General features: G+C 40.9%; 4 protein-coding genes and 1 long non-coding RNA gene across 6 annotated transcripts; 4 read left to right on the top strand and 1 right to left on the bottom strand.

Moving 5' to 3' along the window:
- The first annotated feature begins 15,642 nt into the window (after positions 1–15,642).
- LOC146620941 (immediate early response gene 5-like protein) lies at positions 15,643–16,718 on the top strand. The gene has a single exon (XM_085367992.1). The coding sequence runs from the start codon at positions 15,771–15,773 to the stop codon at positions 16,647–16,649; it is 879 nt and encodes a 292-aa protein (XP_085224118.1). The 5' UTR covers positions 15,643–15,770; the 3' UTR covers positions 16,650–16,718.
- An 827-nt stretch (positions 16,719–17,545) lies between these two features.
- Positions 17,546–24,466, top strand: LOC146620942 (carnitine O-acetyltransferase-like). Its single transcript, XM_085367144.1, has 14 exons — positions 17,546–17,685; positions 18,821–19,090; positions 19,275–19,393; positions 20,042–20,095; positions 20,240–20,405; positions 20,531–20,705; positions 20,816–20,994; positions 21,092–21,192; positions 21,280–21,399; positions 21,505–21,627; positions 21,723–21,858; positions 21,943–22,005; positions 22,088–22,225; positions 22,339–24,466. Exons 1-14 carry the CDS (start codon positions 17,659–17,661, stop codon positions 22,552–22,554), a joined length of 1,887 nt encoding a protein of 628 aa, XP_085223270.1. The 5' UTR covers positions 17,546–17,658; the 3' UTR covers positions 22,555–24,466.
- Positions 22,887–34,304, bottom strand: adamts13 (ADAM metallopeptidase with thrombospondin type 1 motif, 13). 2 transcript variants are annotated; one of them, XM_085367143.1, is made up of 29 exons: positions 34,126–34,304; positions 33,775–33,835; positions 33,522–33,655; positions 33,149–33,232; positions 32,788–32,912; positions 32,546–32,692; positions 31,902–32,036; positions 31,540–31,690; positions 31,348–31,452; positions 31,123–31,274; positions 30,970–31,033; positions 30,513–30,639; positions 30,275–30,423; positions 30,069–30,189; positions 29,778–29,858; positions 29,520–29,701; positions 29,279–29,435; positions 28,427–28,556; positions 28,170–28,349; positions 27,884–28,082; positions 27,702–27,804; positions 27,495–27,624; positions 27,220–27,396; positions 26,928–27,132; positions 26,442–26,742; positions 26,212–26,355; positions 25,943–26,122; positions 23,910–24,085; positions 22,887–23,805 (listed from the first exon to the last, which is right to left on the bottom strand). In XM_085367143.1, the coding sequence occupies exons 1-29, from the start codon at positions 34,201–34,203 to the stop codon at positions 23,650–23,652; spliced, it is 4,134 nt and encodes a 1,377-aa protein (XP_085223269.1). In that variant the 5' UTR covers positions 34,204–34,304; the 3' UTR covers positions 22,887–23,649. The 2 variants fall into 2 exon arrangements, with proteins under 2 accessions (XP_085223269.1, XP_085223268.1); XM_085367142.1 differs by having other exon boundaries at positions 26,442–26,760.
- Positions 34,305–41,241: 6,937 nt separating this feature from the next.
- Positions 41,242–43,162, top strand: LOC146620944 (uncharacterized). The gene is made up of 3 exons (XR_014906643.1): positions 41,242–41,350; positions 41,956–42,076; positions 43,106–43,162. It is a non-coding gene; the product is annotated as an uncharacterized LOC146620944 (long non-coding RNA).
- Positions 43,163–43,169: 7 nt separating this feature from the next.
- LOC146620945 (neuronal calcium sensor 1) lies at positions 43,170–60,652 on the top strand. Its single transcript, XM_085367993.1, has 7 exons — positions 43,170–43,248; positions 49,458–49,482; positions 55,873–56,011; positions 57,797–57,875; positions 58,061–58,149; positions 58,238–58,315; positions 60,554–60,652. Exons 1-7 carry the CDS (start codon positions 43,185–43,187, stop codon positions 60,650–60,652), a joined length of 573 nt encoding a protein of 190 aa, XP_085224119.1. The 5' UTR covers positions 43,170–43,184.
- The last annotated feature ends 296 nt before the right edge of the window (positions 60,653–60,948 follow it).

A 60,948-nucleotide genomic window follows, 5' to 3' on the forward strand; every position in this document is an offset into this window, starting at 1 on the left:
CCAAAGCCACTCCTTGGATGTCTTGGCTGTGTCCTCAGGGTCATTGTCCTGCTGGTAGATGAAGCTTCTTCCCAGTCCGAGGTCCGGAGCGCTCTGATGTCCCTGTACATTGCTGCGTTCATCCCTCAACCCTGACTTGACTCCCAGTTCCTAAAGCATAGCATGATGCTACCACCACCATTTCTGTAGGGATGGCATTGGCCAGGAGATGTGTGGTGCCTGGTGAACTCCAATCAAACACCTGACAATTTATCATTTAAAACAGGAAACAGCTCAATTTTAAGTTTCATGGCAAAGGCAGTAAATACTTGTGTACATGTTATATTTCTGTTTTTCACTTTTAATAAATTTGCAAGAATATCAAGCAATTTCTTTTCACTTTCCTGATTATAGCGTATTGTTTTTGGTAGAATCTTGAAGTGAAAAATTAAATGAATCCATATAACCCTAACATCAGAAGGGCCCGTCAACAAAATGTTTGAGTGAGGTTTACTACTTCATTCAGGAACATACTGAATATTATTTAAGATTTATCACTTAAAGTGTGCACTATAATAATGCATTATTAGTTATTTTTTTAAGTATTAACTGGAAACACACAAAAATGCTTGTCTAATTGAAAGCTGGAAGTAATGCTTACAGCACTTTTTAAACTTTGGTTTTCCTTACTTTTAAAGGTTTGTTTATGTTTACTGTATTCATGTCAACTCAGCTCTGTGAGCTTTCCAAGCGGTAATTCGTAGTGTGTCTGTGTTACCTGACACTGTATAGCCAGTGTTTCTAGTACTTTGTCAACATTAAGGGGAAATCTGGAATAAAAATATCAGATTGTTAATGTTACATGTCCAAACAAAAAAAATCAATGTTCAAAGTATCTGTGTAACCGGTGTGATTCTGCGTTGTGTCTGATAAAAAAGGTAAAAGAAAGAAAGACCTCCAAGTAAATAATTTGCCCACTCCAGCTCCTCTCCCACAGGGGAATTGTAGGAAAAGGGCTGGCATTTATTTTTACATTAAACATAAAATATGCATTTACACGTAACATATTTGACATAAGATAAAACAAAAACAACAACATGAAATCCGACATCCATCCATCCATCCATCCATCCATCCATCCATTTGCTACCGCTTATCCTTTTCAGGGTCGCGGGGGGCGCTGGAGCCTATCCCAGCTGTCATAGGGCGAGAGGCGGGGTACACCCTGGACAGGTCGCCAGTCTGTCCCAGGGCCAACACACAGGGACAAACAACCATTCACACTCACATTCATTCGCACATTCACACCTAGTGACAATTTGGATTATCCAATTAACCTATCCCCACAAGCTGCATGTCTTTGGACGGTGGGAGGAAGCCGGAGTACCCGGAGAGAACCCACGCAAACACGGGGAGAACATGAACATGAAATCCGACATACCTGATAAAAAAGGTAAAAGAAAGAAAGACCTCCAAGTAAATAATTTGCCCACTCCAGCTCCTAGACCAAATACAAACAGTGGGGAAGAGGGTTAGCTCAACCCACCACAGCTCCCAAGCTAGCAAGGAGTATATATTCATGCTAGCATTTATGGCGCCTAAAACACATTTATGATACACACATACTACACACTTATAACATCTTACAAAAACAGGCTTAATAATGACAATAACTGAACTAACATCGCAATCATAAACATCAGGGTGGCTAAATATGAATTATGTGTGTTTCAGGGTGTTGGAAAGAAATGACACCCACCTCTCCCACAGGGGAATTGTAGGAAAAGGGGAGAGGCAAAAGGGGTACACTGTATTTATAGTATTGCACCAAAGAAGAAGAAGAAAAGAATGAGGAGGGGCTCTAACTGATAATGAACACAACTACAGGCTTGGAGGTCCTAAAAGTCAGGTATAAAAGGAGCAGTTTGGGAACACATTTTGTGTAATTATAACAATGTGATTTATGACTCTGTTACATCTGCACGGATTTTACATATTTATTCAATAACTTTAGGCTGCTAAAGCATCAGTGTAATTTAAATCCCAATTACGAATTATTTTGTAAAAACAAGATGAACTCATATCTATCTTTTGGTCTCAGTGGTAGTCAAACTGTAGCTGTATGAAGTAACAACTGCTGATAAATAAAAGAGACTCACAATTTCACTAGAAATTGTTTGAAAATGTCCAGGAATATTTACTTTGATTAAAAATTTCCAAACATAAATGTGTGCCTTCTCTTTCACACTTTTGAATGAAATTCGGTAGCTCAGTTTTCAACTATTTATCCTACTGCATAGCAATGACATTTTATCAACTATGGGATCTGATTTATAAATTATGTAGTTATATTCTGCAGTTAGTTCCAATATCACTATGCCTATATTGTACATATAACATATAACGTATACATATAAAAATGTTGGACAAAGACACAGAAGACAGACGTTTTACAGTTTTGCCTTTGGACCCTGCCACAATGGATTTTAATTCAGACAATTAAATGTGATTGAAGTGCAGCGTTTCAGCTTTAATTCAAAGGGTTTTACAAAAACTCAGCATTAACTGCTTAGCAATTATGCCTATTTTTAAAAACAGTCCCTTATTTAAGGCTCAAAGGTAATTGCAAAAACAAACAGAAGTTTAAATATAAGCACTGAGTGTTCTTGACTTGGTTAACTGATGAAAAGTTGTCTTTCTAAAGTGTGGACATAAGTCTGTCATCATGCACTTTCAATGTCTTCTGTGGTCTTTCCGGACTTTTGGTGTTGCTGAGCTTTCCAGTGCATTCCTTCTTTTTTAAGAATGTACTAGATTGGTTATTTGAACACTTCTTAAGTTTTACCTACACTGCAAAGCTATGAAATACAAACTCTGAATTATCTTCAAATATTATATTTGCTTTATTTGTCATGAAATAACAAGGGACCATGAAACTGTCAGTCAATTATCCAGTTTCTTTTCAGCCTCTCAGACTGAGGGATTGTCTACACTGATAGCTGCAATTTCTAATCAGTTTATGCCAAATTTTTGTTTAACCCCTTAAATTAATGGAAAGTCTGTACTTTAGTCACATATTGATTGTTTGATTTAAATTCCAATGTGGGGAAACCTCATGGAGCTAACTGTATATTGTAAATTTGGTAAATTGACCCATTTATTTCTTTTCTGCATCTAAGTGCTTTCTGTCTTGCATTCACACTCCAATGCACACATCGGAAGCATCTTGGAGTTCTGCATCCTGCCCAAGGATACTTTGGCATGCTGACTGGACCAGCCAAGAATCAAACCACCAGCCTTCTTATGACTAGATGACCTGCTCTACCTCCTGAGCCACAGTCACCATATATTCCCTAAAGCTATACTTTATTATACTTTGTGGCTGCCTGATTATGGCAAATATAACAATAATAATTATTATGGTCAGAACTGAAAGAACAATAATTGAACACAATTGCTCAGTGAACTTTTATCAGTGGCATTCCTTGAATTTAATTCAAGAAATTTCTCTACTTGCAGTAATTCAACTTAACAGAATAAATAACAAAGATATGTGAACTGGGTACATTTGGGTTACTATGCTGTGCTATAGTAGCTTGAGCTAATACAATTCTTTAAAAGCCAACTTAGTGTGACTAGATACACCGTGGATTTAGAGTGGCTTTGCTCTCAGTAAATTATGAATGTACAGTCTGACACTAACGGTTATATTATTAGGATTGCCTCTAACAGCAGATCTAGTGTGAATGAACTCTCATGTGTCTAAAAGCTCTTTGTGGAGAAATTATCTGACATCTGTGCCCCACATCTGTTTGTATGTACACATAGACACAGATGGCTTACATCAACACCTGGATGTGACTTTGATTTCCTGCCAAATAGGTGGATCGGGATGACAGTCACTATTATGGGTATCATGCTCTGTTAATACTGTAAAGTGCAAATTGGCACGTGTGCAGGCTCAGGAATGTAGTTTAACAGAAGAGTATTATGTTGTATTTTACAATACCGAGTTTGATTCACGTGTCTTTTTTCATAAACAATTATCCCCATTTTGCACATAGAAATATTATTAATGGTTATACATGTTACGTTTGCCACCTCTCTGCATGGATTTGGGGTTACAAAAAATTGTTTATAACACTGGTGACAGTGTCAAAGTATAAAGAGTCCCTAACCCCAGATTTCTGTTCCACTTTAAAGAAAATAAATAAAAATGAAATGGCAGTACCTTACATAAATTATTATATATTTGGTTTCATATTAGCCACTGATTTGGTAATGATCAGACACTTTATGTGTATTTGTATTCTACTTCATTTGTATTTTAATCATGTTGCATTGCTTCTTCTTTTTTAAACCGTTTTATGGTCTTTGCAAGCGGAAGCAAGAAAGCCCATGACATGAGCTTTTTGGGTCTTTAACTCTCCTGTTATATCCTCCTGAGAACCGAGGAAAAAGTATGTGGCAGCAGCGTAAGGTTTTCACAAGTTTTATTGTAAACACAAGAATAAACAATGGTGAGACGGGAGTATGTGGTGAACCATGCCTTCTGTCTGGGTTCATACCTGGAAGCAGGCATCTGGCAGTGGTCAGCATTGTGATGCTGCCAATCCAAGGGATGGCTAATGGTTGAAGAAGGCCAGAGGGTCGTTGATCCAATTAATGATGGCGGATCGGGCAGACTGGAAACATAGTGTCTATTGGGAGTGCTGGAAACCAGGTCTGGTTCATCCAGAAGAGCCTGGTGAATTGTCTCCTTGATTCCCCGGGTGAGGGAGCCCAGTCTACATGGTGATGGGAGGATGTTCTCAGGTTCTGACTGGTCAGTGTTGGAAGAGAATTGGAAGAGAATCTGGTTGTTGTTGGAAGAGAATCAGTGGATTTTATATTTCTGGAACCTGGATGATAAGAAATGAAGAAATTGAAGCGGCCAGAAAACAAAGACCAATGAGCCTGGTGAGCATTGAGCCTCTTGGTGGCTTTAGGGTAAGTTGTGGTTGGTCCAAATAATAAACGGTTATTCGGTTCCTCCTAGCCAACGTGACAATTCCTCTAAGGCTAACTTGACAGTGAGTAACTCATAATCCCGCACATCATAATTTTGTTCTGGGGATGTTAGTCAGTGAGAGAAAAAAGCACAAGGCTGCAGCTTACCTTGAGGTCCAGACTGCTGAGCGAGCACAGCCCCAGGAACTGAATCACAGACATCCACTTTCACAATAAACTGCTTCACAATATCTGGGTGGACAAGGACGGGTACAGAAGAGCTGAAGAGTTGTTTCGGTTTGACAAAGCTGCCTCAGCTTCTTTCTTTTTTTTTTATAACTTTTTATTTGTCAGTTTACAGTATGAGAATACAAAACTTACGGTCAGCATAGGAGACATACACAATTCCAGTAATAGCATCTTCTTACATCATGGTAATATTCAATTATTCAGTACAAAGGGAGTACACAACCCATTTTTCCCAGAGCTTCTTGAATTTCTCAAGCTCGAGTCTAAGGGCAAAGGTAAGTCTTTCCATTCCAAAAATTTCTTCCACTATCCCACGCCATTGGGCCCTAGTTGGAGGGTCTGCCTTTTGCCATCTTCGGGTTATGGCCTTCCTGCAGCCAGCCAAAAGTATTTTCAATAAATAATTATCTTTATGTGGGAGTGCCGTAGGCAATTTGCCAAGATACAACGTATCAAATGAATAGACTATTTTAATCCCAATTATTTTGTATATCTCAAGGGCCACCTCCCCCCAATATGGCTGGATCCTTGGGCAGGCCCAGAAGACATGAAAATGGTTTGCCATGGGGGTTCCACAACCTCTCCAACATAGGCCCTGGCTCTGTGAGCCTGTTTGCCGAGCTGTGAGTTTAGGAGTGATAAAGAATCTCACTACATTCTTCCAACCAAACTCTCTTAAGGACCTTGAATTTGCAGTGGTAGCCTGAGAGTCACATATTCCCCACCAGCTGTCCTCTGAAATTAGTGAGCCTGATTCCCTCTCCCATTTCTGCTTAATGTACAACGTAGAGTGATTTTTAGAGGCTTGTATACTACCGTATATTTTTGAGACCATCTTTTTAGAGTCCTTTCTCTTGTATGCCTCTTGGAAGATATGAATTAGGTCGTATTCGTTTTCATCTCTGATTAGTAACGTCTTGTTGTAATAGTCTCTAACCTGCAAGTATCTAAAGAAGTCATGCTTTGCCAGTCCATATGTATCTGAGATGGTTTCATAGCTTTGGAATCCCCCATTTGTTGCTAGTGAACAAAAAGAAGTAATTCCTCTCTGAGACCACTGTTTAAAGGTCCCATCCAGCCTGGCAGGCACAAACTCCGGGTCATAAGCTATCCAATTCAAGGTCCTAGCCTGTTTTTCTATTTGTAGTTTCCCCACTACCCTGAACCATAGTTTCAGGGTGAACCGGGTCAAATGGTTCAAATCTTTGTAAAATTTTTCAGCTTGGTTCTTATTTCCTAAAAGTGACTGTAGTGGGAAGTCTAATTGTGTAATTTCCATATTTTTCCATTTAGCTTCAAAGTTTGGGGAGCACCAGTTTACCAGGGGCTTCAGTTGTGCGGCGTAGTAGTAATCTTGTAAGCACGGCAAAGCTCTCCCTCCCTTCTCTTTTTTTAGTTGCAGCGTTTTGTACTGGACCCTCGGTCGTCTGCCGTTCCAGATGAACCGTGAGATCCATCTGTCCCACTCGTCAAATTGTTTTTGGGGTATCTCCAGGGGTAGTGACTGGAAGAGATAGAGGATTCGAGGCAGAACGTTCATTTTAATTATTTCTATTCTATTACTCATATCCAATGGGAGGAGAGAGACCACCGAGTTAGGTCAGATTTGATCTCTTTGTTGAGGGGGCAATAATTAATTTCATAGAGTCTAGACATGTCTTTCATTAGGTTTACTCCCAAGTATTTTATTGTGGGAGAGTCCCATTTGAAGTTAAATTTCTTTACAGTTTCCGGTCGAGGTGTATAATTGAACGTAAGGGATTGAGTTTTTTGAATATTTAGTTTATAGCCAGAGTAGTGATTGTAGGCTTTTAGTAAGGTCATCAATTGGAACAAACTAGATTCAGGATTTGTAATAAAAAGAACATCATCCGCGAACATACAAGTCTTGTGTTCTTCACCCCTGATCATTATTCCTTGTATTTCAGAGTTTTCTCTAATAGCCTGAGCCAAAGGCTCAATGTACAAGGCAAACAGGGACGGGCTCAAGGGACAGCCCTGGCATGTCCCTCGCTTCAAAGCAATATTTTGAGACAGGTGCCCATTAATCCTGATCCTGGCTGTTGGGGAGTGATACAGTGCTTCGATACATTAAATGAAGCCATCTTTGAATCCGAATCTTGCTAGTACCCTAAATAGATATTCCCAACCCGCCGAGTCGAATGCCTTTTCGGCGTCTAGGCTGACCAACATTGCACTAATATTTCCTGATGTTATATGATCCATCACTTGTAGCGTTCTCCTCAGGTTGTCCTGGGTCTGTCTATTTGAGACAAAGCCTGTCTGATCTAAGTCTATCAGCTCCGGGATAATTGATTCCAGTCTCTTAGCTAATATTGAAGCAAATAATTTATAGTCCACGTTAAGGATAGAGATTGGCATGTACGAGCTGCATTCTTTTTTATCTTTGCCGTCTTTTGGGATAATTGAGATAACTGCTTCTCTCCAAGATTGTGGGGCTACTCCTGTTCTTAGTGTATGATTAAAGCAATTAAGCAGCACTGGTGTTAGTTGTGTCCTAAATGCTTTATACCATTCGGACGGATAACCGTCTGTGCCCGGTGCCTTATTCGCCTTCAGCCTGGAAATGGCTTTATGCAGCTCTTCAGCAGTTATCTCAGCCATGAGTTTTTTATCCTGCAATTCTCCTATAGATGGTAGGTCTAATGAGTTTAGAAAGGCTTCCATCATTGTATTCTCTACTAGGGGAGGTTGGGTATATAGGTCTTTGTAATACTGTTCAAATGCCCGTTGAATGTCCTCCTGTTTACTGCAAATAATTTGTGACTCAGGGTTCCTGATTTTATGAATTCTATTCTTTTCCTGTTGTTTTCGCAGCCTCCACGACAGAAGTTTCAGCGCCCTAGGTCCCGTCTCATAATACTTTTGTTTTGTAAATTTGAGCTTTTTTTCAATTTCCTCGTCGTAAATGCTGTTTAAATCTTGTTTAATTTTGTTCATCCTCACCAATATCTGGGGGTCTTTTTGGGCAATATGTCTAGACTCTAACGATTTCAACTCCCCCTGTAGCTTCTCAAGTCTTTTCTGCTTTTCTTTTTTCCTGTGTGCTGTGAGGGCAATAATCTTACCTCTAATGACAACTTTTGCTGCGTCCCATAGAGTATTTGGAGATACCTCGCCATTGTCATTATTTAGTAGATAAGTTTCAAATTCCTGCTGGATTTGTGTTTGTGCTGATTTCTCATTCAGAATACTGGTATTGAGTCTCCAAAGTGTATTTGTCCGCTGTTTAGCGCGGCGCAGGGTTAGATACACACCTGAATGAACAGATAAATCTCTGACCCCAATTTTACATTCCTCGACCTTATGCCAGTCTGATTTGTACATAAAAAAATAGTCAATACGAGTATATACTGAATGGCACACAGAGTAACAGGTAAACTGTTTATCCCCTGGATGAGAGGCTCTCCACACATCAATCAGACCCAATTCTGTAAGCATGTGTTGGACCATGATAGCATTTGAATTTTTCTTTTGCCGGTGGTTGGATGAGTCTAGTTTTGGCTGGAGTTGAACATTAAGGTCTCCACCAAAAATCAAAACTCCCCGTGTTTCCAAGACCGCTAAATCAAGTAGCTTCTTATAGAAGGAGTTGGTGCTTCCTGGCGGGGCATATACATTAAATAATGTTACTTCCTCCTCTTCTAATTTACCCTTTACCAAAACGAACCTCCCGTCTTTGTCCTTTATCTCTGAATACAATTCAAAATTAACAGCATTGGGGATCAATATGGCTACTCCTCTTTTGCGGCCTGATTTATGAGACAAGTAGTAGGTATGCTGGAATCCAAGTTTTTTCAATTTTTCATGTTCTAAAGAAGATAAATGTGTCTCCTGCCAAAAAATTACATGCAGCTTCTCACGTTTCATTTTGGCTATTATTTTGCCCCTTTTAATCGGATTATGTAGCCCATTTACGTTCAACGTGATTATTTTACTTTCCGGGTGATGCATACGACTTTTTCAGGCTGTGGTCCCTTGTGCAACATCACCCATGCCGACCAGAACATAAACAAGAACAACAAACAAGTAATCCCAAAAAACAAAATCAAAGACTTCCAAGTCCGAAGTTCAGGTGGAGCCTCGAGTTGAGAGGAAATCCTCGGTCCAGACGAGGGCCTCCCTCCAGTGTCAGGGAAAATACCCAGCACCAGTATCATTGTTTTATTACGTCCGAATTGCCCAACCGGTACAAAGTTCCTTCTTTAACAAGCTTAGGGAGTAACTACAAAAAAAGACTCTTCACAGGATATGCGGAGAGCAGAGCTACAGATGTGATTTGAACATCCAAAAGCCTGAATATATTCGACCCAGATAATAATAAAAGTAAAATAATCACTGTAGTTAGGGTCATATATGGGATACGAGATGAACTGGTAGAAACTCTTAGATATAGAGTTCAGCTTAAACTGTCATGTGCAGAAGAGATTTTGAGTTATTGGTAGATTTGCTGAGGAGTAATATTTCAACCTCCTCTCTGCATGAGAGCAGGATACCTCACTGCAAAGCTCCAGAGGGGATGTGGAGACCCTCTTGTTTTCACTTGCAGGAGTCGGATGTTCCCGGAGGGGCCCGGTGGAAGCTCCGTAGTTTCTCTCTTATCCTCCGCCGATCCACCGCCTTTCTGCTGCGATCTGCGCCGGCCCTCTCCCACGTTGCTGGTCTCTGCTGTTTCGGCGCCGTGGGGCCTGGTTCCTTGATTTCATCCAGGCAGAATCCTCTCTTCTTCAGGTCTTCGGCTGCCTCTGTCGCGTTCTCGTAGAGTTTGGTGCCGCTATCGAAAAACACCCTCAGCTTCGCTGGATCTGGCATTTGGAAGCAGAGTCCCTTGGCTTCGAGCACTCTCAGGATCCCCACGTACGCCTTTCTTTTCCTAAGGATGTCTGGGGGGTAATCTTGATCAAAGTAAAGCCTTTTCCTGTCATAGCGGACATCCTTCTTTCTCCACGCTGAATGCAGTACCATCTCTTTTATTCTGTACTCCAGAAAGCACAGCACCAGTGATCTAGGCGGAGCGCCTTCTTGGGGCTTTGGGGCGAGCGCCCGGTGGCAGCGCTGGATTCCGAGGTTTGTTTCCGCAACCGGCGGGCCGATTTGAGCCCTTATCAGCTTCGTTACAAACTCTATCAGATCCGGGCCCTCTGATCCCTCCGGTACCCCATGTATGCGGAGATTATTCCGGCGTGAGCGTGCTTCTAGTTCGGTCAGCTTTGCTCTCAGGGTCTCCTGGCTCTCCATCATGAGTGCGAGTGCCTCCTTAACCTCCGTGTCCCATTCTTCAATCTCGGCTATCCTCTGTTCTGCCTCCTCTACCCTTGCCGTGGTAGCCGCTAGCTCCTTTGTAGTTTCTTGAAGTTTCTTGTTAATTTCTCCTTTAAACTCATTCAGTTCCTTTTTCATATCATCGTGGAAAGAAAGTCGAAACTCACTCATTTCACTTTTAAGGTCCGATCTCAGAGCCCGGATCTCATCGTAGATAGCTAGCATGGAGGGACTAGCTTCGCCATTATTCACCTCTCCGCTGCGAGTTTCCTCGGCTAACTCTCCCTTTTCCCGTCCCGAGCTTGGTTTGCCTTTAGGCTTTTTTTGTTTATCCCCATCCATGTCAAGTTTAGGTACTGTTCTTTGTGTCTGAATAATCTTCCAAGGGGATTATTTCCACCCGGCGGGGAGCCGAAACTTTCAGGCAGCCATTTGCTACCGCGCCAAAACCGGAAGTCCGCTGCCTCGGCTTCTGGGGACCAAGATGAGTAAGAGCTGTGGCTACCAGACTGTAGTTCCTGATAAAATGGCGGTAGAAGTCAGCAAATCCAAGAAAACGCTGAAGATGGTTTAGAGATGTGGGAGTGGGACTTTTTTTTCCCGCCCGCACCTTCAGGGGTCTGTCCTCCTGCCAAAATATAACCCGGAAAAGAGATCAAGGAAGAGTGAAACTCACATTTCTCTGCCACGACGTACAGGCAGTTCTCCAGGAGACGTTGTAGGATACTATGAACATGGATCTGATATTCCTCAAGGGACATGGAAGAAATAAAAAACATCATTTAAATATACAAAGACAAAAATGTTCAAAAAAATACCTCAACACATCATTTACAAATGCATCGCCAAGTACTCAAAATATCCCAATGGCATATTAAATGCAGTCTTTCATGTATCCTCTTCCCTCATATGAACGAGGTGATAAGTGTTTCAGAGGTCTAGTTTGGCGAAAATAGTGGCCCTGTGGATGCGTTCAAAAGCGGAGTTGATGAGTGGTAATGGACACTTGTTTTTAACTGTAATGTTGTTTAATCCCCTATAATAAATGCAGGCGTCTTACTTTTCTTGGCAATGAAGAAGAAGTCAGCACCTACTGGGGAGGAGGAAGGATGGATGATGCCGGCAGCCAATGACGCACAAATATATTTTTCCATTGCCTCGCTGAGACAGGTTGTTGAGGCAGCTAGAGGGTAACAGAGCCCCGGGGAGAAGGTCAGTGGCACAATCGTAGGGCCTGAGAGAGGGAAGCGACAAGGCTTTGTCTTTATTAAAAACTTCTTGGAGGTTGTGGTACTCTTTAGGGTTGGAGGACAGATATGGGGGGTGGAAGATTGGTGAGGGAGGTTTGTGTGAACCGGAAGGTAGTAGCGATTTTAGGCAGTTGGCAAGACAGAAAAGCTTGCGATCTTATCACCAGACCAGTCTATATGGGGCTTGTGTTTCTTTAGCCATGGATAACCAAGGATCAGAGGGGTCTCTGGGGAATCAAAAATGTAGAATGAGAGAGTCTTCAAATGATTACCGGATTAGATTGAGTGGACTGGTTCTGTCTCATGAGTGATCAGAGCAAAAACTTGTTTATTGAGAGCAGTGGCAGGAATGGGAGGTTGCAGTGGAATGAATGGGACAGCTAGTTGTTTGGCTACTTCTATGTGCATTAAGTTTACTTGGCACTGAAATCTATAAGACTGTGAAGGGAATGAGTGACCTGATTAAAACAAAGCAAGACTGGTAGTGTTAGATGGGGCTTAGACTTGAAGGAGCCACCCATCCATATCACTGAAATTACTTGCAGGTGGGATCTAGTATCACAACAGAATGGCAAAAAAAAGCTCAAGTGGCAGAGATGTGGCAGGAGGAAAAAATGGAGCAGACCCTTTGGAAGCGGAAGCAAAAGTAACGTATTACACATTACTTTAAAAAAAATTTAATTAAAGTAGTTAGACTGCTCGTTACAAGACTTTCTCATTACTCCGTGAAAGGTCACATAAATGTCTCATAATGACATAGTCAGTTTACAGCTTAAACCCGAGGCTCCAGTCCCACACACCAACACAAACCCCTACCCTAACGAGGACAGACATAACATCTTTCTTTTAGGCTTATGTTTCATCAAAAAGGTAACAACAGAAAGAAAAGGTAAAAAACAGCCCAAAGAGAGTGGTCCTATTTTAGAAACATGAACTGATAAAAACAGAGACTTCAAGCTGGACTGCTCATCACTGCTTTTGTTACCTGTTGAAGATCAGGCTCTGGCTGCTGGGCTGGGGTCAGCATGCACTCAGCATTAATATCAATCTGGCTTCTTGGCTGTCTTTGTGTTTGCATGCTGTCTGTGCAGATGCATGCAAAGAGCCGAAGTTTTGTAAGCAATATAATGTGATTGTTTATGTCCTTAATGCAGTTTCCACTTTATCATCATGGTTTCATCCTTTTGAGCAAAAAAACATAAAATTAATGTCCATAGCTCCACTGATCACAACCTGTATTGCTGTACCACTCCCCCATGGCCCTCCTCCTGCACAGAAACTGAAACCAAATCAAAAAAATGATTTGTTTCTTTCTTTTCTTTCTTTCTGCCATGTGCACAGATAAGTGAAGAAACTTGTAACACAAGTAACAACATATTTATATAATTCTTGAATTTGGTTACATTACGTTCTTCATACTGTTACATAGAATATAGTCATGTTCCCATACCCAACCTTTTCATCATCATCAAGTAACATAGAATATAAAACATAGATCCTAGACTGTTAAGGTGCCTTGGTTTAATCAGAGCACAGATAATAGGTTTATTATATTAATGTGAAATAAGAATAATCCAGTAAACTACAGCTTATGGGCAGCATATTCTAGTGTATTGAAAGACAGAGTAAAAGTGGCTTTAGGGAAAACTGGGAGATCGGATATCTGTAACTGTAACTGTGAGTCTCTAACAAAGAAAGTACTTTAAAAAAAATCACCGAGCACATTTGTAATTAATATACCAACACAAAAAGCAGCCAAACTAAATGTGCAGAGGGGCTTTATTTGTTACAATCACAGGAAAAATGAGACAAGTAAACTCAATACAGTAACATAGCTAAATGGCAATATGAGTGAAATGCTAGTGGGGAAAATGTCAGAATAAAATAAATAAATAAATAGATAAGCTGTAGAGGTGATTTTTATAGAGCATAAATAGAGAGAAACCATACTCTACACCGATTTTCAACTTTAATTCAAAGGATTTAACAAACATTTTACATTAACTGTTTAAGAATTACAACCATCTAACCTCATCGAGAATAGTCTTGAGAAGGTAAGTGTTTCATTCTCAGTGTCTACAATCAAGGCAGACCTTCGTGAATACGAATACAAAGGATTTACAAGAAGATGCAAACCACTGGTTACACTCAAGAACAAGAGGGGCAGACTTTACCAGAAGACATTTAAAAAAAACTTGCACAGTTCTGGAAAAAATAAGTTATTTTAAAAATGACCCAAGATTAACTTGTGCCAGAATGATGGGGAAAGAAAAATATGGAAGTGGAAAGGTTAGGAAAAGCATTATTATGCCATGGACATGGCTGCCAATTGCACCGAGTAACTAGTGTTTATTGATTGAAGTAGACTGCTTATAAAAGTAGTATTATGAAGTGTACTGAAGTACTCTGAAGGGTACAGGGCTATACTTACTGCTGGGTACAACTAAATGCTTAAAAGCCAAAGGAAACTGCAAAAGAGTTTCTCAAGACAAAAAAATGGGATATACTTCACTGAGCAAGTCAGTCACTTGATCCGGAGCATGCTTTTCAGTTGTTAAATATAAAACTGAAGTCAAAAAGAACCACAAACAAGTAGCAACTGATGGCAGCTTCAGTAAAGACCTGGCAGAACATCTCAAAGGAGGAAACACAGCATTTTGGGTGTATCCATGAGTTCTAGGATTCGGGCAGTCATTGATTGCAAATGATTTTCATCCAAGTATTAAAACAAATCTTGGTTTGTCGATTTACTTGTGCACATCTAAAAATGGGGGACTAAATATATGTATATATGAAAATGGTTTTAATTCCTTAACAGTTAATGTAATACTTTTGTTAAACGTCTGGAATCAAAGCTGAAAATCTGCATCTTGATTGTTTAATTTAAAATTCATCATGGTGGTGTACAGAGGTAAAATTAAAAAAAAAAATAGCATCTTTATCCAACAATCTTTGGACCTAACTTTGGATTACTATAGTATAATGTAGAATAACGTGGCATAGTACCATGTTTTATAGTGTCATATCATATTATATTGCAATATACCATATAATATAGTGATATTGTTCTCTCCCAAACTTCTTTAGTTCACCTTATTATTTGCTTAAAATGTATTTATTTAGTTGATTTTGGGGAATTAGGGCTTTTTTTTAAAATTAAGTTCTCATAACTGTTTAAAAGACAATTAAATAAATAATAGAATCAGTTTTTTATCTTTTAGATTCAATCATTATAATCTCGGCTTTGATCCTGTTAAGTGTAATTGTGATTTTTGCCATCAAGCAGCCATAAAATGTAGTATAGTATAGTCTTGTACTGTGGTAGCACATTGTAATATAAAATGTAACAATATAGTAGAGAAAGAATCCTCAGTATATAAAATGATAAAGTAATAAACTGTTTTGGAAAATAATAAGATACATGATTGGAACAGTCAAGAAACTGACTAAAGTAGATAATGTTGATATTATAAAATGCAACTTAACCCTGTTTTAATGTTCATCCTCTCTACTTATATTCTACATCCACATCATCTAATATTTTTCTTATTTGTTATTACATGTTAGCACATGTTATATTTATAAATTACATCCCATTACACTATTTCACTCTATTGTACTACCCCGCTACATTCGCATCTGCTTGTTCTTCCACCTTCCATTGCTTTCTGTTTTAGTGCGGACTCCAAAGTCTCCTATTTGTCTGCACTGAGATTTAAAAAGATCATATTTAGTGAAATACAGCTTGCCTGCTCCTACGTGCATTTTGAATGAGGCTAGTAGTGATATTTGCGTATAACAGAAGCACCTCCTCCCTCCCATTGGACAATGTGTACGTGAGGGCGTGGCAAGGAAAGATGAGAGTTGCAAATCCATGCCCTTACTGGGAAGACATGGAGCGCTATGGACACAGTCTACACGAATCTGATAGGAATCTCAACTAAAGGCATCACTATTTCTCCAGTTTGGAAACAAACGATTTGAGAGACCGAGAGCAAAGAAAGGGTGGCCCGACTGAGGATGGAGTGTGCATTTGAAGCACAGAATCTGATCTCCATTTCTTTGAGGAAAATCCAAAGCTCCAGGACGCAGAGAGGAGGCATCAAGCTCCACAAGAACTTACTGGTAACGTACGTACTGAGAAACGCCAGGCAGTTCTACATGAGCAAAAACTTGTCGCAGATGCAGAGGACGAATCCGTACGAGGATGTAACCGTAGTCCGAGAAAGGCAAGAATACCTCGAATGGACGGGGAGCTTCACGGAGTTGGCTGATGACTTCTACTGCAACTTTACTGGGGTTGAGTCGGACACTTGGCACTGCGGAGCGCACCAGCCCAACGGTCAGCCTGCAGAGGTGGCGCACCAAGGCGCATCTGCCTGCGCAATGGATTCACCGAGTGACTCTGACCTCATGGTTTCGGACGCCTGTTGGAGCTGTGCGGACAAATCCTCCTGGGAGTTATCTATCCCGAACACGCAAGCCAACCAAAAGACTGTCCTGGACTTGGACACCCATGTGGTGACTACTGTCACGAACGGATACTTCCACACAGACTGTTGCGCGCAGCCCAAACAGCCGCAGGGCGCGCAGTGCTACACAAAAAAGCGAAAGATTGACATAAGTTATCATATCGTTGATCCAGAGTTTTATTTGCCAGACTTTGCGCCAGTGCCGTGTAAAAGAATGAGGAGTGATGATGATTCACATTCAGACTCTGACCAGTTGGACAGCACAAACATCTCCAACCTGATCTCGGTGCTGGGCTCAGGTGGGCTATCTGAGTTTGTGAGTTGGCAGCAAACGGACCTTGAGCAAATATTCGCCACTCAAACAATTTGTTTAAAACACACGCTGTTAACAGGCAGCGGCTGGACCAGAGCAATCGAAGCATTTTGATATGTATGACTATGTGTTTTTAATTTCTTTGTATCGTTTTATTTTGCTGCTTTTAAATAAATCATGACACGACTGCAGTTCTCTCTTGGACTTTTTATACAAAAACAGTGCTGAAATTATACAGAATGGTCATATGCATTTCCATTACTTTTTGCACATTGACATTTCCTGTGCTAGTGCGAATAATTTCTACACAGCATGACTAAACTGTAACCTTTATTTAAATATTATTTTGTGGTGGTGATTTTTTGTTAAATTATTTTTTTTCTGCGGGAAAACCGGAGTCACTGGTTTGTATTTCCTGGAGAAATAAGTGAATGCTGTTTTCTCCTTGGAAAGATGTTGGACGACTACCACCATGTGGCCAGAGAAGATCTGTGCAGCTTTGTGCAACAGTTCAACGAGAATTCTTATTCTTATTCTTATTATGTAAATATATATTTATATCAGGGCCTGCTTTGATTAATCAATAAAACAAACAGTCTAAAAACACAAATGCATTGACTTCAAATTACTTGGAAAGAGGGCGCAGCGGTCAACTTAGAAATACAGACAGATTTTGTGTTTTTGTTCTTCTTCTTATTATTATTATTACAGTTATTATTAGTAGTAGTAGTAAATGTGCCATCATTTCACTGAACTTGGAGGTTTTAATATGCAATTTCTGAACACAATAACCAGAAGTAGTAAAAGACAAATGCTTATTAGCAGCTCTTGTGGAACATTTGAATCCATTTTTCCTAAAATGAATAAAACAATGAGCTGAGGAAGCTTTCATGCGGGTAGAGGTTTAGTGTAATTATTTGTTTTGAAACAGCAGTCTCACGTGTGCCAAACTCCACCTAGAAAAACACTTTTCAAGGAGAGAGAGCGCTTGTTTTGTTTGCTGTATCCGACGGGGGGCGGACAGCTGAGCGCAAAGTGCTTGTCCTTGAGACATGACTGCCCGAGGGTTTCCCCATCTATATTCCCGGGACAGTCCAAGTTTTTAGCGCGTCCGTCTGACAAGATGCTGGGTGTTTTTGTCAGAGCCGCGGTGAGTCCTCCTTTTTCCCCCTTTGCGTGTGTTTTAAGTGCGTGTTAAAAAAAGCGCAGTAACGTTACGTTTGATTTTGCGACATCAGGTCAAGTGAGTGAGTGAAGAGGGAGGGGCGCTGTGCAGAATAGCAACAATGTGGCAACAGTAGGTTAAAATGTAACTTACGTTCACCCAACGTGTGCATTTAAATTGTGCGTTAAGGAATATAACGGAGTATTTTTCTTTTTTTCGGGGAGGGGGTTAGCTAACATTTTGCATAGCGTTAGCTTAGCGTAGCATAGAGTAACTTAGCGTTAGCTTAGTTCGTGACATGGGAAACAGCAATGTGACTCGGAGTCATCCCCCAGTATTATCCACATTCTTGCATCTTTTCTGTCGTGGCGTGCAATAAATACACAAAATATTTAGCAATAACTTTATGTTGATATCGCTAACCGGAAGTTAATTGTTGTGTTCCAGCTTGACATAAATATCCCTACATTTTTTCTAACCGTTACGTATTTAATTCAACCTTATTTGGAGTAATATTAAATCAAATGGGATATCATATGAATGTATCTTCTTATTTTTTGTCAATAAATCGTATAACGACTTTATATTGATGTGTTTTTGTTGTAGCTCCCATCCGAAGGTTCAACTGTGTCAACCTATTTATAAGCTGGCAGAGACTAACACCAGTTAGTCCGAATAGTATAGCTGCTTCTGTCGGTTGTTTTGGTGTCCGTTTTCATGCACCAAATCATCATCTCACTGTAAAGCACGAGCCTGTCTAAGTTATTTACCGTTGTTCGCAACGCCCGAAGCTAGTTCTTGCTTAAACCAGTTTGCAGCGACTCATTAATGTCTGCAGTCTTAGATTGCATGCACTAAACAACATGTTGACACTTGAGGTTAAAGAGATTCAATTAATCTGCAGGGTTAACGAGCCCCAGTGAGATTGTCAATAAGATTACATTTCAGTATTCACACTCATGTATGAATGTACTGGGCTATTTATATATTTAACTGTCTGTTGGGCTTCAAATAGCAATGACACCTTCAACTTTCTAAATCCATTTGTAATACTCCAATTTAATGTGTAATAGCAGAAAAAACAGAAGAGTTTTTAACTTAACAAGATATTATCTTATAGATGCGGCCAGGTATGGTGAAGCCATGTCACCTAGTCAGACCCGTAACGCAGATCCTTGCAAGGCCCCTGACACACCAAGAGGGTCTGCCTAAGCTACCTGTGCCACCCTTGAATCAAACGTGTGAGCGCTACCTCGCAGCTTTGGAACCCCTCATCAGTGATGAAGAGATGGATCACACCAGGAAGGTGGTACAGGAGTTCCTTAAGGGTGGTGTAGGAGAAAGGCTTCAAAAGGGACTGGAAAGGCGGGCACGCAAGACGGACAACTGGGTAGATAAATGGATTTATTTAACTTTATGTGTCACCGTAGACATGATGAGTGTAAAAGCAGTCTTTTGACAGAAGAATCTGTCTTTTGTAATTACATACACTAAATACATGTTTAATTTGGCTGTTTAAGAAATTAAAGTAATTCTTTTTTCGCCCTGGTCTGACTACAGCTGTGTTTGTGTAGTTAACAGAATGGTGGATGCAGTCGGCCTACCTGGATTGCCGTATGCCGGTGGCAGTTTACACCAGCCCTGGAGTAGTCCTGCCCCAGATGCACTTTCATGATCGTCAAGGTCAAATGAGGTGAGAAACCAGCATGCCCTTACAGTATCCAAACTGCTTATCTTAATAATCACAGGCCCACAAACACTAAAAAAAACCCCAGCACTTGTAATGCGTGCAGTAAATTTTCGGGGCTCCAGCAGTACCAGTTATAAAGTTTAATTGTCTGAATATAAGTGCAGCCATTAAGCTGTTTTAAAAAGTGATTTACTTTGTGTTGAAGTTACAGTACAAGCTCATTTTAAGCTGACCTTTGCACAGTCTTCCCTCCACATGCTGGCTATTTAAAGCCCCAGGGCTTCTCATACCATTGCTCAGCTGTTTTTGAATGCTGTGACCCATGGGATATGCAGTGAACATAGGGGCACCATGGAGATGTAATGCAAAAATAACAATGAAGATGATAAGAATATATGTGCCAAACATATGAGACTGTGGTAAACAAGCCAGTGCTTGTTTTTGTTTTGTTTTTACTTTTAGCTTCTAAAAATTTAACTGCGTTCCTCTCCATTCCTCTCCATAGTTCATGACTGATTTTGTTCCATCTGTGAACACTATATATGAGCGCTAGCTTTTGGAGCATTGATGCAAAACAAAGCATACACTGACCATTATGTGTAGTAATCTATAATCTGACTTGTTTTTTTTTTTTTTGTTTTTTTTTTGCAGGTTTGCTGCCAAATTAATTGCAGGAGTTTTGGACTTTAAAAAAATGATTGACACGTGAGTTTGTCTGAAATCAATACAAACATTGTACTGCTGTAGCAATAAGCTCATTATCACCATGGCCTGCAGCTGTTTTTTATTTGGTTTTTTTTGGGGTTTTTTCAAAACTGCAAATGAATAATATTAGTTACTGTGTTGTAGTCAGACTCTGCCTGTAGAGTATTTGAGTGGGAAGCCTCTTTGTATGGACCAGTATTACCAGATCCTGTCTTCTTGTCGTATTCCTGGACCAAAGAGAGATATCGTTGTAAATCACGCCAGTGGAAAAACACCTCCGACTCACATCACTGTGGTCCACAACTTTCAGGTACTCTAGATGGCACTGCTGTTCTTTCTTCAATTATAAAGATCCTGATTTTTTTTTATAGTCATTATGAAGAAAAGGAGTAATAAACTAAATCTGTTACTGAATCAACCCGGCTTCTCTTCTAGTTTTTTGTCCTAGATGTGTACAACAGTGATGGCACTCCACTAACAGTGGATCAGATGTATATGCAGCTGGAGAAGATCTGGAACTCCTCTTTGCAGACTAACAAAGAACCGATTGGCATCCTCACATCACAGCACCGCAACACTTGGGGAAAAGCCTATAATAACCTGATTAAGGGTGAGGACAAGCCACAGTATCAGCCAGATGTATTCTATAGATAGAAAGCATTTTTTGTTAGAATCTTGTGATTCACAAGTTCCATTTCCCCCTTTTTTTTTCCTTCTCAGATAGGACGAATAAAGACTCAGTTCGTGCCATCCAGAAAAGTATTTTTACAGTTTGTTTGGATGCTCCAATGCTGCGGGTGTCTGATGACTTGTATCTGAGCCGCGTAGCTGCCCAGATTCTGCATGGAGGAGGTGCTCGTTGGAACAGTGGCAACCGCTGGTTTGATAAGACGCTACAGGTCAGTTTAAAAGAGCGCAATGACTCACAGATCCAAAGTAATAAACAGGATTCTGGCAATGGTTGAGAATTTGAATGTACCTGCAAATCGTCCTCAGTTCATTGTTGGTGAAGACGGTGCATGTGGACTGGTGTATGAACATGCACCTGCTGAGGGTCCACCCATTGTGTTTCTCATCGATTACGTTGTTAAATACATGTAAGTTTATTTCAGATTTTAGACTAGTGTTTCTTCGTGTTTATGATGAGCTCACACTGACTCGGCGGGTCACGTTTTTCTCAACAGGCAGAGGACTCAATTCCGTCGCGCTCCCATGATTCCCCTGCCCATGCCCCAGAAGCTGCGTTTTAACATTACACCTGAGGTCAAGAGAGATATTGAGAAGGCCAAACAAAATATGAACATGTATGTCATGCTGTGCAGTCAGAATGTAGTTTTCTTGTTGCTGTTGTCATTTGGGCTTTGATGTCAGACATTTTCTTTGACTCCCTCTTTTCTCATTTTTGTCAGAATGGTACACGACTTGGATGTGAAAGTGCTTGTGTTTTCTCACTTTGGAAAAAATGTGCCAAAGAAGCATAAGCTCAGTCCAGATGCCTTTGTGCAAATGGCTCTTCAGCTGGCGTACTTCAGGTGAGAAGTCCGCTCTCTTGAAAGGGGGGGAAAGGTCCCGTGGGATGCAGACACTGAGTGCACCGCATGATATACTTTTTTTGTTTTCAATCCAGGATCTATAATATTTGCTGCTCTACCTATGAGAGTGCTTCCTTAAGAATGTTCAAATATGGGCGAACAGATGCAATCCGGTCAACTACTGCAGACTCACTTGAATTTGTCCAGGCAATGCAAGACCCAGCTAAACAGGTACTAGTAAAAATGATGGGCTCTCACAAGCGATGTAACATTTTAAATGTGATCGTAAAAACTGAGCAGTAAATGTTCAAACAGAGCGCAGAGAAGCTGGCACTGCTGCAGAAGGCCATTCAGACGCATAAAGAAAACACGTACAACGTGAGTGCTGAAATCCCCAAAACAACCACTTTTTAACTACTTGATAAATATCACTTTAACATGCTCACCATTGCTTTTTCAGGCAATTCATGGGCAGGCCATTGACAGACACCTCCTTGGGCTCAAGAGGCAGAGCATAGAAGACCTGACCTCTATACCTGAGATATTTATGGACACCTCTTATGCTGTGGCTAATCATTTTAATCTCTCCACCAGCCAGGTATATTTGCATCTAAGAAAAGCCCCAGTGTGTTACTGCTGAGCAAAGGATAATGTGTTGTAATATTTGTTTACTTGCATGTTTGCCCTCATCCCTCCCGTCTCGATGTCCAGGTTGGCTCCAAGACAGACTGTGTGATGTGCTTTGGTCCAATGGTGCCAGATGGCTATGGAGTGTGTTACAATCCCATGGATGAGCACATCAACATCGCCATCACAGCCTTTAACAGCTGCGAGGAGACAAATGCTGCCAACTTTGCCCAGGCTGTAGAGGAAGCACTGTTGGACATGAGAGCTCTCTTGGAAGACACAGCTACAGCCAAGCAGTGATTCCACACAGGAACCTGGCACGGTGTTTTTGTGCCCCCGCCGGGCTGTGGCTGTAGCTGAACCTGGAACAATGCCACACTGACACAGACCTGCAATGGACTGAGTGTGTTGGAGCTATGGGGAAACCAGTTTTTAAAGGAATTATGGGAAATTTACCGTGTGACTATCAGTATTGAGATAGAGCTATATATAGGTGTGCGTGTGAACTTTAGATGAGCATTATTTACTAACTGTAATAGTATAAGTACGCCCTCCATTTTTATACTTCAGCAGTTCTGTGTGCTATCTTCCAAATGACTTTGTCCTTGCTTAAGTTAAAGATTTTGAGTGCTTTGGTTTGTTTATTGTTTATTTAAGGTCAAAATAATTGCATATAGTTATAACAGTTAATGAAAAAGGATCTTTCAGTAAGATCCTTTTTCATTTCACTTTCACTTGAAGATATAATATGCAGTTATGAACCACAAGAACTGTATGGTGGTAAGTAAATCTGCAGGGAAACAGCCTTCTTGTAATTTCTTATTTTTCCTTTTTCAGGGGTGTTGCCTTTGTACAAAGGGTGTGTAGTCTCTGACCAACAACTGAGAGTGTGAGTGCAGGACTCTGTAAAAATACAGAACGAGGGGCATTACTGTCACTGTCTGTCTTCTCCGCTGTCCGTGTCATGAAAAGTCGCAGAGGTCCTTCTGTTCGGGGGGTCTGAGCGGAGCCAGAGGCAATAGCAGCCATCATGGAGCATGCGCTTCAGGTGTATTCCCACAAAACCCAGCAATGCAGCACCTCCCTTCACAGTTGTGATTTAGAATGAAAAGTGCTGCGAAACAATCACGTTATCACAAATAACATTTCATTTCACAGCTATTTGAGTCACAGCTTCGTTCTTGTTAACACCGCTCCTTTTCATCTTTCACCTTTTTCAGCTCGCGTGAGCACCGCTCCTCCCTTTCGCTTTGTGGAGCCAGAGAGGAGGGGCCAAATATAAATGTTGTGTTCAGTTTATAGAAATCACATAACTGATGACTGCTGCATATTATACCTTTAACTCTTTCTTCTCAACAGAGCACAAGTGAACATTGTCAAAAACAGTATCTGGTATCAAAGGCGCACAAATGAATATCGAGCTCTGAAGCTTCCTTCAGAATGCAGGTAGTCTCCGTGAAATTCAACCTCAGCCATATTTCCCGACGTATGCCACTGAAACAGCTGGTTACCTTTAAACACGTTGGTCTTTAAGACATCCATGTCCCGGATCTGAATAACACAACAAGCATATTGCAGTAGTTATACTCGTGCGCTTTTTGTCCTTGTAAGATACAGCATATTGAACCAACACATGTTAGAGAGCTTGTTCGCACCATAATGTATGTAGACTGGGAGTTTGTGGTGTTGAATACTAATCCTATGTGTAGTGCTTGGATTCTGATCTTCACTGAGGGAGGGGCGTTGATGAGCACTCGACAGGTGTGGTTAGTGCTGGACGTTATTGGATTCTCAAACACACCGCTGGGGGAGAACAGCTGAATGTCACAATCTGAGGGGCAAATATGGATCGTTGGTTAACAAGTTATCATCACTATAGTCTGTGTGCAGTTTAGTGCAATTGCAATAAAATTTACAGTTGTCTACAAGGAATATTATAGCTGTGAATTGATTGTTCATAGCTAGAATATCACGTCCTTCCCACCTGCATGGTGGATGGAAAGGATATGAACAAAACAGCCCATATAGCTGGAAATCTTAAAACAGTCTCACTCTATCCGAGGCAAAAGCGTAAAAAACTTACAGTATTCTCATCTGACGTTATGTATTGCAGGGCTTTTGTTTATGATTGCGTTAGACTGTGGAAGTATTCTCACTGCGTCATACAGTACTGTGCAAAAGTCTTGAGCCAAACCTTGATATTTTGTTAGGAAAAATGGGGAAATAGGTGTCAAAATTTACTGAAGATGTGCAAACATGCACGCGTGTAATATATACACTATATAAGGTATAAAACAGTGCTTGTACATTTCTAATTAGGTTTGGTATTATTACCTTTATTCTTCCACACAGCCTAAACCCTCTTAGGCAAGCTTTCTTTTAATTTAAAGTAGTCTTCAGGAATAGTTCTTCAGGCTTCTTGAAGGAAATTCAAAGCTTTTCTTTGGAAGTTTTGATCTGTTGTCTGCCAAAATAATTCCACACTGCTTCAATAATGTTGAGGTCCCAGCTCTGGGGAGGTGAATCCACGATTCACTGTTGCACCTCTCAGCTGACCTCTGACATGCTGACAATAAGTTGAACTAAATAGTTCTGGTTTAGATTCAGACCTGCTGCCACTGATCATCAGTCCATTTCTTGTTTAAGCTGGCATAGCTCAAAATTGTCTCCATCTTTCCCTTTCTTAAGAATGGCTTCTTGAAAGCCACTCTTCCACTGAGAGCATTTCTAATGAGGCTTCAGTGAACAGTAGATTCCACTTTCCTCCAGTTTATCCTCATGATGACTTTTGAAAATTACACATACATCCAACTCTTTGGAAGGAAAATAAGAGTGCCAACCTCAATCAGCTCACTCTCTGGGCAGTATTTTCTTTTAAGGAAATAGTAAATGAATTTTGTATGTATTAATTAGTTTTCTTTATTCTTTTTAAACATACTGCACTACAAATGTATTCAAGTAAAATCAAGTGCAAAGTGGCTTTTGTTATTTAAGAGTAGGTAATGGATAATAGGTATTGATTTGTTAATGACTGGACAGTTTGACCTCATTTGACCTTGAAGAAGAGGTCAGCGGTCCAAAGTAACATGATATTTAAAATTCCCACATATCTTTCCCTATTTACCCGTATGTTGTCAATGTAAACAAAGGCAGTTTTAAATCATTTTGACCTTCAAATCAATCTATCAAGCTTTAAGGAGAGGTCAGAGGTCAAATGTGACATATTTTAAATCTTAGTATGGTAGTTTCTATATGTCGACAATGCACACCACCAAAGACTCATACTTTCTAACTTGTATGGCTTTTGTCAATTTTCAATAAAATTATTAACTTTAACTTCAGTTGATGATCTTGGTGGATGTAACGTAAATTCTAATGGATTGCTAACATGACCCCGCTGTGCCCCCCTGTAGAAAGAGAGTGACACACATGCAAACGCTACCGAACAACAACCTTCTTTGCACAAGTAGTGAGGGGTGGCTTAAGACTTGTGTACAGGCTTGCAAATCTCTGTTAATTCAGTTTAAGTGAATAAGTTTCAATTCACTTGTTGCTGCATCCATTCAAATAACAAATGAAGGATGCTCTTTCATTAATCATAATCCTATCTTTCATGATATTTGACAATCCTTCTGCAAAAAAATTCCTTCTGCAAAAAATTCCTAGTTCTGTTCAAGCACCGTCTTACCTTGATGGTGGCTCCTCTTCTTATTTTTCTGTGAACTGTACGTAAACACAACCCCGCTCCCTGGCGTGAGCAGATTTTGACGCACCAGCAGGACATTTGTTCTGGTGGTCAGTTCAGTACCTCCCACATGCGCGCACTTCCTCATAAATGCCAGTCGGTCGAAAAATGCCACGTACTCCTCTGTAAAAACGCACGCAGAGTTGCATTTATTTTGCTGCTGCAGCCTTCGCACAGAAAGTAGCAGTATTAGTGTTATTAATAGAACCAACTTTTTCTGCAGTCCAGGGAGCTGGACACCACTTTAATGTGAATGACCTCATCCAAGGGTCGGCCTATGGATACCACACAGCGATCTGTCACATCAGTTAAATCCACTGTGCCTGATTCCTCCAGCAGTAGCTGTCCACATGCACCTAGACAGGAGCAGATGTTATAATATTAATAATAATGCTTTTCCTTCGGTTCTTCATGAGCTCTTAAAGTATTTATGTCTACTGACTTGATTTATGGGTTGGAGTGAGTGTTGTGGCAGCCACTGGGATGGTGAAGGCCTCTGTTGGACTAGGAGAAAGTTGGCATATGCTTGGCTGTGATATGTTTTTAGGGCTTAGAGTGGAATGCAGAGGAGTGGGTTTATCTGATGTGGATGGCACATCTCTGCAGCTGCCCGTGTAGCAGCCCTGGATGGTGATTGGCTTGGGCATGTGCATGCAAATCAGGGGGCTGAGGGGCTCTGGCTTAGAGGGGCCCATGCAGGACACAGCTCTGGATTGGATACCGTAGCCACAGGATACTGAACACTTGAGAGAAACACAACACTTATGACAAGGAAATTTCACAATGTTAGCAATATCATGCTTAATGAGACATCAGTGTCCACTGCTTCGGTATTCAGCGAAGGAGTGGACGGGAGAAAAAAAACAGGTTCAAAAGAGATTATTTCATCCCATTTCTATCTAATAGCCATCCCCATCTTGTGACGTACCTGGCTCCACGGCTTCACCTCCCACCTAAAGGTGCAGACTTGCACCAAGCAGGGCACTGTGATGGCTGGTTTGACAGCTGCATGGCAGTTTTCCTCTGCCACCATGCTCTCCTTGCCGTGGATAAACTGGACACAAGACACAACCCTCTGAGCTACACCTAGGTCACAGGAGACTGAGCAGGGTAACGTCCTGAATACCTTCCACCTGGCCAAGTGACAGTGGTGGGGAGTTCATTATTTTTTTTGCTGTTGCAGAAATTGATTTCAGGTTTGCATTTTGTGTGATCTTCACCTTGCTGGGCAGCTGTGAGTGTTACATGATACCACTGCTGTGGGCTTGGGAAAGTTACTGCACTCCGAATCTTCCACAACCACCTCCTCCCCTTCTGCTTCCCGAGCACAGTACAGCACCCTGTTTGCTACCCCTCCTCCACACGTAACACTGCAGACTCCTTGCTTAGAGCGCCACCTGGTTGTTACAAGAAAAATATCCTGTAATTTTAAAACATTTATTTCAAATCTGCATCCTACTTTCTACACATCTCTATGGTTACTACAGTGTCTCACATAGGAGGGCAGGGTAAAGTGCTGCATATCTCAGACTTGGGATGAGGTTTAGTAGAGGCATCACAGTGGAAGTCAGGCACTCCCAGTGTGGTTTGATGGTCCACACAAGAAAACCACACCTGCAGAGTTCCTACAGCACATAATCAGTGGGCTTTGAGTTACTACATCTGAGTAGACAGCACTGTTTCTGACTAAGGGAGGACTTACCATTGCCGCAGGTCTTTGAACACGGGCTAATAACAGGGCTCCACACATACACACGAGGCTGACTAGAGCGTGGTAACAAATCAGACTTTAGACTGGGTTGTTCCTGGTCAAGAAAGACAACAATTGTAGAGATGTTTCACATTCTTAAAGAACACTGGAGTTCAAGTTATCGTTGATTTTACCTCTCGGTCTGATTCCCACCCAATGGGACACACGTCTACCACACAGGGCACAGAATCGGGGGGTTTAATCTGCTTTGAACAAAAACTTTGATCGACTTCAACATCCACGCCACCTTCAGGTCGGATGCACGATACAATCTGTTTTGCTTCTCCTGGCCCGCAGATTGCTGAACAATCCCCTGGCTCTGATGCGTGCCATCTATAAACGCACAGACCGAAGATTTACAATGTTAACTGTTCACACTCTGTGAATCTAATAATCAGCATTACATTGCAGATGTCATACCTGGCAGGACAGTGCTGCAGGTTACATTTTTCAATAGCGTGCGGAGCTGTATCAGGTGGACATTTGGAATCTGGAACCTTCACCACATCAGATCCATGTTTCTGAACACACCTTACAGGACGCACTCTTTCTCCCCCACCACAAGAGGCGCTACAAGGCCCAAACGTCCCTGCAGTCCATCTGTAAAATAGTACATTTTACATGTGCTAGTTTGTGCTGAGCACTGTATGTCAAAAGAAGCTGAGTATGAACCCAACCTGGGGGGACAGGGTGCAAGATTACAGGTTGTGTAGAGCAGTGTGGTTGGACGGGGTGTTGAACAGTCATGTTCCTCCAAAGGTTTGCTGGTCTCTTCATCTGCACAAATATAAACATGCCTCCGAACACCTGTTGAGGGGTGAAAGGTGGAAGATGCAAATGTTTACAAGACCTTGGATTTAACAGTTGTAGCCTCCTATAGTCTACATCAGGTATCAAACATAAGGGTGTAAATTATGGACTTCTAACTGTATTTTCATGAATTTTACAACTTTTCCTACTTATAAAGACCTCCCCCACAGCCTTCATGCTACACCAAAGTAGTGAAATAGCAGATAAACAATTAAATGACAGAAAAATTCACAGTAAAATAAACAAGTAGGACATTATCTGTAAATTAACAAGACAGTCTGGGCCTGTATTCTTTAATTTACTACAGCATAATCTCTTTATCATGTAGAAGAATTGGGATGTGCTGTTAACATTGCACCAGAGACTGGTACACTTTTTGTCACTCTTTAGCAACAAAATATGAACTTTAGTCAAGTAAAGATTGCTATGATAGTGTTAGCTTCCTTTTTATTTATGTTGCCAACTAAATGATTTTCATTCAACTTAGTTCCACTTCATTGTTTTCCCCAATAATCTAAGCTCTCAGTAGGCAGCGCACACCAGAGTTTGACAGCCACTGCTAAACACTATTATACAAATGCTTTCAATATGGCATTTTACTTGCAAAAGACATCTGTTTCCCAAACAAAAAAGCAAACACTACACGGTCTCTCAAGGTCTCAAATGATCCCCGTCATCAACAGTATTTTTTTTGTCACTTTCTTCGTTAAGTTACTTACCTGATCCACAAGATACAGAGCAGGGTGTTGGGAAAACAGACCATTTGCCTTTGGGTAACACATCCATTTGGCTGCTGTTTCTGGTAGGCACATAGAACTGGTAGCTAATGTTTGGATTTGTTTTTTCTCCATATTCTTTTCCATATTTGCGATAGATCTACAGTGAGAAAAAACAAAACAAAATCACTATAACTGTTGCACAAAGCCACGTGAACAGTTTAGTAAGATTTCCTCGCCTGACCTGTACTTTTATCTCCTTTTGCAGAGGCCCAGGCACGAGCAGCTCCTCCATCTCAGGCAAAAGGTCAGGTGTTAGATGGATTCGGTACTCCAGGCGGTTTTCATCCAGCGGGGAAGCGTGGGTCATATTCAGAGCCATGCTGCCCATTCCAGACACAATGTACGTCTCCCCAGTCTTTACAGCTGTGGATGCAAAGTTTTAATCCTGTTAAGGTTGTCTTATAGAAATGTAAATCTCCTGTCCAGTTATGCCACTCACCCATATGAGTGAAGAGAGGTGCCCTGTTGATAATATGAACCTGTGTGGCATTCACTGGCACCGAGACAAAGGTGATGTACTCTGAAACAAAAATAAATCACTGATTTATAACTGATGCACGATAATACAGCAGTTATTAATGCCATCAATTATTCTTTTCAAACTAGTAAAGAAAAAAAAACTTTCACACCCCAAAAGCATTAAATTTGCTTATGTACAACAGGGAAAAAAGCAGGAAAACATCATATTTGCTTTACAAATAACTTAAATTAATGGCACTCAGTTTGTTACCTCTGGCCTGACCACCACTGTAGGAGTCAGATATCAACCTGCAGGAAGACCCATTTCCACCACACACCCCACAGATATCCCGTACTTTTCCAGAGTGCAGGACACCATCACAGCCAAACAGCTGATCAGAGACAAAAGAAAGATCACAGAAAGAGGGATATGGCATTTGATCCCTGATATATTTAGCCTCATTAACCCATCCCTACCTGGCATCTGCCTCTTAGACAAGCTGCTGTAGCGCCGAATGGAGGAGGGCTGTCTGTCTCACAGCGAGTACCATCCACAAACTGAGAGCCACGGCTCACTATGAAGTTTTCTCCATCTGACTGGCACATATATCTGCACTGTTCATCCCCTGGTTAGGATAAGAATAAGAAATGTTAGGTGTACACATTTTTCACATTTTGCTCTAAAGAAAAAAAAATCAAGTTTGCTTAGACCTACCCTGTGTAAAGCCTAATGCAGGAATCCATGTGTAGAAGGAAGCACTGTTTGGTGGCAGGTAGAGGGGGTGGTTATCTGTTTGGGAGCACTGCTCTGCCATGAAATTAAGTTGAGTGCGCTCACAGGGCTGCAATAAGGTAGATGGTAAGAAAAGTGTTATTTTCTCCTAATAAGTCAAGTTTACACTGCCAAGCCCAAATTACAGTAAGGATACTCTGGCAGTAAACTGAATTTGAAGAATAGCTGATTTGTCCCATGCTCTTATTTTCACATGTGCATGACTTATTTTCTCGTAATTCTAAGACATTTAATCATTTCTGTTGAAATTATGGGCTGCAAACTACTAAGAAAAGCTCATTCAAAGCTGGGAATGATTTTGGGTCCAATGTTCCATTGATTAAACAATATTGACCTATTGTATGGAGGCCCAATGTAAACATAGCCGGTAAGTACTTACTTGCTGGTTACAAAGTTCAGCCTCGATATCTGGGCCCTCACAATCATTCCCTCCAAACGCAGGTCTGAAAATTAGAGGTGACACACCAAAATCCCACATGTTCTTAAGAAGAAGTTCAGCAACATGTTTTTACTGACGCATCCATTTGTTAACCTTGGGTTGTTACATTGCCGCGTACGAAGTGCGACACCGCCACCACACGTCCTCGAGCAGGAAGAAAACTCAGACCAGCCAGACCAGGAGCCGTGAACCACATCAGGGGAGCTGAGATCATCTGGAGACACACAGCGCCCCTTTAGACACCACTAGAAGAGAGGATTGCATCCCGTGAAAAACACACTACTGTTTGATGACTCTCTGGTGCCTGCAGAGCTGTACCTGATTAGGACCACACTCTGTCCCATCCAGAAGTGGCACTAGGAGGCGTTTGCAGGAGCTATTGTCGTCTAGATTGACGTGGCAAGACAGAAAACGACAAGCTGGCTGATGGAAAGGAGAAAAAGGTTGTTAACAAACTGAAAATGTGGTAATGTCAATTTCCCATCCTGTGCCATGAAGACTGTGACATACCAGGTCATTATTGGTGAAAGAGCAGGCTTTCGCAGTGCTACCAAAAGCTATACGACACTGGTCATCCACGCCATAGTAGAGCCCTGGCTTCCAGTCTTGCAGGGATCCTTCCATTGCAGGGAGATCTTTTACACATTCCGCCTTCCCTTCACTGAGAATACCAACAGATGAGAAAACCCAAAGCGCTGACATTATATTGCGCTGAAAGACTGAAGACTTAATATAAATTACGTTTTAAGGATCAACCTCTGTGGCAGATATGAAGACACGACTTAAGAGTAAATACCATATTCAGTAGTGCAAGATGTGCATGATAAATGAATGGCATTTCTTGCACAGCTGCTGTGAACAGGTTGGCCCACCTGAAGAAAGTAAGAAGCTGCTGTCTGCTGCAGGGAGACCAGGTCAAATCCACACTGTTGTAGCCTCCGTCAGAGGCCATCATGAACCCACTCCTGCTGCAGGTGTTTCCTACTCCGTCATGGTTGATTCCAAAGCTGGGTGAAATACAATCAAGCATAAAAGATGTTAAAGTAACCATAGTGTAGGATGCTGTGAGCATGAGGTTGTTAAAAGATGACATTCCCTGGCTGGTGACATTTAAAGGTATTTTAAATTGCCAAGAATACCAGAGCAAACAATTACGGTAAAACAGTCTTGAAGCATGTAAAGCACCATTTAAACTGTCAATCACGGTCCAGTATGGTGACTATAGTGAGTGTTATGAGCTGAATTAAACTGCACAGTACAATTAAAGCTTTTTTTTATGGGTCTGTGATTTGTGAAGAATTTCTTGGAAACATTGAAAACATTTCCTGTATAGACAAAAATTGATCTCTGACTGAAAATAGAAAGAAAAACTCACTTAAGGGGGGGGAAAAAGCAATTAAACTGAATTATACTGTTTGATCATTTCAAAATGACAGAAATAATAAGGAATGCCCCAAATTAGACACAGCTGTAAACTAAAGTATACATTTTAGGTCCCGTGGATTATCCCTTTTACCTGTGGCCAATTTCATGAGCGATGGTGATTCCCAGGTCAAAGCCAGTGTCCTCTGTAATCACACAGCTCCAGTCACTGGAGCAAGCCCCACCGAGCTGTGTTACTCCCCTGACCTGCTTGTTTCCATCAGGTAACACCAGGTCATACCTGATTGTGATGGTAAAGCAAAAAAAAAAATCATTTTGCTCATCTGCAAGATAATAAAATATCCTCTTATAACCAGATACAGACAGTTAACATACCTTGTAATGTACAGTAGAAGATCTGCATGTAGCGGGTCCGTGTCATTTGAAGGGTTAATCCTTCTGCCCCAGTCACACACACTTCTGAGAGAAGAAGTGATGTTGGTAGACAGCTGGATCTCTGGCTAAAACATGGTCAAATGTAACAAGAGAATTAAAGTACTTTGCACTGAAACTTTTAATCATGTTGCTCACATTCAGAGTCACTATGGATAGCAGCAGCTTAATAAGCTATAGATGTGACAATAGCTTACACAAGCACTGTAGGACTTCAGATTATTGTGCTAAAAAGCTATATCTAATATTTGGTCATTTGTGACTTAACTATAATGAGCTGGAGTCATAACAGAAAGCCACTTACCTCTGGCTCTGACAGGATGATCATGCGGACCAGGTGCACCCTCATGTTGGCACCCAGGGTAATGTCTCTCAACAGCTCTGAGGCCTGGGTGGAAATTGAAATATAAGTCCAATTACTATATTTCATCACTTTCAGTGTATTGGGACTATAAAATTGCGGAGCACTTACACCAGGCCAGACTATGGAAAGAATTCAGCAGACACGGTACAACTTCAGAACACATTACTGTCTCTGACTTATTGCTTTTAACACCTCTTTCATTATCTGCTGATTCCTCCCTATATCATCCTCACAGCTCCATTTACGGATTGTTTCAGTAAACATTCCCATCCACTAGTTCTAACTTCTTTTGCATGTGTGCGATCAGGCTTACAATGTTGAGGTTGGTGAGGATGTATCTTTCTGTGTCCTGCCTGTGGACCTGCTGGACATCAGGCCCCACCACTACCAGTAGCTCCAGATGGGTGATATCAGGCATCACAGCTGACCGACGCAGTCGCTCACTTACTGCGACCAAGAAGAAAACAGTGCAGACACAGAATGATAACCTGTCTGTGTGCCAGTGGTTGTGTATATACTTTTTTTCTCATTTTGTTGTATTTTCAAGCTTCCATTGACACACATACCTGTGGAATGAGAAGAACCTGGATAGGAAAGTACTCTTGGACTGGTCGAGTGATGAAAAGGCTTTTGAAAGGAACAAAACTTTGTTTACATCTAGTAGTGAAATTAATGCTATGTAACTAGATTTAGACATGTGAGTCAAACACCAAAAAAAACCATGAAAATACTGCTAATTGCTTGTTAGCAGTATGCATGTAAATCCAATAACCAAAGTTAGGACTCTCTGTAACTTGTGGGTTTTTCGCAGGATGATAAACAGCTTAAAGTTGAAGAGTTCAATGTACTTTGCAGAAGTTCCGAGCAGTGGAATGACTAACCGCAGTGCTCCTGTTCACCCGCAGCTTTCCACCTACCTTTTCCAATGGAGAAATCATTAGTGCGCTTAAGCCAGGCCGCAGCAGCAGCAGACAGAACAGAGTCATAAAAACCATGTTTCTCCTTCTTCCTGTGTGTGTACCTGCTCCGCTTTAACACCAGGACAATATGTGATCCTCCTACTCAGGCAGGACAGAGCCAAGAGTCTGTGAGTATGCGTTTATGTAAACAGTAGGGACAAAGTTGATGAGCGTCACGCGTCATTTGCTGTTTTTTTTGGGGGGTTGGAGACCAAGAGGACAGCTCTTATTGGTTGGCTCTCTCAGCGTGTGCTATGACTAATATGTGTCATTTCTTGCCTTTTGTCACTGAGTGATAAAAGCTATGACGACCCACCGAGAGTTTTTGTATTTGCAGTGATGGCAGCTTCCTTGCTTTATTTAGAAACCAAAAGTCCAACTTTAGACACCCCACCATATTTATGGGCCTTTCCCAGACAACAAATGAATTGTGCTGAATTTGTTACAAGTGATTGTGAAGTTTGTTACCCGTTGTAGCCATTAGAGGGCACACATGATCCTGTGGATGAAATGAAAGTAACGGGGGGGAGAGAGCAGGAGCTACTCCACAAGAGTGTAACAAACTAACATCCCTCATGTTCACGACAGAGATGAAACCAGCGTTAAGCTGCTTATTTGTAAGGGCCGAAGATTCAGAGTGTAAGCAATAAAACAGCTCAATTTAAGCAACATTAGACGATCTAATAACTTTGGTCTGTGGCTATAATTAATTTCCTTTACAGTTTAAATTAGGTCAGAAGAAAGACTTTCTTCTCTCCAACTATTTTTAGTGCTTTTTTTTAACACTTGGTGGAGGAAAGCCATTTTAAATATAACTTTATGCTTTGATATTCCTTTGATGACATGAATACAGTAGCAATGAACTTATCAGATTCCATCTGACTTTTAACACAACGCTGGTTTCTCATCCTGCTATGAAAAAGATTCAAGTATAACCAGAATGTATTCCACGCCTTACATAAACTCCGAAATGTTGTGGAAATAGCATTTGACCCTCTTCCTCTCTCACTCGCTCTCTCTGTTCCTCTCCATCCCCTTCCTTCCTCTGGGGGTATAGTTTATCTCTGCAAAGCTAGGATTCAAGCCCCATCTGCCATTAGTCGGCCAGATATCTGCCTGTTGTCAGTCTGAATTAACAGCTGGGTGTCACAAGCATTACACCAGCGTTGCTGCTCCACTAAAACCTCAATGCCATGCTAGATTTGCCGAGCACAACAGACTGTGATGAGCGTCGTCGGAGTCTCATGCCTGCTCACTCTGAGGAGGGCATGAATTGTATATTCATGATGTCCTAAATTATATATATCTAGCCATATGGGATACACAAGTGGGCACAGCAGATGAAGCCTCAGGAAAATTTTGTTTGGTTGTAATTACTGAGGAAGGAGGAAGCTGTTTATGGCTTGAAAAATATTCATAGAAAGTAATCTCTGTTAGATCACTTTGTGCCCCATTTGTAGTTATCTTATTGCTAGAAACTATATTAAAGTCATGTAAAACTGCATGTCACGCATTACGACATTTTGGAAAGACATTTGGTAAACTGGGTTTTTTTCACTGTGAAGTCCAGCCTCGCAGTGTTTAATTTTGAGATGCATTTAAGTAGAGTGGCTCTGGCTTGTACATAAAAGGATTGTCGCTCATCTGCTGCTCTTTGTCATTCCATCCATCTGTCACAGAGTCGCAAAGATTTGTGTGTGTGCAACAACAACAAAAACAACAGAAATGTTCACCTGCCTCTTTATGACAGTCCATCACCAAAACTTTATGTTGGGGAAAAGCACTGATGGCAGATCAAGTATGTTAGTTTTAGTGGATGATTGAACAGAATCTTCTGACCTGACTTTTTTCTGCAAGTTATCAGCTGTAACTATAAGCAGAAGTCCTCGCATAAATATAGCACACCTTTCATGTCTCAGTAAAGCTGCATTTCTGTTCAGACTTAAGTACTGGACTATTTATAAAATTGTCACAGTGATGTATCAGATGCTGAATCAAAGTTACCTTCATGCATAAAAGTACCAGCAGAATGGCCCTGTAACATCTGTTTTTCAAACATACTGACGTTCCTCTGAACATTTATTTCCTCAATTTATGCATGGGTGTCTCTCTCTCTCTGGAAAATCTGTAAACCTAAGAATATTTCCTCCTGCTGGTGGAGTTTCTCCTCCCTTTCAGTGTTCCATCTGCTAATTAAGACAAATATTGTGTTGATGCTATACTGTCAGCCCTGATATGATAGCTTTCCAGTGTTTTCAAGGCAATACGGAGGGTGCTGAAACTTGAAATGTGCAGTCATTTTCCTGGCCGTGGCATTTCTTCCAGGAGCCCCCCAGCTGTTTTAGCATATGTCAGCATATCGCAGGGATGCCGACGTTGCGCCTGCATTTAATGATGCCACTGTGCTGCTGATGGTGATGCCTTAATGATCGTGGTGTGTGGTTTCTGATAAACAGCTATAATCTGCAAGTGATTATGAACAATCATTTTCAGGGGAGGCGCTTTTGTAATATGTGTTTCAATAATGGTGTGATGTGAGGTAAAGCGGTGTTTGATCAATGCATTATTCTGTAATGTTGTCCTGTTTGGAAGTTAAATGACTATAGGAGCAGAATTTTCATGTCTCGCTCTGGAAGTCGAGTTTTCTACACCGAGACTGTTTTATGAGCTAAAATGTGTGGCATCACAGATATGCACAAAAAAAGAATTATCACACAAGGCCGACAGCAGCAGCAAAAACACTAGTTTAAAAGTCTGTGATATCACAAAGCAGATACTGTATGTATAAGCATATAGTTGGGTGGTGCAATGGTAATGCAATTGCCTTTCAAACAGATCCAGACAATGCAAACCTTACCTGCTGCAATACCTACTGAAGTTAACTTCAACATAGTGATCTAAAATTAGACAAACATAAGACAGCATTTAGACTGAACTTGATACAAGATGCAGACTTTAGTTTAGTAAACTCAACAAGGCTTCTAAAGTTCTAAACGATCCAGAAAGATAAAAAAAATCTTAGAGCAATTTGCCCCATTTTTGCCATGGCCTCTTTCTCTATTTCTCAGCCTTGTTCTCTCTATTCCTACGGGGCTACTGTAACTGCAGTTGACTGCAATAAGGGACTGCAGGGAAGGATACTGAATACTAAGCTGGCCAAGTCAGACAGCCTACATTTTGATCCAATCCTCCCATGAATTAACAGAAAGCTCCTATCGGGCTATAGGATGATGGCGTGGCAGTTGTTAATGAACAAATCCAATAGCTGAACATCTGTTTACATGATGCTCGGGGGAGTTGAATTTTAATAAGCTACGCATGGAGATGTCTGACTGCAAAGTTTGGACTCGAGCATGAGTAAGAGGAATCGAGAGCAAAAATACAAATGAGCCTTCTGGTTACATGACTCGTCCTCACGTCCTTCAGTATAAAAATCAATACACGAAACTGCAGCGCATTAATCTTTTTCTTCAGACCAATTAAAATTCCTTTCCCCATCTTTTAGCAAGTATGTATCTGAAATCATTTTCCCTTATTCCCATCTTGTGCTCTTTCCCAGCAGGACCCTGCAATCTCCAGATCAGTAATTATAGTAGCCTATGTTTGGATACACCTTACCTGAAATTTGCTGGTATGGTGTCTCAATTTACAATCCCACTCTCAAGCTTTCAGTTTTATTTACTTCTGCCACAGCCCTTCGATTGTGGATTCTTTGTCTTTTGGTCAGACGCATGGAATTTAACAGAAGAGAGTTTCATGAATTTTGGGAAAAGAAGGAACAATCTTTAAAAAAATGGGGTGGATTGTGCAGTTTGTTTTAATAACATAAATGAGTTGCACACACAGACTGTACATAAGAGATGTATGCAACCACTGAGAAAATCCCCCATTGGTTAGTAAAGTTTCATCCCAAAGGCTGAGGTGATAGTTGCATCTTAGCATTTTGAAACCAGCCGTAGTTGGGTGTGGCCACAAACAGGCCCCCTCGTAGGGTAAGAAATTACCAATCACAAGGTAGGCCTGCCCCAAGGCAAATGCTGCTTTATTGCTGTGTTTTAACAGAGAGCATCATTTCTAGAATGAACATCATGCTGTGTTTAACAAACTAGCCACTGAGACCATAAAACTCATTAGGAAAGTATTTGCTGGGCTCATAGATCAAGCTACTGAAGGTTTGTATTTCCCACAGAGATTACTGAAATCTTTCTTGTTTTGGTAACAAAACGACCCCCAACCCCCTTTCACTTTTTACGTATCATTTTTCAGACCCGGAAACGAAGCCCACTTTTTAAATACAGTCAATAGCGTGGTTGCCAAGAAGGGATGGGCATTCTTCCAAAATCATCCATCATATTATAACCACAAAAAAAAAAGATAACCTTTTCTTTTTTTTTTGTAGCTCAGTGACTAATATTAGAAAATCATGCACATCCCTACCCCCAAGGCTAACAAACTTTACTCCCTAAATATTTGATGAATAATGAGGCTTTTACCTTTATTTGCAAACCTGTACACAGATGTCTCCCAATCTCTCTCTAGTCAAATTTGTGAATTTAATTTTTGTGGACGTGTACAAGACCTGCAAATCTATCATTAGAGTCATATATGAAGATGTGCAATAAAAACATCCCAGTCTGTATTCAGTTTCAAAACTGTGCTGCTGAGAAAAGCAGACAAGTCGGGCAAGTCTGCAGACACGTTTTCCTTTTGCCCGGAAATTTGTATTTTTAGCAAACTTTATTAAGCATAATTCACTGGATTTTGAACCCAGGCTTTCTCTGTGAAGGTCAAAAACTTGACCCTACCTTACAAAGTTAATATAGTACCTTACGAAGCCTATTTTCAGTAGTAACAGTATTTTTCTTTGACCACAACATTTTGTTTACTATGGTTGAATCAGAGTGTCAGCATTTTATGTTACTAAAAATAACTCACTCATAAGTGATATACATGTATTCAGCTATGTATAAGCTTTGATAAACTTCTGATACCTGAGCCCTCCACACTAGTAGTGTTTTTGGGGAGGACACTGAACTAACTTGCTCCTGATGCCAGACAAGCTCCTTGCATTCCAGCTCCACGGTCGAGTGTGTGTATGTGTGTGTCTGCTTATGTGAAACTCATTACAAAGTCCTTATAGAACCTGGCAAAGGTTGAATAATATTCCGTAAGTGGCCCTTAACACATTTCACAGTTAAGATATGAAAGGAATAAATAACAATACCAGTCTGCATCAGTACAGGGTGTACTCCACTTCTCACTGGGAAAGGCTCCACTGCGACCTTGAATTGGGTAAGCGAGAGAAGATGCATGGATGGATAAATATAAGAGTACTTGGATTCACTGAACAGTTATTGGATAGTCTGGGTCCTGACGAGAAAGCAAGTGAAAAGCAGTGAGTACACACATTTTTCTTCTCAAGAACATAACATAAAACCATATATGTAATAGCATGTACGGTGTTATGTTTAGAGGATGTGTGCACTTACATACCTATCAAGCAGCAGACTATGGCATCAGCAGCCGATTCACCAACAGGGGGACCTCAGAAATTCCCTCTCATGTTTCCATGGTGGTCACGCTTTAACTCGTGTTCTCATTATGCCTGAAGCCCTCTGGTGAAGTTATTTTAATTTTGACCAAAGGCCTGTGAGTGTTAAAGTTCATACTCAGCAGTGATTCAGCAGCCTTTTGCTGAAAATGTAACGACCCACTTACACACATCATTTATTCACACCCCATTGTTTGAACGGCTTGCTGCCCTAGGGAGGCTTTGAGACTGTAGATGGGCTTTTTAACAAGCTAGCAGATCAGTCTCTCCAAACATGACTTGATGTTATCGTTTTGTAACCAAGCTTTAAAAAAACGAAACCAAGCATATCACGAAACACAAAAACTATTTCAGTGTGTAACTTGGCTACCTGCCTTGTTTTCAACCATTAACATTAAGCGTGATAATTCACTATTAATGGAGGAAAGAGAGAGAACAGAGAGCAAAAGAGGCAGGTGATCTTTTTTTGAGTATGGGCTGCTCTGCTGCTGACATTTGAAATCATTGAAAATAGCTTGTATTTAAAATGCCATTGATTTTAGGTGTTTGTTTTTTTTAATAAGTCATTGAATATGTATGATGTGTTAATGAGAAACGCCATTAACAAATGCTAATCATTTCTGTGTTATTTGGTTTGGTGTGAGAATACTGAAAAGTTTAAACAAGTGCAGATATGGAAGTGGATTACTTTGTAGCTTTTAAACATAGCAATAAATAAATAAATAGAAAAAAATAAACCTTTCTTTACTTCACACTTAAAAAGTGATCTTTGTACAAACCAGTGTTATTAACGGTAGTTATTTAGGCCAAACGCTGTAAATCAGATATCATGTAAATTTGGAATTTTACCTCAAACGCAGGACTGCCTTCAATGGCATTGTGGGACTTGTAGTGTTGCTCAACCTTGACTGACCCCGACGAAGGACTAAAAGTTAGATTATTCTGAATCGTTTTAGCCCCTTTACTTAAGGAACTTTGATATTTATGCTAAAAATGTAACTTAGTGCATTTTAATTCAACCCTTTGCCACAATTAATTTTTGTCCGTTTGAACAACAAACTCAGAATTCTCAAGTTACAAACACTAACTTTGAATCCAGTGCAGTGATTAAACATTAAAAAGGGTAAGTGTCTAATTTGAGTGTTATAAAGACAAACCTCACCACCACTTTCAACCATTTTTTTTCTTTCTTTTTTTGTGTGTAAAACTGGGCAGGCAGACTGACCTGTAAACAACGTTACATATAATGTGAATGTGAGTCGAAAAGTTAACCTCTCGCTATATGCCCGGTGACACGTGTAAAGGCTCTTAAAGCACACAAAGAGTCAGTGTGTGTCCAGTGGTACCGCGACGTCAGTGTCTCTGGCACTGAGCTGAGTTGGTCGGGGCCATGCAGCAGAGGCAGCAGAGGCAGCAACGTCACTCCCTGACGGCGGCATCAGAGCAGCACGGACGGCCATCCGCGCAGCAGCGAGTCGCTCACTCCGGAACTCGGCGAAGGAAGACGGCGTCGGACAGCGGCTTTCTGCTGTGGGGCAAATTTTTTCTTTTCACCGCGACTTTCCGCTTTTGTGGCTGAGGTAACCAGAAGCCGCTTTATATGGGAACGTTTTTTTCTTTATTCGTTTAAAGGTGTGTTTTCTGTTTTTTTCCTTGTCAACTAGCTACACGGAACAGCATGGGTACCAAACGTTTCGAGTACAATGACTAGCTTCCCGCACTGTAGCCATAAACTGAGGGTTGCTATGGTACTGCCAGGCAACATCCCACCTGCTGCTGCCGCGACTGTATGTATTTCTCGCTGCTGTCAATCAAAACACGTTGAAATTAATAAAAACAAAGCGCTTTTCGAGGGTTTTAACCAGGCTATACGTTTGTTGAGAATGTATGTATTTTAGTTGTGCTGTTTTGTCTTAGCCAGCTGTTTGAATCAGTCATTTCACAACGTGACTTCATTTTCTGCTCGTTTAGGCTGTGCTGATTTAACGCAGAATACTTTAATAGCAGCCTCTACAGTTAAATTGACAGCACTCTTCTAGCTGCATATTGTGTGATGCCTGCTGGCTACACTCAGCAGCTTAGGCAGTCACTACAAAGGTCGTCTTGTTTTGAGTGTTTTTCCAGTTAAGTGCCCATGTGTCTGTGGCTCTAGGTGACAGTCCAGTCCATTTCTCATGAAATACAGCACATGCCTGTCATTCCCTTTGTAACTGCTGTCTGTTTGTTTATTTTCATAGTGTCTGTGCAATATCCAGGACCAGAAGGCTTGAGCAAACGCAAAATGGTGATTACCAGCGTGGCATCCCTCGCAAAGACATCACTGGCCGTCGACGCAGAGTACAGATGTTTGCAGTGAAGGTGCATAGTGCGTACAGTAGTCTTCTAATTCTGTGGCTCAGACAGCTGCTGTGGTTAACCGTCAGTGCATGCCAACGCCCGGCCCACGGTACAAAGAAATTCCATTATCCCCATCTCTGTGACAGAGAGGAAGAAACCACCATGCCATGTTGTCATGAGGCCAGAAAAGGAGGGAGAATTATGAGTCAGAATGGAGGAGAAAAAAAAAAAGAAAACTGTCACTCTTCAAATACACATCTAAACTTGGTAGACAGCTCACATGCTTATTTTAAGAGCAGCACCGGATCTCTTTTGTGCTGTTCAGTTGGCATCAGAGCTGTAGAACCATGAACAGACTTGGCGTCTTTCTGGTATCTTCTTTTTTTCCCCCCTAGAAATTATTACTGAAGCTTTTTAAAACTGTTTCTTTACACTGTGGTGTCTGTGTAAATTCCAAGGATTAGAGCTAACGTTTTAGAGCGAGCGCAAAGTGCAGCGGGGGGCATCCAAGTCGAGCTCTGTTCATTGTATTTTAGTTTACACACCTCCTTATCTCAGCTGTCAAGAGGGAGGACTCTTTTTCTACAGTAACTTACCCTGAGCAATAGAGATAGTGGTGGGAAAGGAGGGGTGGGAGGAGTGAGAAGAACAGAGAATGACTGTGAGGGAGCGAGCGTGCTTAACCCAGCCACTGAGTGACTCTTGTATCCAAGGACGAAGGTAGCAACGCGTCCAAACGCCACTCTTCGCCCACGGGCTGCTGTAAAGAAATGAGGCGGACACATAGGCGCTCCGCAGCGCTCGTATAGACTCAATAGCCTGCTGGGTCCTCTTCACGTGGTCCCCTGGGGTTTGACTCGTCTGTGTGGAGTGCTGATGGCTGAGCAGATCATGACCGCAGCTAGAGTGATATATACAGAACGATTAGCCTGAATGGGAGTGTTTTATTTCCTTTTCTGTCAAAGCAAACTCAAATAAAAGTGTCTTTCTCCTATCTCACCCGTGTCTTCGCACCTAAACTAGCCCCACTTCTCTTGCGTGTTTTGGCAGAGGAGCAGACTGGCGAGGACGTAGTAACAGGTGATACGTGCCAGCGTGGATTTGGGGGCGTCGAAGAGAGCTGAAGATCATGGGTAAATCCAACAGCAAGCTCAAGCCAGAGGTGGTAGAGGAGTTGACAAGGAAAACCTACTGTGAGTAACTGAAAGTGTGTTTGTTTTTTGCTTGTTCTTACAAAGAAAAACTTTGCAGAAACTTTTTCTGTGAGCTTGTCATAGCCTGTTGGCCTGAGGTTAAAGAACATACAGCTTGCAATAGGAATACATAATACAGAGTTTATTGCTGCGGTTTGCTAATCTCATTTTCCACCCACTGTGCACCACACAGGCTTAAGAGTAAATAACGCTGCCTGCTGGGATGCTTTGGGATGCTATACATTTTTCACCACTGACAGAGCAGATGTCAGTTGCGAATGATCTCCTCATTTGTTTCAAATTTCAGATTCTTGAATGTATCGCAGACTGCAATCAGCTAAGGCTGAGTAAAAAGTTGCAAGCGGGGGTCTTTAAGTTACGCTGAGGACATAGTAGAGTTTGTGGCAGCTGTAATGATAGCTTTTCTTTACCGATGAGAATGTGGTTTTATGTGCTGTGCTTGTAAACATGCTGTATGTTCTACTTCTAATGTGACAGACATTGATAAATTTAAACGTAGAAAGGGTAAATCAATTGTGCTTGTGCCGCCACACTTATAAATTGCATTCCTGCGTCAAGATCGATGGATGGGGTGGACTCACAGAAAGGGGACTGACCCTCCGATAAAGAACTGTAGCGAAGGTGCGACTTTGTAATTATATCTTCGATTGTTGTTCCCGTTGATGCATTAGGGTGCAAATTGACTGTATTTCTACCATCTTACCAGCCGTTGCTTATCAACGTCTGCTCAGCTATCACTTTGGATCACATTTCTAATTACCACCAGCAATGTCTGCTTGGTATCCACTATATTAACCACTTGTGTGTTATTTTTGGAGCACAGCATTGCTATTATGATTATTATTATTATTATTATTTGAGCACCGTGGTGTGCAGGTGTGGGTGGGAGTTGACATCCCCTGGCTGCTTAATGACAGTGTTATTTGTGTGGTTGGTCTCTCCACAGCAGAACCAAGGAAGGCTGTTGTAGCAGGAAATTGCTGTGGAGGAAGATTAGACTTCATGCTGGGCTGGACTGCTTGCTGCTGTCCCTTTCTCTCTCTCGCTCTCTCCCCCTGTCTGACTGGTTTTCTCATTCTCTCTTAACCTTTCACCCTGTCTCTTTTGCTTTTCCCCCTAACCGCCCTCTTTGAGCAGGGAATGGAATAGTATAATTAGGATCTTATCTGGTTAGCATCGCTGAGAGGGGCTCTGAGCTTTTCTCTCCCAGCGTGATCGTTCTCTTGTTGCTACTGTTGTTGCTTGACTTGAGACTATCGTTTCTGCTTTCCTTCATCCTGTTACCTCTTTCTCTTGCGCTCCCATGAGAAGCTTAGTCTGCCATTTTAGTCAATGCTTTCCTTTGGTCCTTGACAGATTGGGGACTCAGTAAATTTCCCTGTGCCCCTCTGTTTGTTTGTGTTTGTGTGTGTCTGGTAAAAGATGCAGGATGTTTTGCACAGAATATAATGTGTGTTAAAAGGTAAACAGCAAGGCCAGAATTGAGGCCCATTTATTTACGAGGAATAAATGCTGACATCTGGATTTATTGTATTTTAGAAAATTTCTTATGAGCATATTTTTGGAATTTTTTTTTTTTTGTTATCGTCAGTAAAACACCTTCAGAGACAACAGTAGGCTGTGCAACAGCTCTCACTAATGAGTGATTTTTCTGGTCTTTAGTGGAAAACAGTAGGGAATAGTTACAAACTCGCTCCTCCCCATAAATGCTTCCCTGAATGACTGTTCTGGCATTACATGGAAGGACCAGCAATCCTATTAAAATGTCTGCAGGATGTAGCATAGGCCCATGTATCAGCATGAAGATTTTTTCTTTTTCTTTTTTTGAAGTGAAAAGAGACAATGACACTCATAGCGATGGAGGCACAAGCTGAATGTGTTCTAGCTAGACCCTGCAGGGCCAACGACTGAGTGGGCCCCGCACCCTCCTGCAACTGGCTGATTGCATTATTGCCCATTGCCGCTGACTGAGTTATGTAACACGGTTTTTTATTAAATCGCAGCCATGGTAAATTGCCTCAATTTCTGACTGCAGCAATGGCTTTTGAGGCCAATTTAATGCTAGCTTGGCTTGGCTAAAAGTAGTGAGATTGACCCTGTCATTTACTGACCAGAAAATGGTCACAGGATGAGTTTCTCGGTTTAAATGCTGAGCAGAACAAATTGAGATGGAGATATATGCAGAGCTCCTTATCCGTAGTCCCTGTATTGTTTTGCTCTTGATCTGAGGTAGTCGCATTATCACAAACATTTGGTAAATATCATGTTTTGTGTTTCAGGTGTTTATTTTCTTTTTTCCCAAATTTGTTGTTTGTTTGTTTGTTTGTTTGGTTTTTTTTGTTTGTTTTTTTTAATTTGTCTGTCTCCTACAATGTGAGACTGCTGGATAATGTAATTTTATATTTTTATTTTTATTTTTTTACAGGAGAATGTAGCCTTGCTTACTCAACACTTTTTACCCTCTCTGTGTTTTACCTGGCTAGTAACCATGACTATGAGCTGCTCAAGGTTCAACATTACAGTAGATGAAATTAGTGATTAAGTTACTGTCGTTTTGTTGTCTTTAAAAGCCTTTTACTTTCCCCCGGGCCAAACAGAAGTGGTGGTAGACAGCATCTATTGTCAGCTTGCTGCAGCAGCAGCAACATGAGTTCAGAGAGCCTCTCAAAAGACCACCTGGTTAAACTAATGCTATTGATTTCCAGCCCTTTTTTTCATTAGTAATCCCAGGAGCCAAGAGGCTGAAAATTACTTTGGTTACTTGAGAGAAAGTAAAGAGACAAGGGAAAGGCATGTGGGAATGGTTGATTACATACTGGCAGATAGTAGTGCTTGTGTGGGCATGATAACACATCCTGCCACATAAACAGTTCTTTTTCTTAAATCAGTGGCTGACCTTCATTCCCTCTGCTTTCCTCGTCTTTTTGTGGCTCTCTAGGGTTTACTCCCACTTGTCTACTGCTATACAGAATATACTAGAATTAATGAATTCTATTTTCAGCAAAACAAAAGCTGTATTCCAATTAGGGCTGGGCCATATTATACCGTTCACGGTAATGAAATATCGCGATAGAATATGAGTAAACCGCGCATGCGCAGTGCCTTTGTTTTCATACGCACATGGCCGATTGTTGAGTGAAACAGATGAACCAGAATTGGTTTGTAAAAATGGTGCAACTTCAGTGATGTGGAACTGGTTTGGTGTTTGTCCGTCAGATACACGACAAAGCACTTTTTTTTTTTGCAGAACATGCAAGCGGCCGTCGTTATCCGGTTGTTCAGTCTGACGTCACTAGCCGTGTCTGGGTCTAAACTCTGCTGCAGGTCCATATATCAAACGATCACTATGGGATTACTGAGAGTTGAAAAACTGTCTAAAGTCTTTCATCTTTAATAAAATGATCAGCGTTCTGCTCTACCAGGTGTAACAATTGAGTTTAACATCCAGGCATCCATGAAAACGGAATTTATGACATTTAACGGAGTTAGAAGTTAGCAGGGAGTTAGCTCGCTAGCTTCTATCTAAATACAATATAGCATGTCCTGACTGCGGGGTTTCGGAAACAAATTAAAACGTACAGCTCTGTTATCACTTCCAGCATAAATGAAGACAGAAAACTAAACAGCAGTGACGTTTGTAGGGTTACTGAAGTTGGGCTAGCTGGTATATAATGATGTGCTACGTGACCGCTAGCGACACAGCTATGTTAGCATAATATAAACAAGCTAACTTTTTTTCCACTCGATAAAAGTTAATGTGAGTGTTCTCGGTGGTCAGGAACAAATGTAATCGCATGGCAGGATGCTGTAAAAGGACCAAACTTCAGCCAGGAGAACAACTGAGATAATCCATCCACAATACGAGGTTAGTCATTCATATACTGCTGCATGGGCTGGGCTGTAGTTACATCGTAAGGTTTTAAAAACTGAGCTTAAATAAATGATTAGCGGTAATAAAAGCCGAGGGAGGTCAACAGTGGTCGCTGACTGTTTTAGGAGCTTTTTGAGATCAAATAGAAGAAAATACATAACATTAAACATGTTAACAACACAAAAGCCATATTAAACGCAGACTACTTTAGACCCGGAAGTAGGATTCGTCGCGTCATCACTGAACAACCGGATTGTCAGACTAAGATGCTCTTAAATCTGGGAGTAATCTGGGTCCTAAACTCCGTATGTTTCAGGTCAAACAACACTGCAGCATCACTGAGAGTTTAAAACTCTCTAAATTCTTTCATCTTTAATAAAACGATCAGCATTGCTGCTTTACCAGGTGTAACTATGAAGTTTAACTTCCAGGCATCCATGAAAACAAAATTTATTACATTTAACTGAGTTAGAAGTTAGCAGGAAGTTAGCGGAAGTTAGCTCGCTAGTTTCGCTAATTACCTAAGCATGATATCCGGTTGTTCAGTCTGACGTCACTAGCCTGTCTGGGTCTAAACTCCGCTGCAGGTCCATATATCAAACGATCACTATGGCATTACTGAGAGTTGAAAAACTGTCTAAAGTCTTTCATCTTTAATAAAATGATCAGCGTTCTGCTCTACCAGGTGTAACAATTGAGTTTAACATCCAGGCATCCATGAAAACGGAATTTATGACATTTAACGGAGTTAGAAGTTAGCAGGGTGTTAGCTCGCTAGCTTCTATCTAAATACAATATAGCATGTCCTGACTGCGGGGTTTTGGAAACAAATTAAAACGTACAGCTCTGCTATCACTTCCAGCATAAATGAAGACAGAAAACTAAACAGCAGTGACGTTTGTAGGGTTACTGAAGTTGGGCTAGCTGGTATATAATGATTTGCTACGTGACCGCTAGCGACACAGCTATGTTAGCATAATATAAACAAGCTAACTTTTTTTCCACTCGATAAAAGTTAACGTGAGTTTTCTCGGTGGTCAGGAACAAATGTAATCGCATGGCAGGATGCTGTAAAAGGACCAAACTTCAGCCAGGAGAACAACTGAGATAATCCATCCATAATACGAGGTTAGTCATTCATATACTGCTGCATGGGCTGGGCTGTAGTTACATCCTAAGGTTTTAAAAACTGAGCTTAAATAAATGATTAGCGGTAATAAAAGCCGAGGGAGGTCAACAGGGATCACTGACTGTTTTAGGAGCTTTTTGAGATCAAATATCAGAAAATACATGTTAACAACACAAAAGCCATATTAAACGCAGACTACTTTAGACCCGGAAGTAGGATTCGTCGCGTCATCACTGAACAACCGCATGTTCTGACTGAGAGATTTCTGAAAAAATTCAAACGTACAGCTCTGCTTTCACTTCCAACATAAATGAAGACAGGAAACTAAACAGCAGTGACGTTTGTAGGGTTACTGAAGTTGGGCTAGCTGGTATATAATGATGTGCTACGTGACTGCTAGCGACACAGCTACGTTAGCATAACATAAACAGTGAAGCTGGAGGACAAACACTAACACTTTTCCACAACTGAGATAATCCATCCACAATACAAGGTTAGTCATTAATATACTGCAACAACATGGGAATAGAGCAGCTGCCAGAGAATTCAACATTAATGAATCAATGGTACAGAAGTGGAGGAAGGAAGAAGAATGAGTTTAATAAAGTTTGATTTATCTGACTGTTTTGTTTCACTTAATGTGCGTTATAATCCCGTGCACCTTATGGTCCGAAAAATACGTACTGCACACTACAGTTTAATGTTGCAAAGCACCTCTTTTTAACTTCAGTGGATATTATACATGGTTATGCTCAGGATATGTCAGCCCATTTCTACTGGAAATGCCTTTTGGTTAAACTTTCAGCAAGGAATTTGCATTTGCACTGTTACATTTTTATAAAGCTTTAATGTACATAAAAACCAGCTTCTTGTTTAAGTGAAAATAAATGGAAGGTTGTCTTTTTGCGCTAGTAATGTTGTGGAGTTGTATTTTGTCTCACATCAATTATATCGTCAGTTAAATCGTTATCGCAAATTTTCAAATATATCGTGATAAATATTTTTGGCCATATCGCCCTGCTCTAATTCCAATAATTGCATGTTGAAACTTAATGTTTTTTGTTGTTGTTGTTGCATAAAACATGTTTGAAAGCCTAGTACCAATATGGTTGGCTACCAGGCTCCTCTATTGTGTCTGATATGCTAAGTTTTGCATCTAGCTAATGTCACTCTTTATTTCTCTTACAGTTACAGAGAAGGAGGTGCAGCAGTGGTAAGTGTGGGCATGCATTTTTAATGAGATTTTTTTTTTCCTTTGTTCATGTGGGGCTAGTCAAATATTAGCATTTAGCAGCGTCTTCAGTGACAAAGCTCGCTGGAGTTAGACGCTCCTTTCAGGTTTACTCCTTTGCATTAATCTGACAGCATCTGAATGTGCTGGTTTCATGTTTTTTTATATAAAAGATACTGTGTCATTTTTAACACACCACAAATCCAAACTGCATGCTGTATTAACAGATTGGCAGGCACAAAAGTTTGACTCAAAGTGTCTCTTCATGAATTGCTTGGCTCACTGATAGCATGGTTGTCTTTGGAGAATGCCTTTAATTGCAATAATGTGAGAAATAATAGCATCTTGCTGGCTGTGTTTCTAATTTACAAAAGGTATTTACCTATGATGCACTCCTGATTTAGACCATCCGGTGGAGATCGCGCTCTCTATCTCTCTCAGCCTTTGTGTGAGGGGCAGTGACGTGCAGCATACATAAACGGAAAAATACACACTCGAGAAAGATATTTACAAATGCGGTCACACTCAATTAGAATCGATGTTGAGAGCTGTCGTCGTCACGATTAAAACAATTCTTTGGCACGTAAAGTGAAAGGTGTGCATCACGATCAGGTAAACACAGTGACCTTGACAGATTGACGAGGTCAGCATCGTTACATGTCCCAGGTCTCAAAAGGGTCAGGAAGTTTTACATTGACCCAGCTGGAAAAAACCCTTTTCGATGTATCCCTTCTCAGGATTCGTTTTCTTGAGTCAGCAAACAGTGTTGCTGGATTTGGTTTGATAGTCGATTTGGAGCCATCTCCTTCACACTTCCCTGAAGACAGATGAGTTCTGAAAATAGAATGACTTTGAAGCCTAACTGAGACAGAATGACTTTGAAGGCTGATAATACTGATACAAACATTTCCATGATGCATTCCTCCACAACCTTTTTGCTCTGTTTGCAAAAGGGATGTCTGATAACAGAGGAATGGCAGGGGTGCAAGCTGTTTCACTTTCAGGCAGTCATGACTACTTGGCCACAAAACCTACACAAGGTTGCTCATTAGTAATCCTTCCTGTCAGATTCTGTTCCTATTAGTCACTGTGACCTGAGCCAAGATGGGCTCATAGAGGTCTAGCCTTTGTCTGATCCCCGTCTATGTTAACAGCGTTAAAACATGCACGTCAATGTGTCAAAACGAAGCAAATTCATAAAACAAAGACAGTTTAAGCCAGGATATTGCATAAAAGTGGGCCCGGAGCAATCTGTTTTTATTGTTAAGGTGTGAATTTATGGATCTTTTTGTGAAGGGACAATTTGACAGCCTCTGGCAGATGGATAAGAAACAATGCTTTCTTCATTAGCGGAGATGATTCAAGCGTGAGCACAGTCATCTCTTTTGTTTGCCGGGTGGTGCTATTGGGCTATTATTTCTTTGAAAATCCAAATCAAAGTAGACCATAAATCAGAAAAAAGAGCTCTGTAATGAAGTGATGACTCTTCAATGTTCACATTTTAGTTCTCCTCCTTTTGACGTTTGCATTTCATGACCTAATTCCACATGCGTGAAAAGAGCTTTGCCTTTAGAACTAGTTGCTCTTCATGTTTCCTGTTGGGGAGTTTTTTTGCAGGGGGAAAGGGAGCCACGGCACATAGCAGTAGTACAGCAGCATTAGATATCACTGGACATTGGCAGGTCCAGAGCCTTCGAGCTGGCCTGTCTCTAGGGCTGCCTGAGTGCACTGGGGCGGAAACCCTCCCCTCCCCAAACCTCCACCCCGCCGGCTGTGCAGCCAGCTAGCTCGCCATCGCTCTCGTTGTCTTTCACAGGAAAGTTTGCACGAGCCCTCACTTGAAGATCAGTAGCAATCAACACGGCTGAGTGTGAGGGATGAGAGGGAATTTTACCAGGGGGAATGCCAGATGGCGTGTAATTAGAGCACAAGCACAGACACAGAAGAATCAGAAGGTTTAGATAAATGCCTGTGTTGTGCATTAAATTTATTCTCCTTTCTAATTCTCCTCTAAGGGAACATCATTAGTATGCCCGCGGCCTACCTGAAATCAATAACTAAATGCCATAGCTCAGTGATGTTCCCTGCCAGCTAGGCAGGAGCAAAAGAAACATCCTGCACAGTACCAAGCCACCGTGGTAGATGCCAAAGAACACAACCAGTGCCAGAAAATAAATATCTTATCTTCATCCCAGCACCCGAGAGTAGTCTGATCCACAATGTCACATCCCCACAAGTACAGCACGTAGTTGCACTATTACACCGCTTCAAGTACAGGCTGAACGTGTGTGTGTCTTAGCACTAATGTCACCAAGTAGGATCTCTTGTACATGACGTGTTCTTGGCAAATGAAAGTGATTCGTATTATGAGCAGCTGACACTGCAAACATGTTTACACGTTGGTGCAGTGCTTACTGTATCCACTATATCTACAGTTTGAGTGTACAGTGCATATGTAAATTAGCTGTTGTATAGTTGATGTGTTTCCCAAAGTTTGGGATGCTGTGCAAAACGTCAGTAAAGGTGCACTTCACTGTTTAAACCCTGCTTTTTGTGGAAATTGTGCAAAGACAGCGTATCAAGTTGTTTTATGATTTTTTTATTTTTTTTTTTATTTTTTAATTAAAATTTTTTTTTAAAATTTGATGCTAGCAAAATGTTTAACAAAAAAGGGGCAGGCTTAGTAGTCTGACTTATTCTTGCCGTTGTTCTTTTAATGTTACAGTTAAGTGGCTGTCTGGTTGATGCACAATTGATTTCACTTGAAATAAATAGTTAATTATTTAAATATTCAGCTATTAAAACTGAAACACTGTGGAGCTGTAATAATAATAATCATAAGATGAAATGCACTACTGCGTCATTAGAGCTCTTTTATTTTATCATGTGTAAGAAATTATTTTATAATTGTTGGCCTGTTGCTATTAACTGCTTAAATGTCACTGGATTAGTTTTGCATACAAGTATATTTACAGGTCTAAGGAAATACTACTATAGACACTGTAGTCAGGCGTTCTCACATTTTGAAACCTTGAAAATGTTGTAGATGTGCTAAATTACTGGAAGATGTTTTCTAAGATGGTAATTCCTTATGAGTTGCAAAAAGGGGGGGAATCCTTATTTACGCAGCTCTGAGGTACTCAAGTGATTTTAGCATTGCATTAAAAAAAGATTGAGTTCCTCTGAAAGAGCAAAAAATTAAAAAACTGTTCAAAATTAAAGCAGCCGAGTCCGCCCTATCCTTTTATCCATTTCCCATAATGCAACAGAAAATCACCTTCCATTAGACTGCACTTGCATCTTAAATGCCATACCTCCTGCTTGCAACACAGGCTTTTTGTTAAATTTTAAGGCTCGAGCTAAAGTCGAGAAAACCCAAACTACATCAACAGTCACTCAGTTTTGTTTTTTTTTTTTCTATAAAGTTCCTTTTAAACCACAGAAGATTTGCTTTCACAGCCCGAGAAATGCTCCTGATGGTTGAACTGAGCCTTTGTGTGTAAAATTGATGGGTTGCCCTTCTAAAAGCCTTCTTTTTGCCATGCATAATGGCTCAAAACGCAAAGCAACAAAGTGTCTGGACAACATCATTTTTGCTGATCTTCATCTCAGTGAATTCATTTATCCTCTGGACAGAGAAGGATATAAAACAGCATTCTCAACACATTTCCAAACTGTGATTTTTGCCATGCAGTGTCTTGTTACTTATTAGAAAACAGATGCCAGTGCATCTTTAAGCGCATGCATCAATATGGGATTCACAATTTATTTTTGCTTGTCTGCAATGAGCTAAAATTTGCTGATATTTGACCCTCCTGATCTGACATTATTTAAAAAAAGAGCAAACTAGATGTGATATTGACAGAATAAGAATATTTATTTTAGATGTGATTCGATGAATTCATATTCCTCTCACTGTGGGTGTACCTATGATTAGGGCTGCTCAATTAATCGAATTTTAATCACGATTACGATCTGGGCTTTCAACGATCATTAAAAATGACTGAGCCGATTATTAGCCCCTCCCTAATTTATCCGCGACACCTTAAAGGCCGTCTGTGAAAATATTGTCGGGCATAAACCGGTCCGTGGCGCAAAAAAGGTTGGAGACCGCTGATTAAGAGGACCCGAGGGAAGCTCGGAAAGCTAAGCAGAAGTTATTTGGAGAGTGACTGCCGTTGGTTGAAAAGAGAGTTTAAAAAAAAAAACTTCAGTGGTGTTGCACACTATTTTATATTATTTTTTAAAGTCATTGTTAACCCTTTAAAGCCGGTCAGAGCAGCACGCTCCGTTTTGCGTAACTATTTTTAAATCCCTGTAGAACCTGAACCGTGTAAGCTAGCGCAATAATTTGTTTTCCATATGAAACCGGAGGAGTTGTACTTACATCTGATGCCATCAGCTTGTCCTCGGTCACGGTTTCGTTCCACATATAGCTTTGCAAAAATTGCATAAAAAGCGCTTGCAGGAACAAAAACATAATATTCCAGAAACACGCTTTGCCGTTCCTATCAGCTGTTCGTAACACTTCCCACAGTAAAATGATGCACATGCTGTTTTCTTTGCAAATTTGCATCATAGGATTGTTTTTTGTTTTTCCTGCAGTATATAAAAATTGCTGTATCTCCAAAATAAAACTATGAAGACACTCAAAATAAATTTCCTGTTGTTGTAAACTATTTTTTGCAACTTTATTGTATTTAAAGTTTTGAGGGATAAGCCTCTTAAATTTCTCCAAGTAGAAATATATGTAAACAAAACAAAAGCGATTTTCAATTTTTTTTGTAGTTTATTGCACTTTTTTGCAATTTATGTAATTACTATGCACTTAATGCATACATATTATTAAAATATGGGCTATAACAGTTGTATTGATGTATAGCAACTTGAAATGCTCCCACAAATGGCACTACAACATGTAAAAAAATAATATAAGCTCTGGTGGACTTGGTTCTATGGTAGGTCTTAAAGGGTTAAATAAATATCGTCAAATAATCGTGATCTCAATTTCAGTGAAAATAATCGTGATTATCATTTTTGCCATAATCGAGCAGCCCTACCTATGATACAGTCTTCAGTGCCTGAAAGCAGTAAACGGAGAATTTGAATGCACTGTACTAACGGTTTTTGTACTAATTGTACTAGTTTTTGTACTTGTAATGTTCTGTGCTTGAACATGAGCACTGTATGTACAGTATGATAGAGCACATTTCATTGTCTTCAGTCTTTTCTTTGATATTCCCCCGTCAAGCATTAAAAATGACAAAAGAATTCAGGTGAAATAGGTCGGCTGTGGATTACGATATGCATTGTGCGTTCGGTTCTTTGAATACCAATCAGGTTATAGCCTGCATAGTTAAGCTAGGCTTTCTTTTTTTTTTCCCTGCATGTATCTCCAGATAATTCATATATGAGAATTTTGTGGTTCTGCTCTCTTCTCGCTTTTCTTCTCGCTGAACTTTTTCCCAGCTGCTCCTCAAAGCTCCTTGCCTATTTCTTTGACTGTAAGGAGCTGGCTTCATTATCTCCCGGGCAGATTAAAAGTAAAAGAGTTTAAGAGGAGTGAAGAGTCAGAGTGTGAGTGGAAAAGATTGCCCCTGGCCTTCATTCTTCATCAGAACGCGCTTTCTCTGGCCTTAATTATAGCCCAGTCTTATTACGAACAGCCAGAGCTTAAGCAGAGACGAACACGCAGTGCTCCCTTGTGTGAACTTGTGTCATTTTTGCTGTTGATTAAGAGGAAAAGCTTTTTGCAATGCTTTTTATAACTAGAGTGTTATTATTTCCCTGTCATGTCCTCCTCCTCCTACTATTCATCTAAGATTTATTTTTGTAAAGACTAAATCTCGCTTACTTGCTTCCTAACCTGTTCCTGTGTGGTTAGACTCTGTGGATGCAGACTTCCCTTATGAAGACATAGAAGAACACTGCCTACCTTTGAGTGATTGCGCTTGAAATTGCTTATGAAATGCTTCTATATTTAGGCTAATAGAGATGTTAAGTCACTCTCCAGATATGGTATTTCCAGAGGGCAAGAGGAAGCTCTCAGACTTATCTACCAGCCACGCATATTATCAAAAGAGGAGCAGAGAGTAATTTGATTAGAGTTAACCACCCTGGGCTTGCTATTGGATTAAGGCGATCGTCTTATCTGTGAATGAGACAAATAGCTTTGCACTTTACCTTTTTGATCTAGCGCACTCTTTCAGACTGAATCAGTAATGCCTATGGTAAGAGTGAGGAGGTGACTTCAGTCTACTGCTGCTGTCCGTTCTAGTCTTGATTATGAATTCTCGTTTCGTATGGTTGCATTGCATAAGGCTGTATTACTTTTTAAAATAATCTCACAGTGCGCTCTGTTTTTCTTTTTAGGTACAAAGGTTTCATCAAAGATTGCCCGAGTGGGCAGTTGGATGCTGTGGGTTTTCAGAAGATATACAAGCAGTTTTTCCCTTTTGGAGATCCCACAAAGTTTGCCTCCTTTGTCTTCAATGTTTTTGATGAAAATAAGGTTTGTAAACAAATTCATATGTTTTATTAGCCTTTTAGGGTGTGTAGGGAAATATTAAAATACCCTTGCTAGTTCACAGTAATATGATCATTTGGGGCTGGCATTGCCGTTAGATAAAAGGAGTCTGAGGAGAGGGCTAATCTGGAGGTTTTTGTTCAGATCATGTCAGTTTGTGAGAACAGCATCTCTTTCTTTGTGAACATCTAGGGACTACTGAGCAGAATAAAAGAGAAGCGTTGTAATCTTTTTCATTTTAATTATTATTCCAGTGCCATTATTGTTGTATTTTTCCCCCTCAGAGCTGTAGTCTCTCACATCTGTATACACACAGTTTTTGAATGAGAGCTGTTTGTTTTGGGCATTGTCATAAAAATTATAGGCAAAAATGTAATTAACTATTTCCCCATTGGGACGTGTACATTACCTACAACTGAAGAATCTAGCAGTGCCAGTGCAGATATTCTTTCTGTGATGCACACTGAGTGCTCACATTATGTATTTCTGGCAACATTAGCACAAAAAGAACCTGGATATATTTTACACTTAAAGATATTATATTACACTAGGTACCCCTTCTTTTTGCTCAAAAAGGAGCAACGAGCTGCAGTGGAGTCTTCGTGTCTACAATAACCTATAATTGTAACCCAGAGAATGTGCTGTTCTCTTTATGGGGTGAGGGTTGGAGGATGTACTGGCAAAGCCAACAAGATAGATGCATTTTTCTGAAGAAATCCACCTCACTGTAGCTGTACGTGATCATTGTGATTGTGTTTGGGGACACAAACTGAAGAAGAGCAGTTCGCAGAAAGCTGCTGAGCCCCCCGGAGGTGTATTGACTTGAGTTAAGAGGCTTTGTGTCAGGAAGATCACACAATCCCCTTCATCTGATGTTTATCTGTGACCTTCATTAGCATTACGCACCCCGTAGTTAGAGAATGCATTGATCGTAGCAGTTTTTGGGACTTGTGCGATCTGCAACACATGACTTTAGCATTTTCTGTCTAGTCAGCTGTCTGGTAGAGATAGCATTAGCTGACCCTGAGGGGCACAAAAACACCAGGCTTTTTTCCCCTGCTTTAAAGAATACTGTGGCTAAACTTGCAGTGGGCAGCTGACTTAGCAGAATGTAGGAAGACGACAGACTCCATCAGCTGCTTGAAACAGGAAGTCATAACATGATGGATTGGTTTGAATTAATGGCGTCTGAGAAACTTTGAGTTGTGTTTTTATGATTTAGAATCAAGTCAGTAGACCACTCTTTGATGCACAAAGTGTGGATTTAAAAGTGTAATTCGTCTTTTTTTTGTGGGGTTTTTTGTTTTGTTTTGTTTTTTTAGCTCAGCGAGTCACATTTTAACAACACTTAGAGAAAACTAAATTTCAGAGTGGAACGGTTCCTGCCCCGTTGGACAGAATGATCACTCGCGTCCATTCGTGATGTGAAATGACTGGAAAATGCGAGGCGTCTTTGCTCCCCGTATGTTGTGGTCGTATGTTTGCCTGCTGTAATTTTTAGACTTTGAGCCAGTAGCATTCTTCTTACTAATGACCAGAGGTGACATATTTCTACCTCAGGAGAGAGCCAGGTGCGAGGCAAAAAATAGCATCTGACTTGGAGCAAACGTCTGGCCCCATTTTCAGAAGAATCCAGCAAGGACATCATGAAAAGAACAGGACAGAGTTTGTGAAAGTACAGCCACTGCAAGTGTGAAGTGAGAGCCTCGTCTTGTCTCTGGGCCATTTCTCTTCACTCTCTTTCTCTCCCCTCTCTCGGTCGCTCTGCAGGATGGACGCATCGAGTTCTCCGAGTTCATCCAGGCCTTGTCAGTGACTTCCCGGGGGACTCTAGATGAAAAGCTGCGATGTAAGAAGATGGAATCTCCTCTCTTGTTGTTAATATTTAAATGACAGGAGTACAGACTTCTAGAGAGAAAAACGGCAAATAAAACCTTGACTTAATTTTTAAACCTGTGACAAAGTGTGACGATATTTAGACTCCTTTTTCACCCACATGAAGCCCACATATTTTAACTTCTTGTCTTTGTACAGGGGCTTTTAAATTATATGATCTCGACAATGATGGCTACATAACCCGAGACGAGATGCTGAACATTGTAGATGCCATATATCAGATGGTGGTAAGTTTTCCCAAACATTAGAGATCTAATCCTGACTCGTTTTAATGCAAACACCATATGAAGCATTATGATGTTGCTGATGTCGTAGGGGAACACTGTGGAGTTGCCTGAGGAAGAAAACACACCAGAGAAGCGTGTGGACCGCATTTTTGCAATGATGGATAAGGTCAGTGTTTGAGTACTAGAGATGTAATTAGTAGGGGTGCAACGATATTCGTATCGATATTGAACCGTTCGATACAGTGCTTTCGGTTCGGTACGCATATGTATCGAACAATACAACATTTGTAATTTATTTTATCAACTTTCCTTCTGACGATGCTGTCTGTGTTGAGCGCTCAGTGAATCTGCGTTCGACTACTCCGCCTAGGCTGCACTGTCGAGCGCAGATCCACTGAGCGCTCAACACAGACAGCATAGTCAGGAGGAAGAGCGCAGGGCAAGCTAGCAAGACAGAAGTTGCAACATGGACCTCCCCCACCCTCATTCAGATCTGGCGTTTGGAATTATTTTGGTTTTCATGTGACGTATGACCCTGAAGGTAAGCGAGTCATGGACTAAAGTAAAACAGTATGTTGGATGTGCCATGCAATGCTCAATTACATGGGTGGGAACTAGTGTGTTAGCGCAGTTAGCTCGTTAACGTGTTGGCCGTCTAGCCCCATGGACGGGGCGATCGGCGGTAGCTCGTTAACGGAGATTTGCCGTGTTGTGGCGTTAAGGTCATTTCAACGAGATTAACCTGAAAGCACTAGTGGGAACACAACGAATATGACTGCACATTTACGCCGACATCATCCTAGTGCAAAGACAAAAACAACAAGCATGCTACTAACTTTAGCCGAGTCATTTAGACAGCTGTTAGCACATGATTCTCCTTATGCTGCTGAGAATATAGGCCAGAAGAAGCGGATAGTATAGCTTTTATTTTGGAAAGAGACATTTCTCTGTAATAAACTCTCTTTTCCAAAGATGAGTGATTCCTCAATCAGATACAGGGCTTGCAATATCGCTAGCCCGACGTCCTGGGGCTAGCGATTTTTTTCAGACGGGCTACTCTGCCCGTCGGGCTATTGTAGGAAGGAAAAATATATGTCAATGCTTTTGCATTCTTTCAGAAATGTAGCTGGGTAATTATGTCATTGGCATCGGTGAGCCACTGTCAATATGTGACATATTGAAATTGCGTTTGAATTTGCGCTTGTTTTTTTGCTTTCACTTTGCAATCTTGCGAACTGTGTATAGAGAGCGACAGCACTGATCTGTGAGTGATGATAATTTGTGCACCAATTCCTCTGACATCGTCTTATTAATCGTTAGCTTACTATGCAAACATGACAAGTGAAATCTCCCGCAGCTTAAACATGTGAGAGGTTGATCGCGCAGAGAATCGCTGAGCTTATGTGAGTGCGTGTGTAAAAGCAGCAGGATTTATATTTCAGTTCTGCTGAGCCAAATAAGACAGGTCAGGGTGAAGAAGTGACAGCCAAAGAAAAGCTTACCACAAAACGGAGAAGTTATGACAAATCAGACTATAAGGCAAAAAGAAAGTGCAGCTTTATGGTTTCATGGACAAAATAATTTCTGTGGCTGCAATATGACGAGCTAAATAACCAGGGCTGCACATAAGTGGTCCGCAGGTGCGCATTTGCTGTCAAAATAAAAAACGCGCACAAGGGTTAGGGTTAAATTTAAAAACTGTACTTTTGAGTTAAAATATATATTTATAATTTTAATAAATGACAAATTAAAAAGGCATGAACATTTTTTTTGTATCGAAAAAATATCGAACCGTGAAACCAAAGTATCGAACCGAACCGAACCGTGAATTTTGTGTATCGTTGCACCCCTAGTAAATAGTGATAGAGCAATATCTGATATTCATTGAGACTGACATTGATATAGTCATGAGTTTAACTTTATTAGGGCTTTCGTCTACCTTTGTTGCCACCCTCGGGGCTTTGATATGGACGCTGTTAAGTTTAGAGCTGTTAGCTGTATTCATCACAGTGTCACTAACACCGCCTGCAGTCTATAAACATCATATATATATATTCTCCTCCACCTCTAGCGCTCAGTGCTGGTGCCCGCTCTGTCAGCTCCAAGAATCTACTCGGCTTTAGTGAAAGATGAGATGCTGCCTGCATGGGCGTGTTTGTCAGCTCACTACTGCCAAGATCAGCCCATAGGAGTAACTGTGCAGCACAGCAGCACTTAGTGATTTGTATTAGCTGAGAGTGGTGACTGTCCAAGTGCACTGAACCAAACATCAGTCCCAATAGCGTAGAATAGGGGCAACATGACATGGCCTGAGATGCTTTTTTGCCCCCTGCTGGAAGGTGTGTGTAAAAGCATCACAGGGCTTCAGCTCGATATATTTTTCTGTTTTTGTGTCGTGTTGCAGAATGCAGACGGGAAGCTGACTCTGCAGGAGTTTCAGGAAGGATCAAAGGCAGATCCCTCAATTGTTCAGGCATTGTCACTCTATGATGGACTTGTGTAGGAATGTAAGGTGAGTGGGGTATTAATCAGCTGCTACCTGCATACCTACCCGCATGGGTGATTTTTCAGTTCCCGGTCATGCTTCAGCCTCACAGTAATGCTGTGTAATTTCTATTTCTTCAGAGCAAAGAATACAGAAAGGAACTTCAGTCTGCGGGTTGAAACCAAAGTGAAGAAGCCACTTTCTGCTCTTGAGTTTGTTCTTATGAATTATTCATCTGGCTCATTTGTTTACTGGCAATCAAATATTCTTGCAGCGCTGAACGAAGAGCGAGACAGGACCTCCTCTCACTGGCT

Source organism: Diplotaxodon limnothrissa, linkage group LG12 (genome assembly GCF_057381915.1).
Source record: "Diplotaxodon limnothrissa isolate DT_005_m linkage group LG12, D_limnothrissa_male_GT1.1, whole genome shotgun sequence".
NCBI lineage: Eukaryota > Metazoa > Chordata > Actinopteri > Cichliformes > Cichlidae > Diplotaxodon > Diplotaxodon limnothrissa.

Bases quoted from the DNA above. Each gene is read 5' to 3' on its own strand.
- LOC146620945 (XM_085367993.1), top strand. From the start codon at position 43,185: ATGGGTAAATCCAACAGCAAGCTCAAGCCAGAGGTGGTAGAGGAGTTG. The intron at 43,249-49,457 runs GTGAGTAACTGA...TTTCTCTTACAG, and splicing joins GTTGACAAGGAAAACCTACT to TTACAGAGAAGGAGGTGCAG. The intron at 58,150-58,237 runs GTAAGTTTTCCC...CTGATGTCGTAG, and splicing joins ATGCCATATATCAGATGGTG to GGGAACACTGTGGAGTTGCC.
- LOC146620942 (XM_085367144.1), top strand. From the start codon at position 17,659: ATGCTGGGTGTTTTTGTCAGAGCCGCG. The intron at 17,686-18,820 runs GTGAGTCCTCCT...ATTATCTTATAG, and splicing joins GTGTTTTTGTCAGAGCCGCG to ATGCGGCCAGGTATGGTGAA. The intron at 19,394-20,041 runs GTGAGAAACCAG...TTTTTTTTGCAG, and splicing joins GATCGTCAAGGTCAAATGAG to GTTTGCTGCCAAATTAATTG.
- adamts13 (XM_085367142.1), bottom strand. From the start codon at position 34,203: ATGGTTTTTATGACTCTGTTCTGTCTGCTGCTGCTGCGGCCTGGCTTA. The intron at 33,836-34,125 runs GTAGGTGGAAAG...TCCTTTCAAAAG, and splicing joins TGATTTCTCCATTGGAAAAG to CCTTTTCATCACTCGACCAG. The intron at 32,693-32,787 runs GTATGTTAACTG...CATCACAATCAG, and splicing joins CTTCTACTGTACATTACAAG to GTATGACCTGGTGTTACCTG.
- LOC146620941 (XM_085367992.1), top strand. From the start codon at position 15,771: ATGGAGTGTGCATTTGAAGCACAGAATCTGATCTCCATTTCTTTGAGG.